We start from the raw sequence: 72,089 nt of genomic DNA, 5'->3' as shown, positions 1-72,089 counted from the left end.
CTGGCATGAGGAAAATATGTGAAATAATACCTCTAGTCTTGGTTTGACATATCAGTTCAATGAAAATTTAGCTAACAAAAATCATACCAACTTTTATTTTAAAATAAATTTGGAATTGATGTGGAGTTTAAAAATCGATCAAGATACTCATAAACATGTAATTTAAGATGCCTTTAAAAAGGACGATGAAAATCCATTTCCTATCAAAGAAGGTGAGCATTTAGAGGCAATAATAGAAATGCATGGCATAGCTAATCCTCATAACACAAGCTTGTTTGATTTCCGGATTATGTTAGCTAAGCTTATTCCAAAGTTTGTTTCAGCATTTGAGGAACATGGAGTTGATCTCACTTTCAATCAGATGAACATCCAGATCGAAAAATATGAATTGAATCGAAAGTTTTACACTTGATGTATGATCAACTATCCTGATGAATGAGTCATTATGTCCCCAAAAGGGAAAAGGACTTGTCACTCTGAAAATTTTTACAGCATCATACCAAATTCGATGGGTACAGTGTTTACAATGATAAAACACACCCCTTTTGTACCTACATCAAATCTTCAACAACAGGGATAGAAATGGTATTATATATAACCACCCAAAAAGCTTGTAGAAAAGTACAAATAAACAAGCATATTTAATGGATACCTCTTGTTCCATCCCTGAATGCCTTGGCAACATGCAGTGGAGTTTTCTTTAATACATCTCGGCTCACATTTTCACCCTAACTCTTGCAACAACACCATCACAATAGCCACGATGATCAGGTACAAATACGATCCTTCACTATTGTCAATGTGGGCATCCTCGTATTCGTCTGTGCTTGCATCTAGGTATGCTCTGAGATCGAGCTCGATTGCAAGAGTCATAGGTTCAACCTGCATCTCCCCATGCCCTGCCCTCCGCTCGCATTGGCGAAGGCGATTCATCCCCCAAATGGACAGAAAAACATTTTAGGTTATGGAAATTTGAGGTAGAGAGGACTACAAAATAAGCAAAGCAGAGATATGGCCTGCCTGCAATTGTCTTCTAAAGCTCTAGAACTTGGAGCATGTAACAAAAATAATATTAGAGGTGATAATATTTAAAAGAATGAGTCATAAGAGACATAATATTAGAGTGGGGTAATATTTTAAAAAATTAGTCATAAGAGAAAAAATATTAGAGTGGGTAATATTTAAAAAATTTAGTCATAATGATCCACATATTTTGATATAGAAAAAAAAATTCTAAAAATGTCAATTCTTAAAATCTATGGTATGCTTATCTAATGCCATTCAAGTATAATATCACAATAACTTATGTTATTCAAGTAGAATATCACAATAATTTATGTTAGTAATGGTGTGATGATTTTTATTTTATTTTTTTAAACGAACTTCTTCCTATGGCTATCTTATGGCATGCATCCCATCAAGCATAAAACATCTTAGCATATCCCTTTGAAGTAATATAAATCATCTTATGGTTATCCTCGAAATAATTATCACTCATAGTCTTAGTAATGGTGTAAAGCTCGTGTCAAAGTGGTATGAGTTTTTTATAGGAGTTAGTTAATTTCCCTTTATGCAAGTCCAACCATAACTTTTCACCAACTTGAATCTTATGCAGAACCAAATGGATTATGTATTTACTTGTACTTGGAGTTGGCAACTTTCTACAAAATATCATGAATTCATTATTGAATTTGTCAAATACATTCCGCAAAATTGGTTGCTTTACTTACCTCATTCCAAGTATAGGAGGTATCTTCATGTGTTATACCATGAATATAGCTACATCAATTTGTGCCAATTGTTGGGACCCCAAGCACACCTGAAAAGGCTTGTGGCCAATAGAAACATGATAAGCTATGTCAAATTTCTATTGAAAATATGGAAAGATTTCAACAGGTGTATGTGGATGCTCACAATTGTATACTTTAAAGACATCTATAATAACACTATTGACTACTTTTATTCATCAATATACAGACAGAAGGTAGTGGATTTGGTCAAGCTTGTTGTCCATCATGGACCAAAGGTTAAAAAAAAAAATACTAAGGAACCTACTATCCCTATAAAGAAACATGGCCTCTGAAATCCCAAAATGGACCAAAATATGCTTGAAGAAGATCATATGAGTGGATTTTGTTGCAACAATCTTCTTACAAGGTGCCAAAATTCCCATCCTATGGAAGCAATCAACAAAAAAAACAAAAACACATCCGTTACCATGCTTGGTTGAGGGAAAACATGATATAAAATCCAAGGGCACTAAATCCCAAGGATTATCTAGCGTAGGCAAAGGCCTACAACTATTGTGGATGGCCATTTCCTTTGGTAGAATATAATTCTTCCACTGCTTATAGGCTTCGGAAATAGAATGTAGCTCGTTGTCATCGATTGGGTATTTATGAAATCACGTCATCGACGAAAGCTACTTCCTCAATGGGGTAGAAGTGAAAATCGATAGTTGCAAAGGTAGGAATAATGGCGTTGGAGATAATATTGTTTCCATAAAGAAGATAAGCAGAAATAGGCTCATGAACACCATCAATATCTACTAGAGGTGTTGCAATTAAAGAAATAATGAATGAAAAAGTTGTGGTCAGTAGGATAGCGATCATAAAGATGTTGAACCATCCAATGTAAAGATGGTTTTCAGTGCTAGTGATCTAGTCACATAAAGGACCCCATAAATTTGTGCTTTGGGATACCCCCAAGGTTCAATAAGTAATCCAAAGTGAGAGGATTCGTTGATAAGGTGACAATGCCAACAACCCTGAGTTGACCCAAAGTGACATTGTTGGCCCAAAGTGATACCTTGTGAGTCTTACACAACATGTGTTCTAGATTGGAAATGACCACTCGGTACTTGTTACTAGTCCATTCACAGTTTTAGGATGAAATAAAACAAAAAATTGAAAATTCTAGTGCCAAATGTTGCATAGAACCAAATTCCATTTCCTGAGAGCAAAAAAGGGAGTACAATGTGTTTTTGTGTTTCTTTTTTGTCACAGTACTTACCAACAAAGACTTGTCTATAATGTTGAGCCATGTTTTTTACGGGATAGTCTCCTTCCACCCTTTGGTCATAACAAAAAGAGACTAACATTGACTGAATTTAATAGGCCAATGATCATTGCAACACCATCTTAGGAACATAGTGTGAATAAAAAGGATCTTTTGGTAATTGTATGATATAAGATGGCTTGATTTTCTATAGTGTACATGTCAAGGCTCCTTATATGTTCTCCCATTCTATATTCAACTAAATAGAAGCACTAGTATACAGTGGTGTTCCAAGGCTCAAAACTTAAAAGTCGTAACTAGTATTAGGTTAGTAGATAGAGTCGTTAACCCTGATTATGGAAGGCAATCATTATGTACAACTCTACATATAAGTTTTCTAAAGCAATTGTTTTCCTCTACCGAAGAAGTTACATAACTAAAAGTCCTAGTGTGTAAGGTAGTGGTGGGAGCATTGGACGTGAGTAGAGAAGTTCCTTTTCATACTAAACACCTACATGCATGAGGCAATGAATTTGCAATGTGGATACAGGACTAAGTAGTGGCTATGGAATTTGTAATTATGATGAATATGTACGCCTAAATTAATAGGCAATAATATACATCCAATCATGTTGAGAATCCTATTTATATTATAAAATGGAAAAACTTTTAGGGAGCAGAAGAAAAGTGAAACTAAAAGGGGAGTACCTTTCCCAAGAGAAGCTCTCTGGGGGTAAGGGACACAACAAGAGGAGGGACACTTCTGCCACAAGCGAAGATCTCAAAGAAGGCTCCAGTTAAAGTTTTCATAATAACGTATTCGCACCTAATTCCTAGAAAAGGGTTGTCCCCACACCATACCATCGGGTATAAAGAATTCCTTCACTTCCACAAACTCTCAACTTCCATCATACCATCAGAACCCCAACCCCTCAGCTTGGTTTAGGAGGATGATTCCATGACTCAGAGTCTATGAATCAATATTTGGAATCAATGTAGGATCCATGAAGACCAGGGCCTAGAAAGGACCACCTTTCTAGGATGTGTAGTTTATTCATTTGATCCCACAACAGTTCGTTCCTAGATCGAGACTATTATATTGTCATTTTGCTTTGTTTTTTGGTGCACAACCTGTATGTTAGTTTCATCGTGGTTTTCTCTCTAATTGGCTCCCTTTTGGACCCTTTTTCCTTGTCTTCTCCCATTTTAGATGGGCTAGTCTTCGTTTTAACATGTCCCGATATTGTTTGGCATTGACCCAAACCCACTTCCAACCTTTGGTGGATGAAGCGATTTTCACTTGCCATAGATCATTTGTTTCCATAGGTTCTGAAATTTCTTGTCCTGATGTCAAGTTTGAATGCATTTCCATCTGATTCGATTCTCCAGTGCTTGAAACGACAAATTTGAAAATTTTCCCCAAAATCATAATTACATGTAGTCTTCTAAAGTATCATTCCAAGGCCCAAGGAAGTCACTCATTTCAGTTAATCTTCTGATTTGTGCTTGTCTTTTAAGTTATGCTTAACGCTCTAAAAACAAAACTTCATTTTGAGGTGAGATTTGCAACAATTTTGTATAAGGCCCAAACAAGTCACTCATTTCAGTTAATCTTCTGATTTGTGCTCATCTTTTAAGTTATGCTTACCACTCTAAAAACAAAACTTAATTTTGAGGTGAAATTTGCACCGACTTTGTATAGTCCATATGCTTTGTGAATTGACATTGGCTCTTCTTCTTATCGCTCTGAATCAGATATGTCACATTGTTGACCCGGTAAAAATATGTAGACGATTTCAATTAGGTTTTCTTATTCCAAGGAAATTGAACAATGAGCTACCAATTTTGATCGGGGTCATGAGTATGGATGTTGTTTCTAAATTAAATCACACTATTTCTAGTTACTGTTTCTAAGAATAGTAAGGAGCAGAAATTTTAAATTGGGAAAAAACTTAAATCACACTATATAGGTCAAAAATATAGTAGCGATCAAACATAGAAGCGATAGTGGAAGAAAATTAATAGAGGGATTACAAATGTAAGAGTTCACGGATTTATGATACCTCACTTCATATAATTCTTCCGTTGTTATGACAAACTATTTTTTCCTGCATTGTGAAACCTATGCTTAAGACATTTTGTATAATTCCAAATGCACTCCATTGTGGCAAGGTCTAAGCACCGTTGTACCTCTGTGGTCCAACCTGGGATACCTAGTGTCCATTCCCTCCTTCTGATCACTCCCCTCATTACACACATGCATATGCATCTTGGCAATGACAGTATATGATAAAGCATATGGTCTATGTCCTCTAGTTCTTATGTTTACCTTCTTTCCCTGTCTGGCCCTGCTGGTATTTGTTTCCCATCTCAATGCCACGTTACCCAGACCTCCAATGTGTACCACAGAGCATGTATAGATATTTTTCTATCCCAACCTAGCAAACGCTTGATGGCAATGACCCGCGTAGACCTCCAAAGTGTACCACAGAGCATGTATAAATATTTATCTATCCCTATTGTCAGAACAACCCAACAAATGCTTGAGAGAAATTTAAAATGAAAAATAAATGTAAATGTGGAGAGGGAAATAAAAAATGAGAAATAAAATAAATTTCTCATTACTAAAAAATATTATGGAGGGAAGGAAATTAAAAAACTTATGGAGGGAAGGAAATAAAGAGGTTTTTTTATAGTTTCACTAATACCATATGCTAATAGTAAAAAAACCCAAGTTTTTAGGTTCAATATTAAAAAGTACCCAATTTTTTAGGTTCAAGTGTTTATTTCACATTGCTACACACATTTTTTCATTATATATATATATATATATATATATATATATATTTATATATTTTTATTTATATATTGAATTGTTAGGTTTTGTTATAGTTTCACTAATAACATATGTTAATAGTAAAAAAAATCAAATTTTAGGTTTAATAGTAAAAATAACCAATTTCTTAGATTCCACTCTTTATTTCACATTGCTACACACATTTTCTCATTATATATATATCTATATATTGAATTGTTAAAAATTAAATTATAGTGAAAATATGTTGGTCATGATAGTCATTGAGAAAATATATATATATATATATATATTATAGATATAGATATATAAATTTTTCTATTTATGACAAGGATATTGAGTATGTTAATATGTGTTATGGTTAATCATTTTAATAGCAATTTCTACGTTGGTTAGTAGTGATTGTATAAAAGTGTTATAATCTTAGCATTATAGATGGATTCATGGACCTTTTAAGGGGATCGTTGAATCCATCTACCTAAATTTTAACACTGTAGACGAGGTCTCTAAATTTTAACATTTCAAATGGACTCATAGACCCCTTTGTCTCTAAATTTAACACTGTAGATGGATTCAAAGAAGATGGTCTCTGAATCCATCTACAGTTTTAAACTTTAGAGACACGGGTGGGACTACTGCAAATCGATTCCAAACACCCAAACTCCAAAGGCTGGAGTTGGTGATGGGACTTTCTTTTGTATTTATAGTATCCTCCTACACTATGGGCATATGGGTGATTCCTTGAGAGATTTGAACTGTATATGGATTTAGAGACCCCTTTGTTTCTATATTTTAACACTCTAGATGGATTTAGAGACCACCGTAGTGAAATGCAACACTTCGGTATCAAAATTGCAATTTTTAATCATTATTAATTTTGTCACTTATTATCTAGTCATATATTTTAATCCTATACTAAATTAGTCATTTAAGTTAATCACTTTTAGTTTAGTCACTTATTATCTAGTCATATATTCTATCCCTTGACTAAATTAGTTGTTTAAGTTAGTCAATTTTTGTTTGGTCACTTAAAATTGCTCAAATTTAATAGTAATTCACTTGAAATAATTTTGATGACTAACTGTTTTAGTGACCTAGTCACTAGTTTCATCATTTTTCTACTAGTGATATATGAATCCTGCTTCTAGTAGATTTTGTAATTCCTCTTTCATAATGTCCCTAAGAGTTGGGTTCATCCTTCTCTGGGGTTGGCACATGGGCTTGCACCCCTTTTTGATGTAGATATGATGAGTACAGACTGAGGCATTGACACCCTTCAATGCCTTATAACCCCAAGAAAAAGCATTCAAGTGTTCCCTCAGCACACTACATAATTGCACCTCCTAATCGGCTGAGAGAGAGGGGTTGATATTTAGATTTATGGATGGGCTAATTTCCAAAACCTTGGCATGTTATAGGCCAGATTTAGCAGAGAAAAAATCAGTCCAATGACCACTTTTGCATTCCTTTATTAGTTTATCAACTGGCATGGAAGTGGGAGAATGATTATGTAAGATATGGTCAATAAGGTCATATTAATCAAGTTTCCCTTTCCTTAGAACAATGTCTAGTGTGCAGGCTGGGTAGGGGGTTATTTGATGAAATTCTTCCTCTTCCTCATTCTCTAACCACAAGGGCAAGCCATGCTCAATAGAAGGTTATTCATGCATAGTTGTTTTGATATATTCCCATTTTTTATGGTCATGTTCCCAACCCTACAACTAATGTAGGCATAAATAGTGGCCAACCAAGGTCTTCCTAAGATGAGAGGATAACCATTAAACCTGGTTTTGCGCTGGAGATAAGGATATTTTTGGGATACTCCTATGATTCAATGAAGATCATTACATCCTCATAACACCCTTAAGAGCTATTATGGACCTATATACAAGATGCCATACTGTAGTGGTCTTCCTGAATGTCCCTTGGAGATTGAGCTTAAGCATGATTTCCCTAGTCATCACATTGATTGTAGCCCCAAGGTTGATCAAGGTATTAGTGACCATAATTCCATCAATGTGCACATCCACTACTGGGCTATCACGATCCAAGTACTTTGGGGATATCACCCTCCCAGGCATAAGCTTGTTGTAAAAGGGAACATCCTTGATGGCCTAGAGAAGGGGTATTTTGATGCACAAGTTCTTCAATTCACCCTGAAGTTTAGCCTCTTCTAGGATGTGATGTTTAGGGTGAACCAACCTCTCAAGATAAGGGGGTGCATTGACATAAGGGGAAGTCTCTTCCTTCTCCTATCCAGGTGAAGGTGGGTGATTATCTTGGAGTAACTTCCCATACCGAAGAGTGATCTCTTGTATTTCCACAATATAAGCAAGATTATATGTCTCCCCACTATAAAATTGTTGTGCATACTTATTGTTTAGGTTCAGATTAGGTTGAAATAGAATTTAAGGTTTCTTAGGTGGAGTATGGTGAGGAAGTTGTGGTTGAGGTTGAGGTGGAGATAGTAAAGTAGGAGGTTGGGTTGTTTTTTGCCTCTACCCTAGTGAGGGGTTGCACCATTGGGAAGATTGGGATGGATATGGCTAAAAACTAGGGTTGATAGAATGAGGAGGATATTAAGGAGCATAAGGACAAGGAGGAGGTGTGGACCATGATGGGTGAGTGGAATGGTACCAAGGATGAAAAGGTGCTTGCTTATTTGGATTATAATGAGGATAATGTACACCTTGGATGCTTTGTTTATATGGTTAAGGGCCTAGAGGCCTCCTTTGGTTAATGAAGCAGAGTTTCTTTGAACCACCTTCTACCCCTTGGTATATAGCCTTTAGTTTTGGTAGAGAGGGACATTTGTTTTTTGCAAGGTTTTCTTCACAGACTGAGTATACTTCCATGATATCCTATGGGCACTCATTCCTAAGATGTCTCCTAGTGCATCTGGGGCATAATATAACTAGTGCCCTTTTTTCTTCCTCTTGTTTCCTTTTGATTTGAATAGTATTCATTTGCAAGGCAACAGAATGTAACATTTCAATCTTAAAATCCTCCAACATACTTCCTCTCTCATGCTTGATGGTTTTTGTAGATGGAGAGGAACTCAACAAGATTTGTCTAGATCTACCCTTTCTCCTAGCATCCCTAGACTGATTCCTAAATATATTTTTGATGTTATTATAAGGAAATTGGTAGATTTCTCCTTAATACAACATGTTGAGGGTTTCCACTACATCCTCCCTGATCCCTCAGAGAAGAACTAGTTTGAGTCACTTAGGATCAAGGGTAGAATTAGCCCTCCTATAATTGAGTTTGAATCTTTCCTCATAGTCTTGTAAGGATTCATCAGGTCCAAGGGTCATCCTAAGGATATCCTCCATTGTTTCATTGGACCTATGGTAATCGTTGTACTTATCATTGAAGGCTTGTTACATTTGGGCCTAGGTAGTGATATTGCCTCCAGGTAAACTCATAAACCAGTGCAAGGTTGCATCTTTGAGACTAGATGAAAACAAATTCACCTTCTGTTCATCCGAGGGATAGTCAAAGGTACAAACAACAACAAATTCAAATGTAAGGGCTTCAGAATCCTTAGAGTTAAGGCCATGGAAATGTGGAAGGGTAAAGGGCTTATATTTTTCATTCTAACCTCCCCATTGGTTTCTCTGATAGGGAAAAACCCATTGTTCCTGTTTTCATCCATGGTTTGGGTAGGTGAGATATGTACTTCTTCCCCTACGGGTTCCTCAAAAATTTTAGGTCACTCACCTAAAGGGTCTTCTAACTCCCTGTAGTCAAAGAGGGAAGTTCACAATCACCAAAGAAGAATGGGGATTGACTACTTGAATGGGTGGGGGTTTTTGGTAAGAATTTACCTTGACTATCCCTACTCCTACAAGACATGAAAGAAATAGTTTGTTTTTAATTTTTATTTTTTATTTTTTTCAAAAACAATAAGACTGATGCAAAAAAAAAAGAAAGTAACTCCTAGGTTGAAAAAAAACCTACTTAGATACCCCACTAGAAACTATGCCACAAAGTGATGAGCCCTACTATTACATCAAGGATGTTGCAAATCTCAAGGGCTTCTCAACTTAAATTATCAACCCGGGGTTAGTACAAACTTAGAGTTGACAATGTTATATGCACAACATGTTAATTTCTACTCATGTCACCCTCAGTCATGAGATCAAATCAAGGTGTTTAGAGACCACTCCTTCAGCTAAGTACAAAGAGAAAATCATGTCATAATTGCAAGGAGATGAACATGACTATAACTACAGAAGTGAAAACACCATTCATTCAATGTAACTCTTGAATTGAAATTGCATGAAAGGGAAAATATTAGTCTAGCTGCAGAAGTAAACCATGCTACTCTATCTACATAATTAATAAAATTAACAACCTATTTGAATGAATCATTTACCTATTTGTAAGTTTCTTGAAAATGAGAAATTCAACCTTCAACACAATTATGGAAAAAATGAAAATTCTAATTCTATTTGTTGTCTTATGTTTGTAGTTAGGAGAGGATGGGGTTGGAGTGGCCTTAGAATCTTCCCCAATCATGAAATTAAATCTTGTGTGCCATTATTCAACTTCAATACCCAAGCACCCAAATATGGAGCGAATTTGGTGGAAGAAAATAATTTTATATGTCTACTACATGAAGTGCTACAAGAGGCCTTGTATTCCTACAAGAGGCCCTGTTTTGCTATAGGAGGGGATCTAATAGCTTTTGGAGGACATGAGTGTTGTCTTGAAGGTAGAAGAAGGTGGATGAAGGTAGAAGAAGGTGAATGAAGAGTATGGAAGCCCGTTAGCCAAGCCTAACACCCCTCAGAGGTTTGTCTTGCACCTAAATTTATGCCCACGGTGTCCTCCATTTACCCTAGCAGAGTGATCTCGATGACGGATTTTGGAGGCAATGTGTGGTGTCTAGGAGGGGGATGGAATTGTCTAGGTGGATGTATAAAGGTGTTCCCACCCTTGGTGGTCAACACAATCCCTACAAACTAGTTAAACACATGCATCGAATAATCACTATTACAACAAAGTAAATTAACATGGAAATGATGAGTTAAATTTTATTAAAATCTACTCTACTCTACAACATAACTCAAATTTCCAAATTAATGCTGCTAACTTCTAAGTTGCAGAAAGTAAACATGCATGAGGATTGCAGCCCAATATTTAACAATTTCCAAAACACATATTTTTTGGGTTTTTATTGTACATCTTCCAATCACTCTTCCCATAAGAGAGGTGATAAGAAAACCTGCAACTACATGTTTTTATGACATAATACATATTGAAATAGAAAGGAATTGCAATGACTTGAACAAGAACAAGGAGGAAATACAAGAGAGGGACTAAAGTCTCCGCGTTGCGCCAAAATCCAAGGATTTCATCCCTCTAAAACTAACTCAGAAGTAGACCAATAGTGAACTTCTCATTAACAGAAAATAAGAGTCACATACATCATATCGAGGATGAGAGTAATGATGTCAAGCACTGGGATCTCAGTAGCCACTCTTAGTTGCAACAAAAATTTGAATCCTAATGAGTCTTTTGGCTAGTTTATTTATACAAAAAGTAGTTGAGGACAACCTCCCTGGAAAATAGGAGTGATTCCCTCCAAAATCTTGAGATTGGTGGATCTAGTTGCCTTCAATCTTCACATGTACTTGAGTTCCTCGACTGCTAGTGAATTTGATTTGTTGGTGACAAATATTTGATCTAAAGCCGAATTGGGGATTATGTCAGTGGAAAAGGCCCGCGATATTCTTTCTAGATGTCTCCAATCAGCCCTTGTATAATAAATATCTCCAAAAATGCTTATTTTTCTTGCATAATAATCATATTAGGCCATGAAATACGAAAAGCACCCTTTAGTCTTCCTACTAAGCATATTATGGTTAAAAATGCAAATTAATGTGAGAAAAAGAGAGTTTTAAGGGTTGGAGGATAGCGCAATGGGCCTCAAAATATACATGTTGATGGGACCCATCAATACTTATGATTGTGGGTAAATAGAGAAAATGCTAAATATAATAGTATGTTGTCTTGAAGAAGAGGATGTCTTATTGTGAGTCTCTTTCATTCCCATCTCATAGTTTCTTACTTACTAGGTTAGACATGCTATAAGAATGTTGTCATGTCTATTTATAACCTCTAAACTTACATTTTAGAATGTCATGTTAGATCACATACATAACTATGTAGTCCAAGAAATAAGACATTGGATGCCCTTCATCCATCAACCCCAACACATCAAGAATCACTTTTTGTCAACTAAAATCAATTAAGATTTCAAATTTAAAATTGTAAAGTTTTTAAAACCATAATATTGAGTACATAAACCAAATAGACAAATAATGAACATATCAACAAAATCCACCATAAAAACATAGAAAATAGAAACCTTAACAATAATAAAAACATTATTTGTGGTTATATCTTCCGGATCCATCGCATTTTGTTATTTTATGCATCGACGTTTCGAACCATCCTCTGTGGTTCATCATCAGGATTTAGATTTGTGAAGAAGTCAGAGACAGATGAGGATAGATAAATAAAGGTTAAGGTGGGTATTATAAAGAGCCGACAAGTTTTGATGAAGGTGAGGTTTTTAATTAATTTATAATTAATTTAATTTAGTTTAAATTTACATTTAAATTTAATTATGATTTTTGTTTTAATTTAATATGTTTTCGTTTAATTTAATTTTGATTTAATATAATTTAATTTAATTTAAATTTAAATAATTTTTTTATTATGATTTAATTCAGTTTATATTTATTTGGTTTTAATCTAATTTAATTTTGATATAATGTAATGTATTTTTATTTAATTTAATTTAATTTAATAAACTATTTTAATTAAAAACAAACAATCTACATACAACAATATCTATACATACACAACTAAACATGTAAAATAGAAAATACATAATACAAATAAACACTTTATTAAAAAATATTTTTTTATTTTGATAAAAAATAACATTTAGAAAAGTTGAAAAAAACCATCCACATAACTTTGCAACATTTCCTACACTTAAATTGTGATGAATGTTCTCAGCAATATCTATAACATTATTAACTATATATTCTCAATAATATGTGCAAACTATATGATGCTTATTACTTACATGATTACATTGTTATACACCCATAATCCAGCTTATAAGTTCATATGTTCATGCATGTATAGATACACATAAGAACAATATAATAATCCACAATCTCATCGACTGAAGAGGCTACTTCGAAATGCATAAAACGAAATGATAATAAAACGCAGTGGCATTAAAGTGAAGTGGGTGAATACGAATATTGAATGGAAAGGTTTGGGTCAATTAAACTAAGACTCGGTACAAACACTGCTCACCTTTTGCGTTAAAAAGTGTGTAAAAAATAATAATGAAAAGAAAAGTTCGGACAATTAAGACAAGGCTCCGTCCGACCTTCGTAACCTTTTAGACATTCACTGAAAATGTTCAAGTGTTTCCGAGATTCATCGAATTCGACCTCTGTATCGAATAATATTTCGATCTGTAACTTGCCACGCTATAGGTACTCTAATAGTTACAAACAGATTTAAAATTATTAAAAAACCGCAAACAAAGTTATAATTATTAGAAAAGCCAAAGGTGAGGTCACGTGAACGTTTGGCGAAACCTAACGGCTGTCAAACTGTTTTCGGACAATGAATTCGAATCTAGCGGAGGAGAAAGGGTGAAATGACGCAGCAGAGCGCTTTTTTAAATCGCAGAGCGCGCCTCTGGTTGACTGTGGCGCGGCCCACCACGCGAGGCAGTCAATTACGCCCCTCGAAACGAAAACAGCTAAATTCTCATTTCATTTTCCTCTCTTGAAATCAAGACATCACTGGTTTGCAGTTCATTCACAGATTTTGCAAGTTTTTAGTGTTATTTTTTTGTTTATAACTGATTTCCCTTGATGGTTTAAGCCCGTAGATTTCCCGTATAATATATTTCTTATCGCTTTCTGCATTTGCTTGTTTTTGTGAAGTCAGCTTTTATAATCATGAGGTTGAGCTGCAATGGATGCCGAGTCCTCCGAAAGGGCTGCAGTGAATCCTACGTTCTCAGGCACTGCCTCCAAATGATAAGGAGCCCAGAGTCTCAGGCGAACGTTACCGCTTTCTTAGCCAAGTTCTATGGGCGCACGGCGTTGATCAACCTGATATGCAACGGCCCCGAGCATTGGAGACCTGGTCATAACAATCTAAACTCAGGGATGGGATGCGAATAATATGCACATAAAAGTCGCAAAGCTAAAGTTTTATATTTCTGATTCTTATATATTTAAAGATATAATATTTGCAATTACAGAACATATGTGTTTTATATCATAGGTTTCAAGAAATTTCTGTTTACGGACCCTTGTACATGGGCTAAACCATACCCATTTCACGCACGGACATAAACTCTTTGAAAACAAGAAAGATTCAAGAGTTTGTTGATTCAAGCGACATACACCAACTATATAGTATTTCTGCTCTTATGTGGAAATTTTTTTAATATTTATTATAATTCCAACGGTATCTTTGGTAAAATAATAAATAGTGATAGAATTTTAAATCAGCTGAGATTAGTCTTAGTTAGATAGTTATCCACTCAAAGCCCCTCCTTTAATCATAGCAGAGATTTGATTTTTAAAGCCCTAGACTCTATCAAAGTTATCCTCAAAAAGATTTGAATTTTAAAACCCGATCAAGAATTTGTTGAAAAGATTTGAATTTTAAAACCCGATCAAGAATTTATTGATATCTGGAAGATAATGGATAATTGGTCATTAGAACAGCAAGAGTACTAGGTCAAACACACCATCAATAGTTACCTTCCTCCGAGAGTGTTTGGGCTGTACATGGAAAGCTGGGTATTTGAATGCCACTTTGAGATCAAAGTATCTAGGATGATGTTATGGTAGTCCTAATAGTTCTATTCCATGATGTTGTGTGTGCGGTAATAACAACTCCACAACATTTTGCCTATTCTATGGATGAAAGAGCAATAAAACATTGTGCCTATTCTATGGATGAAAGAGCAATAGAACATTGTGTTTTTCTTTTTTATTATTATCGAGACCAAAATCAAGCATGTAAACATTACTATAATCGGACTTCTGATTGTGAGAATCTTTGAACTTTTTGTTATCAAATTTTTTGGCCCAATCTATGTTTTTGGAACCAACTAAAGAAACATGTTTCCTGCATGACTAAACTTTTTCTTGATTGTAAAAATGGACCAGAATCAAGCATGGGAACATCTGCAGAACCATTCTTCCTATTGCCATACTCTCCAACCTAATCCATCCCTGTATAACTAGGAGGAAAGACACAAAGTTGACACAAACAATATGATAGCACGAGTTGCGCCTTTTCTATTGATCACACAACCCTGATTTGACTTGACTTAGTTAACTCACACTCTAAATCTAAACTGCACATAGCTCAACTTATCTATTCATGTATCACTCGACTTGGATCTTGCTAGATCTTCATGTTAGAGTAATTACTATTTCCAACAATCCCCCTTAATTGTATGACTCAACATAACTCTACTATGCATACTAAGCTTACAATAGAAATTGACTCAATCATCACTCAAATATATCTACTAGTATATGACTCAACAAGACTTATAATGACTCAAAACTTTGACAATTTTGCATTTTATTTTTCATTTCTTCTAAATTCTATATCCTCGAAATTGTTTCATTCTCTATTGTGCTTTATTGCCATACACTCCATATTTTTTTACTTGTTGTTGCTACAATTTTCCTTTGACTTCTCTTTTATTTGTTCTGAAAAACAATTTGATTTTGTCTTCTACATGTTCATCTTTAAAGATTCATTCAACTATGCACCGTTGCCACAACTTTTCATTTTCAAGCTGCCTTTTTTCTCTGCTTCTTGTGCTTCATATTATTGACATTCTTTCTGACATATTTCTTGATAGTTGAATCTTATCTCTTCTAGACTCCATTGCTAAAAAATTGTTTTAATGCATTCTTCCTTATTTTCTAAAACTTCCATGTCATTGTCTTCACTTTCATCATCATGTACTGTTTCTTTTAGCCTGTACTCTGCACCCTCAAAATCAATGTTAGAAATATATTCTTTATGCTCCGTATTGAGATTTTCCTTCTCTGCCTTATCTTCCACTCCTTTTCAAACCTTTGCGGCTGCAAATCGGTTGTCTTATGCTTGGCTTGTAGACACAAGTGTGCTTCTCTCACCAAATAACAACACATCAATTCATTCTTTATGTTGCATCATGTGCAACCACCACATCGTGAGTTAAATTATCTTCATCAAATTTAAGATCAACAATTCCAATTGTTGGATCCACCAAACTATTTGATGCTCTATTGATAGCTTTATCTATGCCAAACTCAATTGTTTCTTGTTCACATATTGCTTCATGAGAATTCCAACTATTTTATAACTTGCTGCTATAGGGGTAGCTTCAGCCTTGAATGCTTCATCAAACATGGCAATTCTATATTGCCACAGTCAATCATTGTTTCAAAAAAGAAACCACACATATCATCAACATAATGTTCATCTACCATAAGGTGGAATATCCAAGAATGCATGTGCTCATTGATAGTTCCAAACCCATCAGCTATAGCTAGATTCACAAATCCACAGCACACTTTGCAGTCATCATCCACATGTGTTTCATCACAATGGGATTCAGCATTATCTGCACCATGCATGTTAGAGTGGAGTCCTCGAGAATATATATGCTCTTACTCTATTTCATAAACAGAGGCTTTAACTTCTCTCTCATCAATATTTGTTGCACCTTCTTCATCCATATGTGTCACGCCCCTACACTAGCGGTAATCTTCCAACCACTTATAGTGAGGTGCGGCACCACTAAACACTTTCGTTTCACCAATACTTATGTTTATGGACTACGCCTTAACATTCGATACTTAGTTTATTTTTCGTTACCAAGTATTATGATTAGCCTTTATACTAATGAACACCCATACACATTCATTATCATCAGCAATTAACATATATACACAATTGCAACAGTATAAAGGGAGGGGCAACTCCCTGATATGAGTCTGCCCGATATCAATATATAATTTTCACTTTCATAAAAATACAAGTTAAACCTTGGAAACACCAAGTTTACACTTAGCCAAATTTTCAACCGTATCATTTGCCCAACTCGGGCGCTCTTTGTCATAACCGTGTCACCACACCTGGGCACCCTCCGCACGAGTCACACCTTCGTTTTGTCAAACCGGCACACCACCGTCTTATCATGCACGGCAAGCCCTCACCCGGGTCGCCCACCACACGAGTCACTGTTTCCTTCGTTCAGGCATGCACAGCACGCCCACACCCCGTCGCCCATCTGCACGTCCTACCCGTTCACCATTAATTCCATCGGCGGGCGCACCTGTCGTGCCGCCTCACCCGACTCACCAACCACCAAACTCCAACATTCACCCGAACTCCTTTTCGCACAACCAACCGACCGCACTTGCCCACTGTGCACGGCACGCCCTCGCCCGGGTCATCGATCAACCACACAAGTCACCGTCATGTAGGCCTTCCCGCTGTCCAACCGAAGTCACCTGAACGTTGTTTTTCTACGTGCAGTCTACCCGAAGTGCGGGCACATAGACCTGCGCCCTTCACACCTCTTCGACCTACGCCTTTCTCCAACCAACTCGTCATATGACTTGTCTTGATCTTCGAATTACCTTCCAACTTGTCCATCCACTGGCCTATGTATATGGGCGATGGCAAGGTCATGCCACCCAGCCGACCTCCGTTCAACTCGCCCAGTCGACTCGTTCCAACTCGCATAGCTCGCCTGAAGGATGGGTCGGCCCGCCCAACTCAGGGGACCACCCACCTTAGCTAGCCCACCATCGCATATCTTCGTGTCGACCAATGGGTCGAGCACCCAGCTCGCCCATGCATATAAACATGCGACCAACACTTCTTCCACGCACTTTACACATCGTGTTTCACTTGTTTGGCTACAGCTCGTCTCGTGGAGTCACCTCGCCCGTCACACGGACCACGTCCTTACATCCTCCTCCACCTGAAGTCATTGTCGTCCTCGACAATATACCATCCCGGTAACCATCTGCCACCAAGATCATCATCTAATCCTTGGTCCATGATATCAACCAGTCCATATATTGCAAACATCACTGCAACATATGCAAAACGACCATCTCAATTGTGTGTCATCCCATCCTGTGAACTGTTGTCAAGATACTCCAACCTAATGCCAATATTTTTTTGCACACTGCTAGCCCCCATGACTCGAACTAGTCGGGTGATCAGTCCAACTGTCACTCTCAAATCATAAGAATGCACATCCTTATGCCTACACCAATATTTTCTTAGACTCTGCCACATCCTAGACTCACCAAGAATCTATCCCATGCTCAGGTCCATGGAAACTCCATCCCATCTGCAACATGTCATGATGCTAATGCCAAACTATTCTTGCATCACCTATCATACCTGCTCAACCTTTTTTAAGGACTCACTGCTATGAGCAGCTAACAATGAGCCCCATCTTCTAAATGATCTAAAAGGTGTGGAGGGAGTAGAGCCTGAAGGCTCACCCTCACTAATAAACTCAATCCATCTGTCAGGATCCTCTATCTCCACCCTCTGTAGATATGCAACCCGATCCTCCCCTGGAAATTCGGCCTCACATAAACATCGTCATCATCATCATCCTCAACTTCCTCTAGCCTTCTTGACAAATCCAAGATACTATCAGATAGTGTCCTGATAACCAATGATTGTTCAGTAAGTTTTGCCTCAGCAGTAGACAACCACTTACACACATCATCCATGCGCTTCTCATCCTCCATCTGCATCACTGCTAGTTTACAATCAGGCCTTGTCACACCAATGGTTGGAACACCAATGGGTACATATTCCCTTCCATCGTAAATGTACAGCTTCTTCAAATGTGGAACAATCATCACATCATATTGTTTCAAGAACTCCATTCCCAGCACAGCTTCATAGTCATCAACCCGCACTATAGTGAAGTGGACTTTCCCGGTCCACTCACCTAGTGTTGTGTCCACTCTTTCAGCTACCCCAATCACAGAATCAGGAAGAGAATTCAATGTCTTCATTTGTGCCTTCACTGGTACAAACTTCAACCCAATCCTTCTCGCAACATCCTCACTCATGAAGCTATGAGTAGCCCAACTATCCACCATCGTGAGCACATCAGCACCCCCAATCTTCATCTGAACATACTCCAAGCTGTTCCTTTCTGGATCTCTTTGAGAGACAACTTTTGTAGTAGCTGCAACTCCAAGAATCTGCATCATCCCCATAGAAGCTTCTTCTTTCTTCGTATTAGACTGTGCAATAGCAGCCACTTTCGGTCTTGAATGACAATTCTTCACCATCTATGGTTCATCACATATCCAACACTTCAATGGTTTCTACGTCTTCGACTTGTCATCTGATTTGGAAGCATCATCTTTCTTCTTCTCTTTTGGCTTATCGAACTTCTTCTTTTTCTCATCAGAAGTTTCGTCATAATGCTCCACCAATCAATCCACTGCTGCAAAACCTTCGTCAAGTGTCTTAATCTTCTGCCTCTTCACTTCATTGTGTGCCCAAGGTTTCAGCCCAATGATAAAGTTGAACACCTTATCCCTTTTCGCCATGTCCGAATGTTCCAGAACTGCACTTGCAAACTCTCGCTGATATGCCTATAGGTTCCCTGTATGCTTAATAAACTTAATCTTCATCCTTTCTTCCCATGTTTCATCCTAAGGACTGAAGTGGGTCTGTAAAGCCTTCTTCATGTCATCCCATGAAGTTACGTCATCAGCACTACCATTGGCAATCTGATCCATCCTCCTTCGCCACCACATCTTAGCATCCTTCATCAACAATTGAGCAACCACTTTCACTTTTGTCTCATCATCAGATAGACCCAAGCATTCCAAGTATTGCTCCATATCCTATAGAAAGTTACCAAGAGTCTTCACACTTCTTGTACCATCATAAGATTCTGGTTCCTTGATTTTCACATGAGACACTCCTCCACCTGAGTTATTCCTCACAACCTTCTTCAACACCGCTATCTCATCTTTCGCTTCGTCAAGAGATTTCTGCAAGTTCAAGATTTCTGCCAAACCTCGGTCTCTTGCCTCCCCAATCTCCTTGACTTCATCTTCAAGTTGTGTACACTTAAGATTAGTGTACTCATATTGAGTCCAGAGTTCATCGAGTTCTTCTCTCATCTTCGCATTGGCTTCTTGATATTGAAGGATCCCGGCCACCCTCGAAGTCTAGAAAGAATCCAATTCCTCCATCCTTTCCAATATCCTGTTTATGAAAGCCTCAGTTGCATTGTGGTTAGATTCACCCATTACAACATGAGTTTTGCCTACCATTTTTGCCTTTAGCTTCCTTCTTTGTGATCTAGTATAGACCATCCACTAGCTTCACCAAGTTACCCTGCAAAACCAAACCAGCCCTTGATTTCACTTGTATGTGAGATCAGCTTCCTTCACCTACAAGTCACTTACACCAACTCAACCATGAGCTCCCTGATACCACTGCATGATACTAGCTCTTCGTCATACACCAGCACCAGCTCTAATACCACCTATCACGAAGTGACAATGGGATCAACTCCTTTTGCAAATCCCCTTTGCACTTCACCAGGTTTCCTGCAAAACCTGGACCAACTCTGATACCACCTATCATGCCGCTACACTAGCGGTAATATTCCAACCACTTATAGCGATATGTGGCACCACCGAACACTTTCTTTTCACCAATACTTATGTTCATGGACTACGCCTTAACATTCGATACTTAGTTTATTTTTGCGTTATCGAGTATTATGATTAACCTTTATACTAATGAATACCCATACACATTCATTATCATCAGCAAATAACACATATACACAATTGCAACAGTATAAAGGGAGGGGCAACTCCTTGATATGAGTCTGCCCGATATCAATATATATAATTTCCACTTTCATAAAAATACAAGTTAAACCTTGGAAACCCCAAGTTTACACTTAGCCAGATTTTCAATCGTGTCATTTGCCTAACTTGGGTGCTCCTCGTCTTAACCATGTCGCCACACCCGGGCGCCCTCCGCATGAGTCACACCTTCGTTTTGTCAAACCAACACACCATCGTCTCGTCGTGCACGGTGTGCCCTCACCCGGGTCACACATTGCACGAGTCACCGTTTCCTTCGTTCAGGCGTGCACGACGCTCCCACACTCGGTCGCTCATCCACACATCCTATCCGTTCACTGTTTGTTCGATTGGCGAGCGCACCCATCGTACTGCCTCACCCGACTCACCAATCTCCGAACTCCAACGTTCACCCGAACTCCTTTTTGCACAACCAACCAACCGCACTTGCCCACCGTGCACGGCGTGCCCTCACCCGGGTCGCCAATCAACCATACAAGTCACTGTTGTGCATGCCTGCCCACTGTCCAACTGAAGTCACCCGAACGTTGTTTTTCTGCATGCAGTCGTCCCGAAGTGCGGGCACATAGACCTGCACCCTTCGCACCTCTTCGACCTGCGCATTTCTCCAACCAACTTGTCGTATGACTTGTGTTGATCTTCGAATTGCCTTCCAACTCGTCCATCCACCTGCTTATGTATATGGGCGGTGGCAAGGTCGTGCCACCTGGCTGACCTCCGTTTAGCTCACCCAACCGACTCATTCCAACTCGCATAGCTTGCCCAAAGGTCAGGTCGGCCCGCCCAACGCGTGGGATCGCCGACCTTAGCTCACTCACCATCACATATCTTTGTGTTGGCCCGTGAGTCGAGTGCCCATCTCGCCCACGCATATAAACATGCGACCAACACTTCTCCCATGCACTTTACATATTGCGTTTTGCTTTGTTTGGCCACAGCTCGTCTCGTGGAGTCACCTCGCCTGTCGCACGGACCGCAGGTCCTTACAATATGCATGTATGCATAATGGATTTCACTTTTATAGTCTTCACGACCATCCACATTTTTGTGGGATTCTCCAAGCTCTATTGTCTTCCTATAGTCTTGCTTATTTACTATTAGATCTATGACTGACTTCTCTACTTGTGGCATAACTCGTTATTGCATGTCATTCCCCCTTGCACCAAATTTCCAAGATCTTCCATGCTTCCTTAGAAGTTGTAGCTTTTGCTACCTTGCACAAAAACTTCTCATCCAATCCCTATTTTATAAAATTCAATGCTAAAGCATCACATACTTTATCATATGAGTTATTTTACTTGTACTCAATTAACTTTTTATCTCAAAGAAAAGGTAGCATCTTGATAACCCAGTGATAAAAATATTTACCAGTAAACATAGGAGGTGGTAGCAAATCAAAGCTATGCCAATCAACCTCGATTTCTTCTTTGTCTTCTACTAGACTTCTCAATTCCTTGGCTACGACGTGAACCTCTCTAAACATGGCAACGAGCTCAGCCTCTTCTTTTCGATTCCATTTAGCAATATTCTTCAATCGGGCTTTGCGACCCATGACTGTTTTCTTTCCTCTGTCCTATAGTTTGCTTTCCTGATTGCATAAGACTATTTTCCATATCGCCCCTTTTGACTTTGGCTTTTATGAAGAGTAACGTGACTCATATGAAGAAGAGCCCACGTTTAATGCTCTTCACCACAAGGAGTGTCGTCTTAGTGCTCTAAAGCTTCCAATGCCGAAAGGAACCAACATGCATGCAAAGCACGGTAAGTTGGCGACCTTGGCGACCTATAACTAGGCTCGTTGCTGAGCCCTTGTGCATTCTAACACCCTGTATACAATATGCAAGGGTGCATTATAGCTTCAACCAAGAGAAAAAATATTTTTTTCCTCTCTCACGGATCGCTCTTTGTAACCTCACTTTGATATTGATTTGTTGGAAATACAAAGGAGGAAATACACAATGTTGACACACACAAAAAATATGATAACACAAGTTGCTACTCTTTTATTGATCACAGAAACTTGATTTGACTTGGCTTAGTTAACTCATAGTCTAAATCTGAATTTCACTTAACAACTTGGATCTTACTAGATCTTCGTGTAGGAGTGACTATTATTTCCAACATTTATGTTTCTATAACTAGCTAAAGAACGCTATTACCTACATGACAAGACTAAACTTTTGCTAGATTAGACTAAACTTCCAAAGAAAGCTATTACCTACATGACTAGACTAAACTTTTGTTTGAGTAGACTAAACTTTATCTTGACTGTGAAAATGTACTAGAATCAAGCATGAGAACATCTCGAGAACCAGACTTCCTACTACCATACTCTCCAACCTAATCCATGTCTACATAACTAGGGAAAGAAATTTAAAAAACCGTACCTTGGAAGAACAAACCGTAAGCTACTGCTTAGATTTCATACAACTCAACGACGTATGTTGTCTTCAACGTTATTCACGAAGCTCTCTCATATGTATTGAACTAAGGCTAACAACAAACCAAATATCAGGCTACTATGTGTAAAGTAAATGACACCATCCACGGCAAGAACAAACCTTAAGCTAGGGCTTGGATTTCATACATCTCAACGAAATAGGTTTCCTTCAACGCTATTGACGAGGCTCTCTCATGTATATTGAGACAAGGCTAACTACAAACCAAATATCAAGGCTACTATGTGCAGAGTAAATGACACCATCCACTAATAGCATTTACATACGGAGTACATTGTCTAGTTAACTTCATACGCGCATTTTTTTAATCTACGAACGAGAGCCAAAGTACACTGGCGTTACTATTAAAATACACTATTTTCAGTCTACAAAACTTGCATAACAAGGCTAAAGTCGAAAGTATAAAAAGAATTTTAAGTGTGTCATCTCCAAAGCGCTGTTAGAAAAAATTCACTGACATTCTTGGACCACTAGGATTATGGATATATAAGATTAGAAGAACAATACCTCCGACAACGTACTTAGGGCACAAGTTGTTATTCCTTGTTCAAAGAGTTGTTTAAGTCGATAAAGTGATCTTGTCAGCCTACGATCAAGTAGGAATTCTCATCGATGTCAGCAAAGGTGGTTTCGGGATGCAAATTTTTCCGTGTAATTCTCTGTTAGGAAGGCACATTTCCAAATAGCGTTCATCTTTGTTTCGGTGTAAGCAATACACAATGCTCTTATGTCGATAACCATCCTGCCCATAATTCCATGATAACTTTGATGTCAATTTTATCACAACGCGTTACCATGTATAATCTATACAAGCATAAAAACATAACTGATAAAGGTAAAGAAATTGCCATTTCATGCCATCTCAGCCTATGTCCGGGAGGTCTGTTAGAGTGGCCCCTTGAAACTTAAACACGAGGTATAATAACCTGTATAAAATCATTGATGAAAAAAAGTAGTAAGGGGAAACAAAATGTAATGTCATTTAAATAATCGAGGAAAATGATAGGGTTTACTTGGGAGAAGTTTTCATTTTTTTCTCTTTTAGTTTTAATTCATAAAATAGGGTTTACTTTTTGATAGGACAAGTTTTGATTTTTCTCTCTTTTAGTTTTAATTCATATAAAAGTGATATGATAATAAGTTTAGTAAATACACATTAGTTGCATATGAGAAATATAAATGAAACTACTAAATAGATTATTAGATTTAATTAATAAATTGATTTAAAATAAATAAATAAAAAATATATAGAAAAATTATCATGTTATTTTAGAAATTTGAAAATACTTGCACTAAAATTAAGATAATTATTGATGGTATATCTAATTTGTAAATGAGAATACTTGTTTTATTACAATTTTTTTATATCTTTATTGTTCTACTATCTATTGTTACTGTGTTACATTAAGAAATGATAGTTTTATAATTATATTCATAGAAACACATGCTCCCTAAAAAATATTTCATTAAAAATTAATCAACAATACCCATAATTTATTGGGAAATGAAAAAAAAAATTGAGATTAGTAAATTATAAGAAAAATGTAGAAAATTTTTTTCACCATGTAAGATTTGTAATATCTTTGTATGTTTATCAAAATGGTCACCTCATAACACATTGAAGAAGATATCTTCATCTCATTTGTAGTATGGAATTTTCCTAATCATATGCACATGGATCCTTTTGTCACTCTAAGAGATTTTATTTCAAAATGTCGGGAAAAAATAAATTGTGGATTAAATTGTGTGACTGTTTTCAACAAAAAAATGGAATTATTTAGTAAAATTATATATTGACATTGAGGATTAAATGAAATTTTCTAGGTCTTAGAGGTAGACCTTAAAAAATTGTGACATCAACTAAGATCATGATATTCTTACTTTTTCTCTGATGCATTCTTTAGAAAACTAATACTTAGAATCTTAAGCTTAAAATATAATATCTTTGTTTTTTCTGAGAAAATTGTTTCTTATCTTACTATATAAAAACACATAATACAATGATATAGCACAAAGAAGATAGGGGTTACTTCTACCTAAAGAATAGAAATGCCGCCCTTAGATTGGAAGGAGCCCCCAATCACATTTTCTTACATCCCTCCCAAAGAAAGTTCTAATAAATGTAAGATAAGAAGAGTTATAGAACAAAGCACTTTCCTAAAGATTACTACAAAGACAACTTTAATAGATAGATAGGTGTATAGATAGACATTTATTAAAATATCTCTGAGATCAAAGGTCTAGTATTATGACATGAGATAGCCTAAATTTTTAACATGAGGTGACCCAAATTTTCAACTCTAAGGACTGATATCCATATACATAAAACCCATGGTAATGAAAACATGAATATGTATTAGAATAAAAAAAGGATGGATAGTAGAGTGCAATTCCCTTGAACCCAATGGATAGTGCCAAGTCCTTGAAACCCATGCTATCTCACTAGTAGTGAACTCTATGTTGGATGTCAGTGGTATATCTATGTTAGGTGCACTTTATTTTCTTGTTTTCTGCCTAGAGTCATGTCTTCTCTTAATATCGAGAGTAATTCTTTATATCAATACTAAGAGTTCTTTTTTGTTTTAATAGTATGGGAAAAATGTGAATAACTTTTTCTACAATAAAATAAATAAATTAAAATTGCTACATAGAATATTTAATAAAAATAATGGATTTTAATTAAAATAAATAGGAGTTTTAATTAAAATAATGTAGTGAGAAAGAAATGTAAGAATTGTGTTTAGAAGATGAAATAAAATTAAGAATATCACTTATTATTAACTAAATAATATGCAATTTTACAAATTTACTAAACAAAACTTTCAAAAGAATATTTTATTGGATTTCAATTTTCCAAAATTTATTCTCAATCGTCCTACCGTACATTTTAATAAAGATAATTTTCCTTTCTATAATAGGAGTTCAGGGAAAACAATTTTCATTCTTTTTAAACCATCCTTAGTAAAGATGGTTTTACATTCGATAATGACAAGGTTCAGAGATGTAATTACCTAGTCATAATCCCTCCCTAGGAAATGTTGTTCAACTAATGAATTAAATGAATTGGCCTTTTCCTTATCCTTATACCGAAATGATTTAAAAATTTTGAAAAAGCATCTAATTTTTTTTTTTTTTTCAAACTTACAAATAATTGTTTTTTATACTAAATTTCACAGGCTTCATCCTAAGTGGTGGGCTCCAGTATTGCAGCAATAATGCTGCAACTCCTGGGACTCCCTTCTTTACTCTTATCAACCCGGTAGTTCGTAACAAACTTGGAAGCGACGGTGCTGTATGCACAAGTACTAGCTCTTGCCGCAGCTGTGACTTGGTCAGCTGGCACAAGTCCGCTAGGGGCTCAAGCCAACTTCTATGAGCTCTTAGAAGAAGCTTTGTAACTGATGGATGGAAGCTAGCTCAAAGGAAGCTGATCTACTTGCAGAAAGAAACTGAAAGCCAAAGAGTAACATAAACCCTAGCAAACCCTAATTCTACTATCTAGTCCTATTGATGTAGAGGAGAGGATGCAAACTATTGAAAAAGGTGCCATTACTTCTACAAAGGTAAAATGCACATGCCTATGCTATCTCTATCTGAAGAACACATCTTTTTGTATTTTTGAATAAGTTATCAGAATTATCATACAAGTGCTTTTAACTGGCTTTTTACTGTGCAGGGGTGGATCAAGGAAGGGGAATGCTTGGAAAAGGTTGGGAAGGCGTAGAGAAGGTCTAAGGAGTCCCTAACACCCTTCCAGAGAGTTTCACAAAGTTTGGCTATCCAGCAACCTCACTTGTGAGCTTCTACAGGAAGTCTGCAGGGGTTCTACAGGATGTTTCAGGGATTTCTACAGGATGTTCAGAAATTTCTACAGGATGTTCAGAAATTTCTACAGGATGTTCAGAAATTTCTACAGGATGTTCTAAAATTGGATTTTAGAGGACGGGTGAGTGAAAGAGGATGCATGAATGGATAGAGAGGTAGGGTAGGGGTCTGAGATGGCCCAGTGACTGATGGATAAAGTGATGTGAGGGTCTGGACAGCTCACTTGGCTTAAAGGAGGCTAAGGTAAAGGAAGAGCAAGAAGGTAGGGTTACGTGGACAGAAGAGTAATTGTGAGACGAAGAAGCTAACTAGGAGATGGAGCAGTTGGCCTGGACGAAGCTTAGGTGGATGAGAGAAAGATGGATATGCCCTGCACGGTGTGTACTTAACTGAATCAACCAAATCTTGCATACAATCGAAATCTTAGTTAATCTATCCGAACTGTCAACGAAACAAATGAAGAGCAGCTTTATTTCCAAAGAGAACCATGTACAACACTTTATCAAAGAAACATCTAAAAAGGTCTGAACGCATGACTAACTAATACAAATGAAGACATTACACCAAAGATTGCATGGTTAAGCAAACTAGTGTTTTTGTTGGGCAGCACTATTTCTACAATTCCAGCCCCTGATCCAATAAGGGAGAGGTGAAACTGAGAGTGCAGGAAACCCTTTTCTGGAGCTTTATCAATTCCTATCTTATCAATCTATTCTACACATCTGAAGCAATTCTATTCCTCAACAATGACCTATTTAACCAACACAGCTGGATCTTGCTCAACAAAACTTCGTTTCAAATGCATAAAAAAAGGAAAATCACAGTTCTTAAAGGAAAGATAACAATACAAAGGAGGAGGCCCTAGGCTCTCAGGTTGGGCCCAACCCCGAGAGCTATGGCTCCTATAAAAACTCAAAGCTGATATCAAATCTGACTGCTTCCCATTATCAAAAAATAATCATAAGTCAAGAGTTATGCCAATAATGGCTACAAAAGAACAAAAACCGAGCTAGCAGCCTGTAGTGCAGAATATGCAAGAGTTTTTCAAAAGTCCTTTTCGAAGGCTGAGGCCTTAACATTTATACACCACGAGGCCCTAGCTGGCCTCCTAAATCCATGGGACTTGGCTGCCCAAACTGTGAGTGAACAGCTCCTTCCAAGAAATCTGTTTGGTTGACTTCTAGATCCGGTTTTGGTGTCCTTTGGAGCTCAGAGTTGGGGGTGAAGATCCTGAGGGAGGCTATTTAATGCCATAGACAACCCCCCTACGAATCCTCAACCCAAGCTTGGCTGTCTCCTAGCCCATGTCTGCTCGATTTTGCTCCAACATGTGTTAAAAGATCCTGAAATGAGCACGTGTTAGCCACCTAGGAATAGTGACTACCCTTGTTCGTACAAATGACATAAACATACTAAAAAATAATGCATAAGTTATGAAAAATGAAGGATTGAACAAGGGTAGTTAGGCCAAATGAGCCCAAAATGTTACCAAATTTGCGGCTCATCATCACCCCCTGCTAAAATGATTGCTCATCTCTAAGCAACTAATCCAGCTCCTCGTCCTTCATTGCTTTAACCGCCACTCTCACATCCCAGGCTTCTGAGGTAGTATCCTCCTCACTGTCATGGAACTCGGCCTTCTTTTCCACCTCTTCCCATTGCTTATGCTCTTCTTTTTCTGTGCTTCCTTCTACCAATCCCAAAAGCAAAGGTGGGCTTAGCTTGAGGCCGATCAAGCTGGCCTGGAGGTTCTGCATGGACTTCTTGTAGAGAGGTACCCGTACTAGGCCCTCCCTCATTCTAGTTGGAGTGTGATACTCCCTGATTTTGAGGCTGTGGGACAATGTGTTCCACCTTCGGGTGCAAGCATGAACACAATTGTCCCCTAATAATCGCTCCATATCCTCGAAATGTGCTATATCCTGAGCCTGCTGATCCATGTATTTTAGTAAAGCCTGAGGGTTGGTTGCTAGGTGTTGGTGGGCGGATATCAATGCAGTGGGGTCCCCTGGCTCTGCTCTAATTAACAGTGGTTCATGTAACTCTCGGTTCATAACATCTTTGACCTCTGTCGCTCTCTTTTCTTCGTGGTTTAACCATGAGGTAAATGCCATCAGCTGCATATCTCCCACAATTTTGTTGGGATCCCATGAAGTTACATTAGGAAGGGCCAAATTATGGAGGTAGAACTCTGATAGCTTGGCCTTGTCCTCTGTGGAGCTGCTGTTGCATAAATCTGTGAACTGCTGGGGGTTTTGGATCTGGGAGATACCCCTCTGTGCTAATGCATTAATTTGGAATTGCAGCCACTGGTCCCGTAGGTATAGGCCATAAGATTTGGCCGACTGCCTGCATTGTAGACCATCCATAGCCCAACTAGCCATGCAGGCCAGTTGTAACTCTTTTTCTTGCAACTGTTGTTTGAGAGCTTGTATCTCTATGTTTGCTTGCAATTCCCTTTCCTGTAGATGCTGGTTTAGTTCCTCAAGACCAGTTTGCATTCCTTCTTTGCCTTGAGGTTCTGCTGTAGTGTCCTCTGATGCTGTGCCCCTTTCTTTCCTCTGTTCCTGTAGCTGCAGTTTGAGCTTCTCATTCTCTTCCTATAGAAATACTCGCTGGCAGTTTCCCAGATGTTTTGCCATAGCTAATTCCCTTCTTGCCTCCTTGAGTTGTTCCTCCAAGGGGCCTATATCTGCTACTCCTTTAGATTTAGCTATCCTCATCCATGTGTGGGCCCGCACTCTTTCTTCTTCCAATGCAAAGAAAAGCGGCACCGTGAATTTTTGTGGAATAATTTTCCCAACCTCCAAAAAGTTATAATAAGAGCTCAAGCTAGGCTGGGGGCTAGGCTCCATAATGTGTTCTACCTCTTCTTCCCGGTGTGGTGAGGTGGCTGCCTCCCCCTCCATTCTTTCAGTCTCATTGAGCCTAGCTAATGTTTCCTGTAGAACTGCTTCAGCATCCTATAGAGGGGTTTTTGAAGCTGACCTTTCCATTCTCTCCCTCCAGGTAGTTGTCTTGGGTCTCCCCCGCTCATAAGTGACTGATACTTTGGACGGGGACTTCTCCTTTGGCGAGGTAGGGGTGTCTTCGATGGTAATTGGGTCTTTAGATGGAGGTTGGGGCCTGTCGGTTTTAATTCTTACACTTCTCCCCGCTTTGAAATACAGAGGAGTCTCCCTTTTGCGTTTCTCCTTTGGCTTGGAGAGGTACTTAGGGTGGCCAGCACAGCTGCTGCCTCCCGAGCAAGAATTTCGGCTGTTTTCTCCTTCTGTTGTCTTTTCTCAGGACTTCCTGTAGAAAGCCCTATAGTGGCTGATTTCAGGCTTCCTGTAGAAGCCGTTTTTAACTTTCCTGTAGAAACAGATGGCACCGTTTTAGCCTGCTTGGTTGAGGGTGCTTTTTCTTTCAATTTTGCTAAGGCTGCCTTAGATGTGCCCTCACTAACATGGACTTTTTCAGTCCTTTCCACCCTACTCTGTAGTCATTTCTCCCTGGGTATTAGTGTGGTTTTGTCACCCTATGTTTTGGTAGCTTGGTTTTTCTCTTGTTTTCCCTTGTGTTCTTTCTTTGGCGCTTTGGCCATGGTTTCTTGGCCTTTTTCTTTCTTCTCTGTTTGAATTGGTTCCTTCTCCTCGTTGCCGGAGGAGGTGAGCTCCTCAGCCAGCACTCGGATGTCATCATCCTTAGTCAAATTTCGAAAGGTTTCCCAGGAGAGAGGGACGGTGAACGTGTGGAGTGCATCTTCCACGAGGAGCTTAATGAGCCCATGATGGGCTATCTGGTCTGGCATTCCCTCTCTCAATTTAGTGGCACACTCAGTCATGGACTACAGGAGGAAGTAAGGAATGCTCAACTTTTTCTCTGAGGGTAGGTCCATTTGGTGCCTAAGTTCTGTGAGCAGCCGGAAATGATATCCATACACGATGCTGAATCACCCCTCGCATGTGATATACTTCAAAATTTGGAGGCTGACCTCACTCCAAAATGGATGTAGGCTGGTTCTTTGAACTCCATTCTTGTCTTCTGAGAATTGCTCCTCCGACAAAAAGAACTCCTTCTTAGCCTTCTGGCCCAGTTTTCTCTCCTCCTTATCCCAAGGTACCCCCATCGGTAGATCAGTGACTCTGCTAATGAACTGTGGGGTGAGTCTGAGGGTCAAACCTCTGAAGTTGACAACAGCCAACGTTTTTGACTTTGGCTGCAAGGATCGCAGGAATTCTTCTGCAACCTCGTCATCGTGACCTTGAAGCTTGTCACAGAATGACATCCACCGTGCACGAGAAAATAGGTCCACCACCTCAGGGGTTTCCCGTAGCTTCTTTGAGTCTGTAGGCTCTTTCCTAATGAACCCACCCGGCATGGTAAAAGCTTGCTGTGTTGGCCTGAGCTTGCTTGCGCGTATAAAAAATGGATCTTTGGGATTTCCTTAGACAGAGCACAGAGTTACGCCTCTATTATGCACACAGTTTATAAATTCATGACTGTCTACAGGTGAGCCTTGATAGTGGCTCAATTATGAACCAAACCCTGGAGAAAATCCTGCATACACACTACGACGACAATTCTCATGCATAAATAAGAAGATGCTTGCAAATTCATGCACAGACTGTAATTTATGGTTTTCTACCCCTTTAATACGTCGACTTCACCACCTTTCGAACCAATTGCATGGGAGGACTATGTTCAGGCTTACCTCGTTCTAGAATTGCCACCTTTGACGTGAACAGTTTAATTTCCTCCGTAACGTTGAGCTTCCTGTAGCGCAACTTCCTGTAGAAGTCGTGCATGGGTTCTGGGGAGCGCTTCAGTGGTTCTGGGCCTTCTGTGCAACAACAGGACGTTTGAACAGGCTGAGAACTCGGAGTAACAGCCTTCAGGAAATTGCGGATGCGTACTCGGCTGCAAAGCGGTTGAGAATAAATGAGTGTAGTGCGCCATATGTGATCTAGCCGGTGGGTTTTAATCTCTGCGGAACTCGTGGCGCGGGGGTGAGCTATCCCCGTCGGCCCGTTGGCCGACGTCACCTGCTATCATTCCACTGCATGTCTGCCTGACCGCCGAATCATTTCCTGCATATCTACCGTCGCCACTCCTGTTAGATCGCCACTTCTCTCCGACTAGACGCTTCCCATGTGTCCATTTCCTATCTCGTCGACACACCCAAAGCTTTTCGGATCGGACGAGGCCATCGAGCTGGTTGTGGTGGCCAGTTAAATGGCTACCCGACTTTCTCAACCCATTCATTTTCATATTTACACACATTTTAGAGCATTGTTCATGTAATTTGACGAAACAGGGTGAGGCACTTACCTGTGCGGCCGTGGACATTATTTTTCTCATGCCTCAGGACGAGGGTGACGGATCCGCTTGCTGCCGCTTCATGCACAGGCACAGGAGCTCCTTTTCATTGACTGCTGCTGGTTACGAGACCGGTTGCCTGGCTGTGGATGGTGCATGCGCCAGCTCATGAGTTTCAGGTATCTTCATGGTGTGTGCTCTAGCCGGATCAACTACTATAGGATTCATGTAGGACATCTTGTAGTCGTTTCGCCTTCTAGGGTGCATGCCAAAATGGTGGAGTCACGTTCACGGTTGCAGGGTCCTCGAATCGCATTGACAGGTAGCGCATTGGGCCTCTGCATGCTTTATTTTCCATTTGAAAATTATTTATTCTGAGAGTCTAACGTTCTGGTATGATTGTGCAGGTATTTCAATTGTATGGCAGCAATGGTGGTGGAAGGAGGCGACAGTAGTGGGTGATGGAGAAAAACATTGGTTGCATTCCTCCTTATTGGACTTTGGGCTTCAAATTCTTCTACATAGTCGGTCCTGGCCCGTCCCAATATTCTACAGGAAGTTTCCTGTAGAAATACAGAACTTCCTTTAGAAAGTTTTGTAGCTTCCTGTAGGAGGCTAAACTATGACCAGATCGTGCCCAAACCTTAGAAGAGATGAGTGTTTCTGGAGGGAGTGCTGGTGAGGTCACCTGGTGGCATGGTAGGGACCCTTGTCCTTGAGTTGAGAGGCCTCTTTTTTTGCATGGAATTCCTGCAACTTGCATTAATTTCCAAAGCCTGAGCTTGTTTTTTTGTTTTTGCCTCCTTCTTTTTCATTTTTCTTTGTTTTTTCTTCTCTCTTTTTTTTTTTTTTTTTGAGGAGACAGCAGGGGCGCCTCAATGAGGTTTTCACCCCTACCATCTGCCTTGGGTGCCTTAGAGAGGTTTTCACCCAAGGGTCCTTTTTTCAATTTTTTTTTATAGAGATAGCAGGGGCGCCTCAATGAGGTTTTCACCCCTACCATCTGCCTTGGGAGCCTTAGAAAGGTTTTCACCCAAGGATCTTTTTATTATGATTTTTTTTTTTTTTTTTGCGATGCTCAGGGTATGCCCAAAACAGAGGCAGAACCCTTCTCTATGACCAGCACTGATTTTTCCACAGTTTTGATGAACTCTTACCTCGAAAGAGGATTCCTGTAGATCTTTAGTCGATGCCCATTGACGAGCATGGGGATGGCTTCCTCATCAATGGTCCGAATAAGAATAAACCCATTATCATTACACTTCTCCACTACATATGGTCCTAGCCATCTTGTCCTCAGCTTCCCCTTGAAATCCTTATGTCTAGAATCATACAACAGTGCCCAATCTTTGTGTTGGAATTGCTTGTCATTGAGGTGCCAATCATGCCATATCTTCCTCTGAAGTTGAACCACTTCTGAGTGGAGAAGGGCCTGCATTATGTGTTCATCTAGCCCATTCAGCTACAATAACCTTTCTTGTTGGGCATGGCTGAGATCTAGGTCCAGCTGGGCTGCCATCCTCATTGTGTTGTATTCGAACTCAATTGACATCAAAGCTCTCTTCCCATAGACCAGTTCATAAGGTGTGAAGCTGGTTGTGGTCTTCCAAGTGGTGTTGTAAGCCCAAGTGGCCTCAACCAGGCGATCTGCCCAATCCTTTCTGCTGCTGCTCACCACCTTAGTCAAAATCCCTTCTAATGCTCTATTGGTGACTTCCACCTACCCATTTGCTTGAGGATGATAGGGGGTGGAAGTCCTATGCTTGATCTTGTGATGAACAAGCAAGTCTTCAATTAAGTTGGAGGTGAACTGGCTTCCTTGATCGGTGACTAGCTCTCTTGGGTAGCCAAATTTGTAGAAGATGTTTTCTCTTAAAAACTCAGCCACCTTCTCTTTTGTTGTTGCTCTGATTACCTTGGTTTCTGCCCACATTTTCAGATAGTCTGTGCACACAATGATGTAAGACCTTTTCCTTGAAGGAGGATTGATAGGACCCACAAAATCCATGCCCCACTTCTCAAATGGTTCAAGAGTCACTTGAGGTTGGAGAGGCATTTCGTCGCTTGGGGTTGGCTTCCCCATCCTTTGGCATCGGTCACATTGGCTGATATATCTCTTGACATCTTGATGAAGCGTGGGCCAATATTAGCCTGCCTGTAGAATTTTGAAGGCAGACCTCTTGGCTGCAAAATGTCCTCCACAAGGCCCGTCATGACAGGTTAGGAGGATGTCAAAGACTTCTTCCTCCCTTACACAACGCCTTAAGATCTGATCAGGGCCAAGTTTGAATAGGTTGCCCCCGATCCAAGTGAATGAGGCACTCTTCCTTACAATTCTGCTTTTCTCTTTGGAAGATAGATGTGGAGGGAACTGTGTTGAGACCATATAGTTTTCTATATCAGCAAACCATGGAGAGAGTACTGAGATAGCAAACAGATGTTCATCTGGCATCTGGTCGTCCACTGTTCCATCTTCACCTACAGGTAAATCCAGTCTAGATAAGAAGTCAGCAACAACATTTTCTTTACCTGGTTTGTCAACGATAGTCAAATCAAACTGCTGCAACAGAAGTAACCATCTAATAATACGAGCATTCACATCTGGTTTATTCATTAAATATCTAATTTCAGCATGATCAGTATGTACAAATGTTTTGATAGCCAGTGATGTAGTGTCGGAACTTGTTCATGGCATGGACCACGGCCAAGAACTCTTTCTCAGTTACAGTATAATTCAGTTCTGCCTTGGATAAGTTTTTGCTGACAAAGTATATGGCATATGGGAGTTTTTGTTCAACCTGTCCTAAGGCTGCCCCTATGGCTTTGTTCGAGGTATCAGTGTGGATGTGGAAAGGTAGGGCCCAGTTTGGACCTCTTAATATCGAGGCGGACACCAACTTATCCTTTAATTCATTCAGAGCCCTTTGATAGTCGTCCGTCCATTTGAACTCAACATCTTTTGCTAAGAGGCCAAACAGTGGCGAGGCTAGCTTACTGAAGTCTTTAATAAATCTTCTATAATATCCTGCTAAGCCTAGGAAACTCCGAACATCTCTTACTTTCTGAGGAGGTGGAACCTTTTTGATGAGAGCAATTTTATTAGGATCCACCTGCAATCCTTGGCGAGAAATGGTATGTCCTAGCACGGTCCCTTCAGTCATCAAGAATTCACATTTTTCAGGACTAAGGGACAGGTTCATCTCAATGCACTTGGTTAGGACTTTTCCCAGATTGGACAATGCTTCTTGGAAGTTGGACCCATAGGGAGTGAAGTCATCCATATAGATTTCCACTGAATCATGGACCAGCTCAGAAAAGATGCTCAATACTGCTCTTTGGAAAGTGGCAGGAGCGTTGCATAGCCCAAAGGGAAGGACTCAGTAAGCAAAGGTACCCCAAGGACAAGTGAAGGTGGTCTTATCTTGGTCTTCCGGGCTGATTTGGATCTGGTTATACCCGCTGAACCCATCTAGGAAAGAGAAAAACTTCTTCCCCGCTAGTCCATCCAACACTTGATCTATGAAAGGCAGCGGAAAGCGGTCTTTCTTGGTGGCTTTGTTCAGTTCTCGATAGTCCACATAGATTCTCCACTTTCCGTTTTTCTTGGGTACCAACACCAGAGGGGATACCCACTCGCTATCCGAGATGGGGTAGATGAATCCTGCATCCAACAGTTTTTGCAGTTCTTCTTTGACAATGTCCTTAAGGGCTGGTTTCATTCTCCTTTGAGGTTGCCTGACCGGTTTACAATCTTCTTTGATGTAGATGTGATGGGTACAGACCTAAGGATGGACTCCTTTCATCTCCTTATAGCTCCAAGAAAAAGCATCTAGATGACTAGCCAATAGGCTATACAGCTCCTTTTCCTGGGAAGGAGATAGGGAGGAGCTGATCTTTAACGTTTTCTTGGGGCCAAACTCCACATTTTTGACTCTGGGAGAGAGTGGATCGGTCACACAAAGGTCCACTAAGGTGTTAGCTTGAGTATCTTCCACCAATTTCTCTAAGGACAATGCACTGGGAGGCGGATTCTGAATCAAGGTCTCAATCAAATCATCCTCAGTTTGAGGACCTCCCCTGGTGGTTTCTAAGGTGCACAAGGGTGCAGAGTACACCTCATCCTCTTCTCCTTCTTCCAACCAAAGTGGTAAGTCATGCTCTAATAGAGGTTGGGCAGGAGGGTATAGAACTAGCTCCTTGGACATAGGACCATTTTTTATGGTCATGTTTCCTGCTCGGCAGCTTATGTAAGCATCCGCAGTGGCTAACCAAGGTCTTCCCAAAATAAGGGGGTATCAGGTAAGCTTTGCCTTTGGCTGAAGAACCAAGAAGTCCGCAGGATACTCCCAAGAGTCAACAGAGACCAAGACATCCTCCACCATCCCTTCGGGAGTCACGGTGGAGCGATCTGCCAGCTGCAGGACCCTCGAGGTCTTCTTTAAGGAACCCTGAAGGTTGAGTTTGAGCATGGTATCCCTGGTCATCACATTAATGGCAGCCCCTAAATTAATCAGAGTGTGGGGTATGATGGTGCCATTGATGTGGACATCAACTACAGGACTGCCAGGATCCAAATACTTTGGACAGATTACTTGCCCCAACATAAGATCAAACAGTTGTCCTATGACATTGATGGTTGAGGCATCTCTTTTTCGCCTGCCTGGGTGCCTGAAACACTTTTCCTTAACCAATTTGTTGTATATCGGTACATCTTTGATGGCTTGGAGAAGTGGTATTCTCACACACAACTGTTTGAGTTCTCCCAGAAGCTCATTCTCCTCTGGGTCGGGTTGTGTGGTTACTGTTAGTCTCTCAGGAAAGGGTGGAGTGGTCTTGGGTTCACTTTCCTGTTTATCTTCCTCGTCCTCTAGGGGAGGAGGTTGGTGATCCGGAAGAGTCTTCCCGGATCGCAGGTTTATCTCCTGGATCTCCACAGCATAGGTAGGGCAGGTTGTTTCCCCAGTATATACCTGCTGGGCCTGTCGGTTATTGGGGTTCGGGTTCGGTTGAGCAGGCATTTGGGGTTGTCTCGGAGGAGCAGCAGGTAATGGTTGTGGTTGAGCTGGTGGTGGAGGAAACATGGCAGTAGGAGTGTTGTACTGGGGCCTCCACCCCGGTTGAGGTGCATTCCACTGAGGTTCTGGCTGGACATGTGAGTGAAACGAATGAGTAATGGGCTGAGTATGGTATTGAGGTGGGTAAGACCATGGAGGAGGCACAGACCAGGGAGGATGAGCAGGGGGACCCGAAGAAGGCATAGGAGTAGATTGGTTGGGGCTATAATAGGCTTGGGATGTCCCTTGCATCCCCTACTGGTAAGGTCTAGGTCCATGTGGCCTCCTTTGGTTGAGGAAGTAGAGAGGTTCAATGGGTGCCTCAGTTCCTTGGTACATGGCCTTAAACCCAGGTAAGGTTGGGCATTGGTTTCTGGGGTGGTCCTCCTCACAAACGAAGCATACCTCTACCGAATGTAATGGACACTCGTTCTTAGGGTGCTTCCTTGTACACCTAGGACAAAAGATGGCCAAAGCCCTCTCAGCTTCCTCTTTCTTTTGCTGGATTCGGAATGTATCAAGTTGCATGGCAATGGTCTGTCTCACCTCACTTTTGAGGTCCTCCAGCTGATTAACAAACTCATGCTTGGAGAAAGTAGCACTAGCTGAAAGGGGGTTTCCCCTACCTCTTTTCCGGGCTGCCCTAGAGTGGTTTTTAAACACAGTCTTTATATCCTCATAAGGTAGTTGGTAAATGTCTCCTCCAGCTAGCATGTGAAGGGTATCTAGAAGGTCTTTAGGGACTCTTCACAGTAGAACCAACTTGAGAGATTCAAGGTCGAGTGTGTACCTGGCCCGTTTATAGCTAAGTTGGAATCTTTCCTCATAATCTTCTAAAGACTCATCATTTCCCATGGTCATCCGAAAGATCTCTCCCTTGGCTTCCTTGGACCTACAGTAGTCCCGATATTTGGTATTGAAAGCTTGCTACATCTGAGCCCAAGTTGTGATACTGTTTCCAGGTAAGCCCATGAACCAGCGTAATGCTGCATCCTTGAGGGTAGAGGGAAAGAGTTTCAGTTTTTGCTCATCTTCTGCATAGTCATAGGTTCGACAAAGGACAGCAAACTCAAACAGGAAGGTATCAGGGTCTTCAGTAGTCAATCCATGGAAGTGAGGTAAAGTGGAGGGGCTTATGTTTTTCATTTTCATGTCTCCATTGGTCTCTCGGATGGGAAAGGAACCTTCTATTCTCTCATCTTCTCTTCCATTCTCAGCCATGGCTTCAGGTGGAGTGGTTTCTAACTCTTCTTCTGGTATAGGATCTTCGTATATCTCAGGAGGCTCGCCTATAGGTTCTTCTGGGTCACTGTCACCAAAGAAGAGAGAAGGGTGACTCAGTGAAGTGGTGGGGGTGTTGGGTAAGAATTTGCCGGTTTTATCTCTGTTCCTATGAGGCATGAAATGGAAAGGCTTTTGATTGCTTTTTGCTTTTTCTTCTTGTACCTGCAAAACTAAAATAGATTGAACTGCAACTAGCTATCTTGCTGAAATGAAGATGCGGAATTGAAATGAAAGCAGGAAAGGACTAAGCTATGTTGCTCAAATGAAATTGCAGGAATGAAATGCTAGTCTACACTTGCAGAATTGAAATTGCTAATCTACGCTTGCAGAATTGAAATGCTAATCTATGAAAGCAGGAAATATCTATTTTACTTTTGCGGAAATGAAATTGCAGGATGGAAATGAAATAAACTATTTAGCAGAAGGCAAGTGTAGAAAAATAGAAGAAAAGCAACAATCACCAATACTCTGATGCTTCCCTGGCAATGGCGCCAAAAAGATGGTGGGATCCAGTATTGCAACAATAATGCTGCAACTCCTGGGACTCCCTTCTTTACTCTTATCAACCCGGTAGTTCGTAACAAACTTGGAAGCGACGGTGTTGTATGCACAAGTACTAGCTCTTGTCGCAGCTCTCACATGGTCAGCTGGCACAAGTCCGCTAGGGGCTCAAGCCAACTTCTATGAGCTCTTAGAAGAAGCTTTGTAACTGATGGATGAAAGCTAACTCAAAGGAAGTTGATCTACTTGTAGAAAGAAACTGAAAGCCAAAGAGTAACATAAACCCTAGCAAACCCTAATTCTACTAGCTAGTCCTATTGATGTAGAGGAGAGGATGCAAACTATTGAAAAAGATGTCATTACTTCTACAAAGGTAAAATGCACATGCCTATGCTATCTCTATCTGAAGAACACATCTTTTTGTATTTTTGAATAAGTTATCAGAATTATCATACATGTGCTTTTAACTGGCTTTTTACTGTGCAGGGGTGGATCAAGGAAGGGGAATGCTTGGAAAAGGTTGGGAAGGCGCAGAGAAGGTCTAAGGAGTCCCTAACACCCTTCCAGAGAGTTTCACAAAGTTTGGCTATCCAGCAACCTCACTTGTGAGCTTCTACAGGAAGTCTGCAGGGGTTCTACAGGATGTTTTAGGGATTTCTACAGGATGTTCAGAAATTTCTACAGGATGTTCTAAAATTGGATTTTAGAGGATGGGTGAGTGAAAGAGGATGCATGAATGGATAGAGAGGTAGGGTAGGGGTCTGAGATGGCCCAATGACTGATGGATGAAGTGATGAGAGGGTGTGGATAGCTCACTTGGCTTAAAGGAGGCTAAGGTAAAGGAAGAGCAAGAAGGTAGGGTTACGTGGACAGAAGAGTAATTGTGAGACAAGGAAGCTAACTAGGAGATGGAGTAGCTGGCCTGGACGAACCTTAGGTGGATGAGAGAAAGATGGATATGCCCTGCACGGTGTGTACTTAACTGAATCAACCAAATCCTGCGTACAATCGAAATCTTAGCTAATCTATCCGAACTGTCAATGAAACAAATGAACAACAGCTTTATTTCCAAAGAGAACCATGTACAGCACTTAATCAAAGAAACATCTAAAAAGGTCTGAACACATGACTAACTACTACAAATGAAGACATTACACCAAAGATTGCATGGTTAAGCAAACTAGTGCTTTTTTGGGCAGCACTATTTCTACAATTCCAGCCCCTGATCCAATAAGGGAGAGGTGAAACTGAGAGTGCGGGCAACCCTTTTCTAGAGCTTTATCAATTCATATCTTATCAATCTATTCTACACATCTGAAGTAATTCTATTCCTCAACAACGACCTATTTAACCAACACAGCTGAATCTTGCTCAACAAAACTTTGTTTCAAATGCATAAAAAAAAGGAAAATCACAGTGCTTAAAGGAAAGATAACAATACAAAGGAGGAGGCCCTAGGCTCTCAGGTTGGGCCCAACCCCGAGAGCTATGGCTCCTATAAAAACTCAGAGCTGATATCAAATCTGACTGCTTCCCATTATCAAAAAATAATCATAAGTCAAGAGTTATGCCAATAATGGCTACAAAAGAACAAAAACCGAGCTAGCAGTCTGTAATGTAGAATATGCAAGAGTTTTTCAAAAGTCGTTTTCGAAGGCTAAGGCCTTAACATTTATACACCACGAGGCCCTAGCTGGCCTCCTAAATCCATGGGACTTGGCTGCCCAAACTGTGAGTGAACAGCTCCTTCCAAGAAATATGTTTGGCTGCCTTCTAGATCCGGTTTTGGTGGCCTTTGGAGCTCGGAGTTGGGGGTGAAGATTCCGAGGGAGGTTATTTAATGTCATAGACAACCCCCCTACGAATCCTCAACCCAAGCTTGGTTGTCTCCTAGCCCATGTCTGATTGGTTTTGCTCCAATATGTGTCAAAAAAATCCTGAAATGAGCACGTGTTAGCCACCTAGAAATAGTGACTACCCTTGTTCGTACAAATGACATAAACATACTAAAAAATAATGCATAAGTTATGAAAAACGAAGAATTGAACAAGGGTAGTTAGGCCAAATGAGCCCAAAATTTTACCAAATTTCGGGCTCATCACTAAGGATGGATCATAGTCGCAATTGCAGGAAGCATACAGTTGGTCGAATGGAGCGGTAACAAAAGAAGACATGATTGGTTTTTGGCTGCTAACTTTCACATGCTTCATCACAGGAAGCATCATCATCATAAATTGCAGGAAGCATACATTTGGTGGACTGGAACGATAACAGTAGAAGGACACGATGCCATGAATTAGAAGAAGCACGTTATTAGATTATGAATACTTATAATTTCTAAACTTCGTGTCTGTTCACAGATATGCCGAGGAGGAGAAAAAACTAAAAGACATTAGTTATCTAATGTTCTTTTAATTAGGAAAAAATGTGCTTTGAGGAATGGACCTCCGGTTTGCAAGAAGTTAGATGCACAAACAAATCAAGAAGAAGAGGGTTAGATGAAATACCATTTCTATGACCCGTAACAACCCCGATATCGGATAAGGTTGTTATATTGTTTAGATTTTTCAGAGGTTATTCAAAATTAAGAATGAATCAAATTTAAAATGAATCTGTAAAGTTGTTATATTGTTTATATTTATCAGAAATTATTCAAAATTGAGAATGAATGAGAGGAAGATAAGTATATATCCAAGTTACGGAAACTTTTTGTGAATTGAAAATTTTTCATCTATATTTTTATAATACTATATTAAATCTAAATTAAACTTGGTAACTATGCATCGAGCTTTTAGATATCCAAAAACCAAATAACTGATAAATAGACAGAGGAACTCTCTGTAAACTGCCTGAATCTATAAACCGAGAGTAACTGGTACTCGTTATCTCCGACCATAACCAAAAGCCCAAAAATGAATACGGCTGTGAATAATTATATTTATTTTCCATGTGAGGTACAAAAAAAAATCCAAAAAACGTTTCGGATAAGACTAAAAACTTTAGTTTCAGTTTCGTATAACTCTTTATTTGTGGTGATTGGTGCAGCTACGTTCAGGTCTCTTTTATATGATGCATGCGGCAGGACGTTGGATCCGATATTTGGTTCAGTAGGACTTGTCTGGTCCGGGAACTCGGCGGTGTGTCAAGCTGGAGTGGAAAGCATTCTACCGGGAAATTCGGCTTCTCATGTTGTCCCTATGGAAGCCATGGCCAGCAAGCTACACAGATTAAAAGCCAAAGACCGATTCAAGCGCGTCTCGCGTGGAAAACCCAAACAAAAACTACGCAAGAGTGCATTGATTAACAAGTCTCACATTGTTTCGACAAGCAAATCTGACGGCTGGTATGAAGTAACAAACAACTTACAGAGAGTAGCAAATAACGGTAAATCAAGTTTCAACCACAGAACTGGGACCAAATGAATTCTTTAGGTTTGATCAAGCAGAGATGGAGTACGGCCACGATTTGATCTGGAACATCGAAACTAGTGAAGCTGAAGCTGAAGTTCCCTGTAATGCTGTAAAGCTAGAGCTTACCCATGGTTATCAAGGCTCCACTTCTCCTACTCGCATATTGTTAGCTGATAACCTCAATTGCAGGGAAGCCCATTCCAGTCAGTTCATGGGGAGGTATCTGCAGTGACTCAGGTTTCTCACCAGAGTGTATGGGCATGGCAGCTTTTCCGTAATTATAGTTATTGTATATAGGAAATATGTATAAACTGTAGTGGAACTACAGTAGCTGTATTTGGTGGAACACCATCGAGGCCATCCCCTATTGTCAGTGTGAGTGTAACGTTTATAAAGAGGAGTGTTGTATAATATTTAGAAAATTTGTATATGCATGCAAGAAATATTGTCCTACACTGCCCTTGAATATCCACCTTGTACATTATTACAGTTGAAAGTTTAGGATCTATCTGTATTATATTTTGAATTTGAGATTCTGTATAGGGGGTTCAGGTTTAGATTCTTAGCCTAGAATTAACAATAAGGTTAGTGTTCCAAAGACATTTCAGGAGTTGGTTACCATATCACTTGTCGTCTCGCAAGCGTATCTTACACTTCAATATTTGATTGGTTATATTTTTATTTTCCACTAGCAACCTTTCTAGTCGACATATGCTGAGATGAATATATTGACTGCATAATTGGTTAGATCATATTTGTATTCTACAATTTCTAAGGCCATTCGTAGAAGTTTATGTGCTTTCAATTTCTCAGTGATCAATCATCAAACAAAGATTTAAGTCAACGAGATTCGTAGTTTAGATTATACTAAAGCTTCGTCCATAAATCTTTAGAACTTTTTCATTAGATTTCACTTATAAAGCTTTGTTTTTTATAAGTTTATTCAAATTAATGTAAAGATTCCTTGTATATATAATTAAACTCTGCATCCAATAACTATACTTCTAGTAAATCTATGATAAGGTTGGAAATCCATGATTTTAAGAATATTTTTTTTTCATGTATTTCTTGTACCTGTATCATGTATAATTTAATTCTATATACAATAATTTTCTACACTTGAAATTTGATTAAAACCAATAAGAAAATAAGTAATGATTTGATTTTTTTCGTAAATTATGAGACTTTATATTACTAATGAAAATTGGATTACATTGATAACACCATGGTCATAGAGGGGTCACCAAGGCTCAGCCCTCAACCCATGTCGCCTAGATGAGCCACATAGAACTTCAAACTAAATAACAATACATTAGGGGCTTACAAGGTGTGCTCTCCTCAATATGCAAGTTATACACAAAAGCTAGAGAAAATTGACCACACAGGAGAGTCAAAACAAATTCTCACATCAAAAAACTCCTTGGAATACATTGAAACCATCCAATGAGTTGCGACTGAAGAGCCCAAAATTCCACTGCTAAAATTGCTAATCTAGTAAAGAGGAAACCACTAACTCTAGCCCAAAAATAGGTAAACTTCACCTAAAATTTACAACCATATACCACCTTGCACTTCAAAGAATAGACAAGAAATCAAGCTCTGGAGACAAAATGAAAGAAACATGCACATGCGACAAAAAAACACAATGATGGCCATGACATGTTGTAATCTGCAGATCTAAAGGCCTTCTAGGGACCTGCCAGAGACAAAACCAAAAGCTTCAGGAGAGTCCCAGATTGTGCCACCCAACACCCTCTTTCACTTATCACTATTTAAGGGCAACACAATTGTCAGAACCTTTGCATTGCAACTAGGGGGATCCCTCATGTCCCTGCCATCAGATTCGCAAGAAACGTGTCTCTCCACATGCAGTAGACATGCATCAATTTTAACGACACATAATTGCATGTTTCTAAGCATCTTTTTAACATCCTCGAGAAAGGTGAAAATTTTGTACTTATCCCAGTATTTATCCCTCATAACCAAGCATGTCAATGTCTTTTTTTCTAATGAAGCACAACCGAGTTCATATACTATTTCTTCCTACCCTTGGTGTGCTTATGGTCTGATACCAAACCTAGCAAATTTTCCCACAACTCTAAATCTGAATGATGTTGACTTTCCTCTCTAACATTAATCTCAAACTACCAATTTTCCTGATATATTTTAGGTGGAATTGCATTGAAGTAAGACACCACAAAGTCATGGTCAAAGAGCCTCCCCCCATTCTCGATCATTAAACCCATTTTTTTCCATTATGTGCATAGAGAAGAGGTGAGGGGTGTCATACCTGAGCCTACCTATGATGTCGAATTGTTGGAGATGCATGGATGCTACTACTGGGCTTCATAATAAGATGATTTTGAAGGTGTTGATTTCCTTTGTTTACTTCCACACAGGTTTTCATAGCATGATGATTCTTGATTGATGAAATCCCTTTTTTGTTGTTGTGCAGGCTTCTTTTCAGCTCTCATTCTGCTATTCTTGAAATGGATGGATAACTTGATATATGCTCTCTAGGGATGGTGTGCCGCTTCTCATATTTAGAGATGGCCTCAAGGTGACTGGATCTTCTACATGAATCTTTAAAAAAAGAGGTTCGAGATTTTGTTATAATTGCAGAAGCTCCTACATGAGGGATCCACTTCTTGTAGTTCTCACTTCAGTCCACCTAAAGACTTTACATTACATTCAGGAACTATGAAAAATCATAGGAGGTATAGGGAGAGGATTAGAGTCATTAGAGAGTGGTGTATGTAGTGAAACTGTTGAAAACTAACATTAGGGGAATTTTGAGGTCTAAAATGGGCCTCCTAAGAAAAATGTACAACCAAAATAAGCTTTATAAGGACCAGTAGGATTCAATATGATGATGTCAACCATGGGGGAGAATTCACCATTTTTTGAGTAAAAAAGTAAAAATATCTAAAAATAATAAAATAATAAAACTACTTTTTCAACTCGTATTTTCAACTTATCTCCCTAAGGTTTTACTCAAATTTTGATAAGGAGTGGTTGTTGGATGTAAAATTTAATTCTTCATCCAAATTTTTCAACTTATCTCCCTAAGGTTTTACTCAAATTTTGATAAGGAGTGGTTGTTGGATGTAAAATCTAATTCTTCATCCGAAGACTACCCATGTTGCATACTTTCGATGGAATTTGCTACATGAAAATGAGAAACACATGAAAAAATGTGATTGCAATCACATTTTTCATGTATTCCTCAGTTTTTGTGTAGCATGCTCCATCAAAAGTATGCAACATAGGTACTCCTTGGATGAGGAATCAAAGTATGCATCTAACGAGTGTTTCCGCTCGAAATTTGAGTAAACCCATATGAAGATAAGTTGAAAATACTAGTTGAAAAAATAGTATTTTATTTTTTCCCTCTAAAACTTGATGTAATCTAATCTTATTTTCTTATTTCCACTATTATTTTATAATTTCCTAGGGCGGCCCATTTTATAGCTCAAAACTTCCCTAATGGTTGTTTTTCTAGGTTTTTTATGTATCGCAGAGTGGAATTTTTTAGGATGAATTTTTGCTAGATAGAGTAGATGAGTGATAAAGAAATTTTAGTGGACCTCTCTCAGTATTTCCTAAGGAAAAAATTACCTATTTGGCCCCTTTCTCAATTGGATCTGCCTCCTGTAGCATTTTAGTTTGCTCTTGTAGCAATTTAAGACAGTCCTGTAACAGTTCAGGATAGTCTTGTAGCACTTCAAAAAGGAGGAAAAACATGGTTCAATTTTTGGCTAGATGATGGAGAGGTAGGGAGGTGAACAAAGAGGATTAAAATGCAATGAATAGCTAGGAAGAATGGAGAAATGAATCTGTGGAACCTGTTTTATAACCATTGTTCTTCTGACTATTTGGAGTCCTGCAAAAGAGAGATGTTAGCCAAATTGGTGTAAGGACTCCTCCCTTGAGTCTTATTTCTTTTTCTCTCTGATTTTTTTCTTAGACATGTAGGCTACCTCTATAGAGGTTGTCAACATACATGCCTACCCTAGGCATCTCAGAGGAGGTTTTCACCTCGGTATTTTTTCATTTTTGTCTTTTCTGTTGTTAAACACTAGAGTTGGCCTTAGATGCCTCATAGAGGTTTTGATTTAGGCCCCATATATTTTTTTTTTCTTTTTTCTTTTTAATAATCTTTGTGCATTAAGGGATGTTAGCTTGCCAATCACATTCAATTCTCTATTGATTGAACTAATAAACTCTTCCTTAGACACAGGCCTTTTATACAACTTCAACCTGTAATCGTTGAGAAGCAAGGGAACTCCTTCGTCATCAATTTTTTTTAATTTGGACAGACACATTCATAGAAAATTTTAGGGGTGAATGTTCGCCCATTGGCGAAATTTAGGGGTTTTAAATTTTTAGTGGGCGAATATTTTGTATCATAGTACATTTTTACAAATCACCTCAAATAGCCCACCTTATTTTAAGGGAGAGGGTAAAAAAGGTAAATTTAGCCCTTGAAATTAGGAGTTACAACCTTCCATTTGCCCATTTTCAAGAATAGGCTTTATTTAAGTGAATCCATTCGCCCATTTTCAAGAATAGGTTTTATTTAAGTGAATCCTATGGGCCAAAGGCCCAAATACCATATTTATAAAAGAGGTATGGTAAATTAATAAAAATATAAATAAATGAGAGGTATGGTAAATAAATAAAAATATAAATAAACTAGATGCATGGTAAATAAATAAAACCTCTTTTTATATTTAGTCCATAACCCTCGTTCTATTTATGAAGGCTCAAGAAAAAGTTTTTATTTAAGTGAATCCTATGGGCCAAATACCATATTTGTAAAAGAGGTATGGTAAATTAATAAAAATATAAATAAACAAGAGGTATGGTAAACAAATAAAACATTTTTTTATATTTACTCCATAAGTCACCTTATATTTACGAACACTCAAAAAATGCATTATATTTAGGTGAAACCTATGGGCAAAATACTATGGGACAAATACCATGGACTAGATTGTTATTAATACCACGCAAAAAAACATTATTAACCCTAATATTAGTATTAATAAAAATAAAAATGGCACATGGTATTGACCCATGGTATTCACCAAAATGGCACATGGTATTGCCCATGGTATTCAGCTGGAATGTAGCCTATTTAAATGGGGGAATTAAACCAGCATAGATCCATCTTTACTTTGGATCTACTAACCCCCGAGAGGTATCAAATATCGTGATATGCAAACTAGCATAGAGTGAAAAAATATTTGATCCGATCAAGAGTAAAAATGGATGTTGTAATTTAATGTATGTTAAACATTTTAGCTTGGTTAAAATAAAAAATAAAATAAAATCAACTATTAATTTTATTAATTTTTATAAATTACTAATAGTAATTTTTAAGCTCCAGGTTTATGATAACCCATGGTATTGACCCGTGGTAATACCAAGGTATTCATGTGAGCATAGACTATTTAAAAGGGAAATTCTATCATCTTAGATCCATCTTAGTTCTGGGTCTACCAAGTGCTCAGAGGGATAAATAGAGTTCATCCCCCTAAGAGTGGTAGATGTGGAGTTAAGATGGATATAGGTTGGTTTTTATGATAATGAAGATATTAAATAGACTTAGGAAATTATATTGTAAAAACATCTTAATGTGAATGGTTAAAGCATAGACATTGGACAAGTATATTTGTATACTTCTATTTTAAACTGAAACAAATCTAGGGCTAAAAGGAATGGATTGATTGCACTAGTCATCCTTCTATAACTTTCCAACATATGCTGGAGTAAACAGATTGTAATTTGGGTAATTTTTCTAATTGCAAACATGAACATACTTGTGTATTGGCAGGGTGGTTACGAGGTCCCTAGAAGTGATGAATTTGAATTTTTCTTGGTTTTATATATAGTATTAGGTTTTTTCTCATGCTTTCTGTGAATGGCAAGGGTGAATTTTATCCTACACCCACTAGGTTATCGATATGTAATTTTGGTAATTTTGATTTCAAAAGATATTTTAAAGAAATGCAATGATTTCATTTGTGTATTCAATAAACACAAGATTTTATAATTGAGTAAAATATTCGCCATGCCTGGTGAGAGATTCGCCAAAAAATTATATATGCATATCATATTATTGATAAAATCGCCTTCCATTTTTCCTATATACCATGGAGATTCGCCCATATATTATACATGTAAATTTTTGGGGGGGGGGGGGGGGGGGGGGGGTTTCTTAAAATTTTCCCTAGACACATTCTCATGACATATTTCCACTAGATAGGGACCCAACAACCTTGTCATTAAATTCCCCTTGAAATCCTTAAATATGGAATCACACATCAAGGCCCAATCACCTTCCTAAAAAGTATTCTCCCTAATGTATTTGTCATGCCAAATCTTCCTTTGTCGTTGGAATAGTTCAGTGTGTAGGAGAGCTTGTAGCCTAAATTCATCTAAGTCATTGAGTTGGAGTATTCTCTCTTATTATGTTGTAGTGAGGTCAAAGTTATAAGTCTAACTGAGCTTCCATCTTTAAGGTGTTGTATTCAAATTCAATGGACAATGGGGCCTTGTTCTCATAGACTAGTTTGAATGGAGTAAATCTAGTGGTGGTCTTCCAAGTTGTGTTGTAGACCCAAGTGGCTTCTACAAGTCTCTATGCCCAATATTTTATGTTGCTACTAACAACCTTGGTTAGAATTTTCTCCAATGATCTTCTTGTAACCTCCACTTGCCCATTTTCTTGAGGGTGATAGGAAGTGGATGACCTATGCTTGATGTGGTGTTCCATCATGACATTTTCAATCAAATTTGATGTGAATTGTGCTCCTTGAACAATGACTAACTCTCTTGGAAAACCAAACTTGTAGAATATTTTCTTTCTCAAAAGCCTAGCCACCTTTTGCTCGGTTGCTACCTTTACTACCTTTGTTTCAACCCATTTAGTTAGATAATAAGTGAACACAATGATATACTTATTTTTGTCATGATGGGGAATAAAAGGACCAATGAAACCCATGCCCCACTTATCAGATGCCTCTAGAGTCACTTGAGGTTGTAAGGTAATTTCATCCTTAGGTGTGGGCTTACCCATCCTTTGGCACTGATCACACCTAGTGGTGTACATCCTTGTATCCTAATGCAAAGTGGGCTAGTAGTAACCTTCTTGTAAAACTTTTAAGGTTATCCTTTCAGGAGCAGAGTGGCTTCCACATGGTCTGTCATGTCATGCTAGGAGGATGTTGAATACCTCCTCTTCCCTCACAGATATACTCAAGATATGATCTGGCCCAGCTTGAAGATCATATCTGGGATAGAGTAGGAGGGAATCTTCTAGAAACCAAGTAGTTGGCTATATCAGCAAACTAAGGAGAGAGTGTCAAGTTGGAAAAGATATGTTCACCTGGGAGCTGATCATTTACCATTTTTTCCCTTTTCTGCAAACAAGGTTAGTCTTTAAAAGAAATATGCAACCATGTTCTCTTTCCCTGGTTTGTCAATAATAGTAAAATCGAATTTCTGCAATAACAAAAACCATCTAATTATCCTAGCATTGACATCAAGTTTATTCACTAAATACATAATGGTTTCATGGTTAGTGTGAAAAGAAGTTTTATAACCAGTGATGTAATGCCTAAACTTTTTCAAAGAATCTACCATAGCCATGAGATCCTTTTCAGTGAATGTATAATCTAACTCATCTTTAGAAATTTTCTTACTGATGAAATAGATAACATAAGAAAATTTGTATTCCAATTGTCCTAAGGCATTCTGTACAACTTTATTTGAGGCATCTATGTGTATATGGAAAGGTAATGCCCAATTAGGACCCCTATGGATGGGTGTAGTGGTCAACTTTTCTTTCAGCACTCTGAAGGCTCCCTGATAATTTTTTATCGAACAAAAGTATGAATCTTTAGCCAGTAGTCTAAACAAAGGTGAAGTGAGTTTACTAAAATATTTAATGGACCTTCTATAATACCCAGCTAATCCAACGAAGCTTAGAATATCTCTTTGTTTTTTAGGGACGAAGACCCTTTTAATGATGGAAATTTTGTTTGGGTCAACTTGCATCCCTTCCTTGGATATGTAATGGCCAAAGAAAATCCATGCATTCACCAAACATTCACATTTCATAGAACTCAATGAAATATTCATTTCCATACATTTCTTTAATACTTTTCATAGGTTAGAAAGACCTTTCTGGACGTCGCATCCATAAGGAGTGAATTCATCCATGTATATCTCAATAGTTTCATGAACAAGTTAAGAAAATATATTTATAACTACCCTTTGGAAGGTTGTAGGGCCATTGCATGAAACAAATGGAAAGACTCTATAGGAAACAGTACCCCAAGGACATGTGAATGTGGTCTCATCTTGTTCTTTAGGGCTGATCTGTATTTGGTTTTACCCACTAAATCCCTCAAGTAAGGAAAAACATTTCCTCGTTACAAGGTCATCTAGGACTTGGTCAATGAAGGGAAAATGAAAATGGTACTTCTTTGTAGCCTTGTTAAGCTCTCAGTAGTCAACACAGATCCTTCACTTATGCTTTTTCTTAGGGACTAAAACAAGAGGGGACACCCACTGACTATCTGAAATGGGATATATGAACCCTACATCCAGTAGATTTTGTAGTTCCTCTTTCATAATGTCCTTAAAAGTTGGGTTCATCCTTCTCTGGGGTTGGCACATGGGCTTTCATCCCTTTTTGATGTAGATATGATGAGTATATACTGAGAGATTCACACCCTTTAGCACCTTATAATCCCAAGCAAAAGAATCCAAGTGCTCCCTCAGCAAACTGCATAATTGCACCTCCTGATCGGCTGAGAGAGAGGGGTTGATATTTAGGTTTATGGATGGCCTAATTTCCAAACCTTCGCATGTTCCAAGCTAGAGTTAGCAGAGAAAAAATCAGTCGAAGGACTACCTTTGCATTCCTTTATTAGTTTATCAACTAGCATGGTAGTGGGTGAATGATTATGTAAGATATGGTCAATATAGTCATATTAATTAAGTTTCCCTCCCCTTATAACAATGTCCAGTGTGCAGGCTAGGTAGGGGGTTATCTGATAAAATTCTTCCTCTTCCTCATCCTCTAACCATAAGGGAAGTCATGCTCAATATAAGTTTAAGTAGGATGATACAACACAAGTTTTTTTTGATAGATGCCCATTTTTTATGGTCATGTTCCCATCCCTACAACTAATGCAGCCATAAAAAGTGGCCAACCAAGGTCTTCTTAGGATGAGAGGATAGCCATTAAACTTGGTTTTGGGTTAGAGGACAAGGAAATTTGTGGGATACTCCTAGGAGTCAATGAAGACCATTACATCCTCAATAACAACCTTAAGACTTACTATGGACCTATCTACAAGTTGCAATATTGTAGTGGTCTTCCTCAAGGCCCCTTGGAGGTTGAGCTTGAGCATGATCTCCCTAGTCATCACATTGATTGTAGCCCCAAGGTCGATCAAGGTATTAGTGACCATAATTCCATTAATGTGCACATCCACTACTGGGCTATCATGATGCAAGTACTTTGGGGATATCACCCTCCCAAGAATAAGTTTGTTGTAAATGGGAACATTTTTGATGGCCTAGAGAAGGGGTATTTTGACACACAAGTTCTTCAATTCTCCTAGAAGTTTAGCCTCTTTTGGGATGTGATGTTTAGGGTGAACCAACCTCTCAAGATAAGGGGGTACATTGACTTAAGTGGAAGTCTCTTCCTTCTCCTCTTCACTATATCCAGGTCGAGAAGGTGGGTGATTATCTTGGAGTACCTTCCCATATTGATGGTTAATCTCTTGGATTCCCACAACATAAGCAAGATTTGATGTCTCCCCACTGTAAACTTGTTGTTCCTACTTATTACTTAGCTTAGGATTAGGTTGCGAAGGAATTTAAGGTTTCTTAGGTGGAGTATGGTGAGGAAGTTGTGGTTGAGGTTGAGGTGGATGTAGTAAACTAGGAGACTAGATTGTTTAAGGCCTCCACCCTCGTGAGAGGTTTCCCCATTGGGAAGACTACGGTGGATATGGCTAAAAAGAAGGGTTGATAGAATGAGGAGGATATTAAGGAGCATAAGGCCAAGGAGGAGGTGTGGACCATGATGGGTGAGTGGAATGGTACCAAGGATGAAAATTTTCTTGCAGATTTGGATTATAATGAGGATAGTGCGCACCTTGCATGCCATGTTGATATGGTTGAGGGCCTGGAGGCCTCCTTTGGTTAATGAAGCAGATTTTCTTTGAACCAACTTCTACCCCTTGGTATATAGCCTTTATTCATGGTAGAGAGGGACATCTGTTTTTTGCATGGTTTTCTTCACAGACTGAGTAGACTTTTATGATATTCAATGGGCAATCATTCCTAGGATGTCTCTTAGTGAATCTGGGGCAGAATATAACTAGTGCCCTTTTTGCTTCCTCTTGTTTCATTTTAATTTGAATAGTGTTCATTTGCAAGGCAAAGGAATGTAACATTTCACTCTTAAAATCTTCCAACATACTTCCTCTCTGATGCTTGATAGTTTTTGTAGAGGGAGAAGAATTGACCAAGCTTTGGCTAGATCTACCCTTTCTCCTAACATCCCTAGAGTGATTCATGAACACAGTTTTGATGTTATCATAACAAAATTGGTAGATATCTCCTCTAGATAGCATGTTGAGGGTTTCCATTACATACTCCCTAGTCCCTCTGAGAAGAACTAGCTTGAGTGACTTAGGATCAAGGGTAGAATTAGCCCTCCTATAATTGAGTTGGAATTTTTCCTCATAGTCTTGTAAGGATTCATCAAGTCCAAGGGTCATCCTAAAGATATCATCCATTATTTCTTTGGACCTACAGTAATCATTGTACTTGTCATTGAAGAATTGTTACGTTTAGGCCTAGGTAGTGATGTTGCCTCTAGGTAAACTCATAAACCAATGCAAGGTTACATCTTTGAGAGAAGATGGAAATAAATTCAACTTCTATTCATCCGAGGGATAGTCATAGGTCCTACAGGCAACAACAAATTCAAACATAAAGGTGTCAGAATCATTAGAGGTTAGGCCATGGAGATGTAGAAGGGTAAGGGCTTATATTTTTCATTATGGCCTCCCCATTGGTTTCATTGATAGGGAAAAACTCATTGTTTTTGTTTCATCCATGGTTTGGGTAAGTGAGATAGGTTCTTCTTCCCCTATGGGTTCCTAAAAAAATTTAGGCCGCTCACCTAGCGGGTCTTCTAACTCCCCTATAGTAAAAGAGGGAAGTTCATAGTCACCAAAGAAGAATGGACGTTGATAATTTGAAGGGGTGGGGGTTTTTGGTAAGAATTTCCCTTGACTATCCCTACTCCTACAAGGCATGAAAGAAATAGTTTTTTATTTTTTTCAAAAACAACAACACTGATGCAAAAAAGAAAAATAAAGTAACTCCAAAGTTGAAACAACACCTACTTAGACACCCCCCTGGAAACTACGCCAAAAAGTGATAAGCCCTAGTATTGCACCAAGGATGTTGCATCTCCTAAGGGCTTCTCAACTTAAATTATGAACCCGAGGTTCATACAAACTTAGAGGTGACAATGCTATATGCACAACAAGTTAAGTTCTACTCATGTCATGCTTAGTCATGAGATCAAAGCAAGGCATTCAAAGACCACTCCTTCAACTAAGTACAAAGAGAAAAGCACGTCATAATTGCAAGGAGATGAACATGATTGTAACTATAAAAGTGAAAATGCCATTAATTCAATGTAAATGTTGAATTGAAATTGCATGAAAGAAAAATGGCTAGTCTGGTTGCATAAGTAAACCATTCTACTCTATTTGCATACTTAATAAAATTAACAACCTACTTGCATGAATCATTTACCTATTTGTAAGTTTCTTGAAAATGAGAAATTCAACCTTCAACACAATTATGAAAAAATGATAATTCTAATTCTATTTGTTGTCTTATGTTTGTAGTTAGAAGAGGATGGGGTTGGAGTGGTCTTAGAATCTTCCACGATCATGAAATCAAGGCTTGTGGGCCATTATTCAACTTCAATAACCAAGTGTCCAAATATGGAGCGAATTTGGTTGAAGAAAATAATGCTATAGGTCTGCTACATGAAGTGCTACAGGAGGCCTTGTATTGCTACAAGAGACCCTGTTTTGCTATAGGAGGGAATCCAAGAGCTTTTTTAGGACATGAATGGTGTCTTGAAGGTAGAAGAAGAACGTGGATGAAGGTAGAAGAAGGTGAATGAAGGGTGTGGGATCTCGTTAGCCAAGCCTAACACCCCTCAGAGGTCTGTCTTGCACCTAAATTTATGCCCACGGTGTCCTCCATTTACCCTAGCAGAGTGATCTCAATGGGAGATTTTGGAGGTAATGTGTGGTGTCTAGGAGGGAGATTGAATTGTCTAGGTGGATGTATAAAGTTGTTCCCACCCTTGGAGGTCAACAAAATGCATGCAAACTAGTCAAACACATGCATCGAGTAATCACTATTACAGCAAAGTAAATTAACATGGAAAGGATGAGTTAAATTTTATTAAAATCTACTCTAGTCTACAACATAATTCGAATTTCCAAACTAATGCTGCTAACTTCTAAGTTGCAGAAACTAAACATGCATGAGAATTTCAGCCCAATATTTAACAATTTCCAAGAAATCATAAACCCATATTTTTGGGTTGTTATTATACATCTTCCAATCACTCTTTTCACAAGGGAGGTGATAAGAAAACTCGTAACTACAAGCTTTTATGACATAATACCTATTGAAACATAAAGTAATTGCAATGACTTGAAGAAGAACGAGGAAGAAATACAAGAGAGGGACTAAAGCCTCTACATTGGGCCCAAACCCAAGGGTTTCAGCCCTCTAAAACTAACTCAGAAGGAGACCAATAGTGAACTTCTCGTTAACAGAAAATAAGAGTCACATACATCATATCAAGGATGAGAGTAATAATGTCAAGCAGTGGATACTTTATTTATACAAAAAGTTATTGGGGACAAGCTCCCATGCAAATAGGAGTGATTCCCTCCAAAATCTCGAGATTGGTCGACCTAGTTCCCTTGGATCTTCACACTCACTTGAGTTCCTCGGTTGTTGATGAGCCTCATCATTGGGTAACTATATGGACCTTAATACACCTCCTAGCTTATTCAAATTAACTCTTCCAATAATTTCTTGCATATTTTGATTGTATTTTTCTTAATGAGATGATTCAAAGTGAGATATTATGCCTAGTGGACTAACGTGCATCGATTGTAGGTTTTTGAGATAAAATCATGGAATTTTGGCTAAGTAAGGGTTGAAACTCGAATGAGACAAGGAGGATATATTATAGGAGATAGATCCTCCTCATTTACTCCTCACCCATTCGAATATTCCTCCATCAATCACACTAGCTCAGAGTTACAAGCAGCCAAGTCATGGAGATCAAAAGGCAACCGAGCCAATGACAGTTAAAGAGCTAGTTTATCTCGAGTTTGGGAGTCGAGCCTCCATAGATTTAAGGAAGTCATTGGAGACTTTAGTTGTATAAATAAGGAGGCATAGAGCCTCATTAGGATTCAAATTTTTGCTGTAAAATCACTAGTCATTTTCAAGTTCAAGACTTGTGGAAGACGTTGTGATGTAATTTTCTATTTTGATAATGAGAATGAGAATTTCCTTGATCCAGGACTCAGTTCACTCAAAGGGATGAATCTCTTAGGTTAGGGCCCAACCCTAGCAGAAAATTCTCCTCTTCTTGTGTTTGTATGCTTAGTTGATTTCATAGATTAATGGTTGAATTGTCTTTAACATTATTTCATTGCAAGTAGTTGTGGATTTGATTAGTTTACTTCCATTTCTGCGTTACTTCAACAGTAACTTAGAAGAGATAAAGGAATATCAAAAAGCTGTCAGTAGGTCGATTGGCCTCACTCCTCCCTTTAGGGATCATTGTTTTAGAAAAGAACTCCTATGCAACCCCAAAAACACAGAATTCTGATTTCTCATGGAATTTAGGGTTTTCTGTTACTTAGGCCAACATTTGATTAGTTTGCAGGAATGGGATTTAGTTATCATTTCTTCTATCTTCAGTCTTACATTAGATCTCATCAATGTTTTATATTATTCTACAAGTTCTTCCCATGCATGAGCTAGGTAGCTAGCTCATGAAATTATGTTTTCCTTAGTTAATTGAAATCCTTCGTGTTTACATGATTTATGGGTAAGTGTCAATGGTTGATGCAATGCAGGAGTTTCAGTAGTACATAGAGATTTCATGATAAGAAACCCCATCCTATCCTCATCCATCCATGGTCATCACTTTATTTCACTAAAACCCTCATCAATTTCATCATTTCACAATAATACTTCTCCAAGCTTGTTAAGCAAATCCAGCCATCTCACAACTCTAATTTTGAGATCTGAGGGATTCCTAGGCGCTCCCTTGCCGCATTCCATCCACCATCCACCTTACCTAAGCCTTACAACACCTTCAAAATCCCTCCTTTTTCTCTCGGCTGTATCATGTAGGAATATAGGGGATCCTTTAGGAATTTAGGACATCCTGTAGAACACATTAGGACATCATGTAGGTTGACTTGTAATGGCCTGTTTTGAGGATGAATTGTGGATAACGCCCCTAGGAAGCTAGAAAAGGACCCCCACTTTCCTCCCAAGCCTTCTTACCATTCACCATCATCCCTAAGCCACCTGCCACATCACCAAAAGAATTTAGCTTTCCCACTTTCACAAAAAAAAAAAAGGACAAAAAGAAAAACAGAGATAATTTGTTCATTTACATGCACAGAAGTAGAATGTTTGATGTTTCAATTTGCATGCCTAGGATAGTAGGATTGCATACATGTTAACTTAAGATTCTTTTGAAGTAAAGCCTCTTAACAGTTATTTAGAAAAATGGTGTGTTTAAGCATTTGATTTCATTCTTTTTCCTTACTGTAGTGGACAAGCTTTCTCTTAGTGTACATTTCTCTTTTCCTCATTGGTAATAAAGCTTCTCTGGAATCAGCAAAAGTTTGGTTTTAGAAACCTTAGTGCTGTATCACCATCTTAGCAGTGACAAAGAGTGGACCCATCACATTGACTTGTGTATACAACATTGTCACCTCCAAGTTTGTGCAAACATGGTTTGATAAACTAAAGGTATCCCCTAGAGTTGTAGCATTCTTGCTGGAATACTGGTGCTCATCACTTTTTGGCATCGTTATCCGGGAGGTGTGTAAATAATATTTTATTTCTTCTTTCTTTCTTCCATTTCTTATCTCTGACATTCTTTTATTAGCTTCATTTATGCAAAAGTAATTTAGTTTTCTTTCTTTTCCATTCTACATTCTTTGCTTTCACTTCCATTCTACAATTGAGATTTCATTCAGCCAGTTAGTTTCCATTTAGTTTGTAATTTCAATTCTGCAATTATTCTCAAATCTTGAAAAGACACAAAAAAAAAAACAAAAACACTTCTTTCATCCCTTGTAGGAATAGAGAAGATAGCTTAGTGAAATTTTTACCAAATACCCCCACTGCTTCAAAAGACCAACCTTTCCTCTTCTTTGGTAGCTGTGAATTGGATGACCCCTTAGGGGAGAAATCGGAGATATTTTTCCCATCATAGAAACTAATGGGGATACCAAGATGAAGAATATAAGACCCTCTGCTCTTCCTCATTTCCATGGCCTAACCTCAGAAGATGTAGACTCTTTCTTGTTAGAGTTTGTTATCATATGTAGAACCTATGAGTACACCAATGATGAGCAGGAGTTGAAACTATCCCCATCCATTCTCAAGGATGAAACTTTGCGCAAGTTCATGGGTTTACCTGGGGATAGCATCACAACCTGGGCTCAAATGTAGCAAGCCTTCAACAACAAGTATCGAGACTACTGTAGGTCCAAATACACTAAAGAAGAAAATTTTAGGATGACCTTAGGGCATGATGAATCCCTAGAGTATTATGAAGAAAGATTCCAGCTTAGCTACAAAAGGGCTAGGTGCACACTTGATCCTGAGTCACTGAAGCTAGCCTTGCTCAGAGGGCTAAGAAAATATCTTCTGGATATCCTAAACTTGTTAGCAAGAGAGGAAATCTACAATATACCCTATGAATATATCAAGACTGTCTTTATGAATCATTCTAGGGTAGCTAGGAAAAAGGGTAGGGGTAGTCAACCTCCATCCAAGTCCATCCTCTTCCAATACATCCATAAAAGGTGAAATTTGAAATATGCTGGAAGATTTCAAGATTGAGATGCTATAAACCCTTTCCCTGCAAATGGACATTATGCACATCAAGAGGGAGTAGGAGGAGAGAGCCTTAGCCATTTTCTGCCCTAGATGCACAAGGACGCACCCTAGGAATGAATGTCCATTGAATCTGATTGAAGTCTACTCAGTCTATGAAGAAAACCACTCCATAGACAAGTGCCCTTCTCTACCTGGACTAAAAGCTGTGTATCAGGGAACTAAAGGGGTGACTGAACAACTTTGCTACATAAATCAAAGGAGACTTCATGGACCTCGACCATACTAGGAGGCATGCAAGGGTCACCCCATGCCTATTACAACCCTAACTAGACCACATCCATTCCCTCTTGGGGGCCCCCTACTCATCCTTCCTCGTCTACACCTCCTCCTTGGTCCTTTGCACCCCAGTACCATTCCCAGCTGACCAGATAGTCATTTTAGCCATATGCTTTGCCACAACCTCAATGGAATGCATTGCCTTCACCACCTACTCAACCACAACTTTTACAACCTACTCCACCTAAACAACCCCAGATTCCTTCCCAGCCAAATCTGAACCTGAACAATAGAGAGACACAACAAGTATATAGTGAAAGACATCCTATCCTGCTTATGTTGTGGAGAATCAGGAAATAAACCTGAGATCTGGGAGAGTACTCCAAGATAACCAACCTCTACCTCCACTTATGGAGAGTGAGGAGGAAAGAGAGGAAAGCATGCCTAGAGTAAATCCACCACCCTTTTCTTGAGAGATTAACCCATCCAGTCCAGCCTACCCCAGAAGAGGATGAGCTTCTGGCTGAATTGAAAAATCTGTGTCAAAATTCCACTTCTCCAAGCCATAAAGGATGTACCTATTTACAACAATTTTATTAAGGATAAGTGATTAAAACATCCAGGGAGGGGAAAAAGAGACACTCCTACCATTAATGTCACTGGACAATTGTCTGACGTAATGTTGGGGCAGGTAATTTTCCCGAAATATTTGGACCCTGGAAGCCCTGTAGTAGATGTGCACATCAATGGCACCATTGTCACACACACTTTGATTGATCTTGGGGCTGCCATTAATGTAATGACTAAGGACACCATGCTCAAGCTCAATCTCCAAGGTTCCACAACTGTATTGCAACTTGCAAACCATTCCACAGAGACCCCTGAGGGGATTGTGGAGGATGTGATGGTCTCCATTGACTCTTGGGAGTACCCTGCAGACTTCCTAGTTCTCCAGCCTAAGGCCAAGCTTACTGCTTACCCTCTCATCCTTGGGAGGCCCTGGTTAGCCACTTCCGATGCCTACATTAGCTGTATGGATGGAGATATGACTATCAAAAACGGGCATATGTCCAAGTAGTTAGTCATATTCCCTCTTGCTCAGCCACCTCTAGAACATTACTTATCATTATGGCTAGAAGAGGAGGAAGCAGATGAAGTCTACTCAGCCCAAATCTATACCTTAGAAACTACCATGGGAGGAGGACAACTGGATGAAGATGATTTTATTGAACACATATTCCAAAGTCGAACTCCCATCACATTGTCCTTAGAGGAATTAGTAAAGGAAACCCAAAACAACCATCATATTGATCTATACTTAGTGGATTCAAACCCTACCCATGTCAAAACCATAAAATTTGGCCCTGAAAGAACTTTGAGAATCAACCCATCTCTTTCTGTACACCAACAAGAAAAGTTGTGCAACATGCTAAAGGAACACTTGGATGCCTTTGCTTGGAGTTACAAGGAAATGAAGGGAGTGCACCCCTTGGTGTGTACTCACTACATTTATATCAAAGAAGGTTGCAAACCGGTCCGACAAACCCAAAGGATAATGAATCCAACTTTCAAGGATATAGTCAAAGAAGAACTGCAAAAGCTGCTAGATGCAGGATTCATTTACCCTATCTCGGACAATGAGTGGGTCTCTCCTTTGGTGTTGGTTCCAATGAAAAATGGCAAGTGGAGGAGATGTGTCAATTACAATGAGTTAAACAAGGAAACAAAGAAGGACCATTTCCCTCTACCTTTCATTGATCAAGTGCTAGATTGCCTCACAGAAAAAAAGTTGTTCTCTTTCCTAGATGGTTTCAATGGGTACAATCAAATCCAGATCAACATGGAAGACCAAGATAAAACCACCTTCACTTGTCCTTGGGGTACTTTTGCCTATAGGGTCCTTCCTTTTGGCCTATGCAATTCCCCTGCCACTTTCCAGAGAGCAGTCCTGAGTATCTTTGCCGAGCTAGTCCATGATGCATTAGATATTTATATGGATGATTTTACACCCTGTGGGTTTGATTTCCAGGAGGCTTTGTCTAACTTCTATAAGGTGTTGAAAAAATGCATTGAAATGAACCTGTCCCTTATTCTCGCAAAATGTGAATTCTTGATGGTTGCAGGGACTGTTCTAGGTCATTCAATATCCCAAAAAGGACTGCAGGTAGACCCAAATAAGATAACCATCATCCAAACGGTCCCACTTCTGCAAAAGCAGAGAGATGCTAGAAGTTTTCTAGGTTTAGTTGGATACTATTGGAGGTTTATAAAAGACTTCAGCAAGTTAGCTTCTCCTTTATTTGGGTTGTTGGCCAAAGACTCTGAATTTGTATGGTCAAAAAGCTGTCAAGAGGCCTTGGACACCCTGAAGGACAAGATAACCACTACACCTATTCTCCGAGGCCCAAAATGGGCCCTTCCATTTCATATACATGTTGAAGCCTCTCACAAATCCATAGGAGCAGCTCTAGGCCAAATAGATGACAAGTTACCTTATGCCATTTACTTCATCTGTAAGAATATGTTAAAGGGCGAACTAAACTACATAGTGACTAAAAAGAAGCTCCTAGAATTTGTGCATTTATTGAACAAATTTAGACATTACATTACAGGTTACTAAACATTTGTACATACTGACCATGCTGCAATCAAATACTTAACGAATAAACCTGATGTGAATGCCCGGATTATTAGATGGTTACTTTTATTACATTAGCTTGATCTAACTATTATTGATAAGCCTACAAAGGAGAATGTTGTTGCAGATTTTTTGTCTAGATTAACTTTGACTGTAGGGGAGGAAGGAATGGTTGATGATCAATTACAAGATGAACACTTATTTTCCATTTCAGTTCTCTCTCCATGGTTTGCTGACATAGCAACCTACTTGGTGTCTGCACAGTTCCCACCAAATTTTCCCTCCAAAGAGAAAACAAGACTGTGAGGAAGAGTGCCCCATTCACTTGGATTGGGGGCAACCTCTTTAAATTAGGCCCGGATCAAATTATGAGAAGGTGTGTCAAGGAGGAGGAGGTCTTTCACATCCTTCTGACCTATCATGATGGGCCTTGTGGAGGTCACTTTGCAGCCAAGAGGACAACATTCAAGGTGTTACAACTTGGTTATTATTGGCCCACTCTTCATCAGGATGTGAGAAGGTATACTAGTCAATGTGATCAGTGCCAGAGGATGGAAAAGCCTAGTTCAAGGGATGAAATGCCTCTGCAACCTCAGGTGACTTTGGAGCCATTTGAGAAGTGGGGCATGGATTTCATTGAACCTATTGACCCTCCATCTAGGCAAAAGCAATACATCATTGCATGCACTGACTATTTGACCAAGTGGGCTGAAACCAAGGAAATCAAGGCACCAACAGAGGAGAAAATGGCTGAGTTCTTAAGGGAAAATGTATTTTACAAGTTTGGGTACCCTAGAGAACTTGTCACTAATCAAGGCAGCCAGTTTACATATAACATGATTGAAGATTTGTTAAGCTAGCACAAGATCAAGCATAGAACATCCACTCCTTACCACCCACAAGCTAATGGGAAAGTGGAGGTGACCAACGGAGCGCAGGAGGGAATTCTGACCAAAGTGGTTAGCAACAGCAGAAAAGATTGGGCAGATAGATTAGTTGAGGCCACTTGGGCCTACAATACCACCTGGAAGACCACCACTGGATTCAATCCCTATGAGTTGGTCTATGGGAAGAAGGCCCTGTTCTCCATTGAATTTGAGTACAATACATTAAGAATGGCAACACAACTAGATCTAGATCTCACTAGTGCACAAAAAGAGAAATTGCTCCAGCTGAATGGGTTAGATGAGTTTAGAATGCAGGCCCTCCTACACACAGAGGTGACTCAAGTTCAAAGGAAGATTTGACATGACAATAACATAAAGGATAAACAGTTTCAAAAAGCTGATTGGGCTTTGTTGTATGATTCCAGATACAAAGTTTTTAAAGGCAAGTTAAGGAATAGATGGTTAGGGCCTTATGTCATAGAGAAATATCATGATAATGGTTCAGTGTAGATAAGAACCATTGATGCAAAGGCTATTTATTTACTTGTTAATGGGCACAGATTGCATTTTTACAAGAATCCCTTGTCAAAGCAAGAATTCATTAATAGCATCAACAAGATAATGATGGTGGTAGAGACAGTCTCAGTTGCCACCTCATCAAGTCACCTAAGTCCCACTTTTGGGTCGAAAACCTCTTGAGGCGGCCCAATGGTGTCAAAAAAATAAAAAAATCTCTGGGTGAAAACCTCTTTTGAGGCGCCTAGGGCAAGCAGCTAAGATGAACAACTCTTGGAGGCAGACTAGTTTCTTTCAAAATAAAAATAAAAAGAGAAGATAAAAATTTGAAAATATTGTTTGCACGTCAATAGGAGGAGGATCAAAAGGGACCTATACAACCCATGTTCTCATTTATCCATTCCATAGCCTTTATCATTCCATCATTCCCTACATGTTTCTGCTCATTTAGCTCTATTTGCAAGGGTTTTGTGTTTTCTACAAGATTTCATTGTAAAGTTACAGGATTCCCTGAAAACCTACAGTCTGATCCTGTAGGAATTATAGTGGCTTGTGAATCCCAAAGAAATTAACCCTAGAGCAAGGGGATGACCTTCTTATGTCAAAAAATAAATGTCTACTTCACCATCTCATCACCATGCCTCTCTCCACCATGATCACCCCTGCATTCATCCAATAAAGTCAGTTTCATTTTTTTTATAGTTTTCAGAGAAAAAAAATAGATAAAAGAGGATGAAGACAAAGAGAAAGAGGACAACACCTGAAGGCTATACCTCTCATCCACCAATCCCTAGACCCCTTCTCTACCCATGACAACCATCCTCATGCTCTAAAAGTGAAGGAATGATTAAAAAATTTGAAGGAGAGGGAAAACCTGTAGCAGCCTGTCCCACAAAACAAAAAATCACAGGTTACAGTCAGCGTTAGCATGGAGATCCAGAGGTCAAAGAAGCTCTTCCAGAACTTATTAGCAGCATCAGGATCATCAGCATCACCATCTAGTACATGCATATCAAAGAAAAACATTAGAGGACAATAGAAAAAAAGAAGACAAAAACATAGGCAGCTAATACACAGCAAGGACTTCACTCTTCAACAAACATCATCAAGGCATCATTAACACAGGTATGTATCTCACTTCCACTCTCTCGTTAGCTTAATAGGATCAAACATGTAAAGTTGTGAAAGAGTTGGTTTTATAAGAAAAGGGTGGGCAATTAACTTGGCCACCTTTGCCTAGTCAACGAGGAGAACACATTTAGTTCTTTCATAGTTGGTAGTAATCAGGTCAAGAGAAAGGAGAGATGAGGTCGAAAGTGGTTAAGATATGGATGTCTGAGGTGGGAGTTGATTATGAGGTAAGGAGAATGATGATGTGGTAGTGGGACCAACAGTCCAAAAATGGATACTCATACTTCGGTTGCCACCACACCACGCCACTCAAATAACCCATATGAGGAAATAAAATCTTGATTCCCATGCATAGAGGCATTCACGTTCTTGAGCCTACACTAAACCAAAGTTTATCTCGGCCCTAAAACAGTCTACAGGAAAGGCAGTGAGTGTTTTTTCCAACACAGGAGCACCTACAGGATCCTACAGGATACAGAACAACACCTATAGGATTGGCATTAAGCATTTTTAAAGGGAAAAACCAGAGGTTGGCTTCATCAGGCAGTGATAAGGAGGTAGGTTCTGAACTTTCCCATAATTTCCAAGTAAAAATCATATAGAAAAGCCTTCTATTTTGTTGAAAAGATTGCGGTCTAGGGGAACTATACACAAAATTTTCATTTAAAATTTCCTCATCCATTAAATTTGGTATCAGACATATACAACCCTCCATCCATCAGAAAAATGACATGGGGATTTAATAAGAGGGAACCCACCAAGACAATGAGGATTCATCGGCACCCTCCTATACTAGAGATATTCACAAGGCACAATTGGATGGGTTTCTTTGAAAAATTGAGGGGATATGATGATGAAGTGGCTAGAGACTTTTCTCTCTCCCTCATTCCACTGACTAGGACCCATGCCACTATTGTGGAGAAAGGCCTCTCTATAGAACTCACCCTGAAATCATAGGCAGAATCACCACACTTCCTTTAGGGCTACCTTGTAGAAAGGAGGATAAGGGTAATAGCCAAATTGAAAAGAAGAAATTCGTTTTAGAAGGAGAGGAGGCAATGGAAGACAAAAATGAGGTCAGAAGAGCAAGCCTACGATATCTTTGGAATGAAATTAGCTACCACCTTATTAAGTATATATCATGTGAAGGTAGGTATAGTGTGGTATATGGATACCATTTTAGGCTTCTCCAAGGGTTGAGGTTTGGAGAAGATACACCTCCTCAAAACAAAATAAGCATACCCTACTTTCTTCTTCAATCAGTGATAGATATGAGCATTAAGGTGTAGGGAGGAAACCATCAACAGCTAGCCCATCATGGGCTAATTAGACTTATCATAGAATATGCCCTCAAAAACCAGAGACTCCCTATCACATGGGAAACTTTCAAAGACACGAAAACAGAGGAAGACATAAAATCTCTTGAATATGAAAAAATACCCACTACCAGTGAAAGGGATGAAGAATAAACCGAGAAATATGAAGAAGAAATAGAGAGGGATGAAGAGGAAATAGAGGAGGAAGAAGAGGAAGAAAAGGAGAAGGAAAGTGGTGAAGAGACAGAAGAAGATGAAAAGGAAGAAATTGATGAACAGAGTAAGGAACTAGAGGTAAAAGAAGAGGAGAAATACAAGAGTGAAAGGGAGAATGAAAATGGGAGACAGAAGACAAGGAAGAACAAAGGTCTACAATGCAAGGAAAATAAGAGGAGGAATCACCTGGGGTACCTCCACAACCCGTTGAGAAAGAGGTAGCAGCTGCCCTCACTGCCCTTAGTACCCCTACCAAGCAAAATGGGAAGAGATAGAGACAAACTCCATTGTACTTTAGGACAAGAAAAAGTACAAGAATCAGGCAAGGAAAACCTAAAACTCCCACGAAGGTTCCTATTGTCATTGAAGACTCACCAAAATAACAGGAAAATATAATCAAGGAGAAGGATCATCTGGAAAAGCCTCTCCCAAGTCTCCTATCACTTATGTTAGGAGTCCTGACACTAGATTTGCCTCATCCAAAGGAAAATGCCTCCTACAGGAGAGACGGAAGGAGCTACAAGAAGCAAAGGCCATCCTACAGGAAACTATGCTAAACATACAGGAAACTCAAAAATTAGACAAAGAAGGGAGCATGCAAGAAGAAACAAAGAAGGAGGATCCAAAGATGAGGGAACCTAGTCCTCAACCTAACCTTGACTCCTACTACAGGTTCATTGAAGAGGGTAGGGTCATTCCACAGAAATTTGCCATCCCGTTATTCTTTGATCTTGAGAAATAAAGGGCAAGAACACATAGGTGGATGCAGATAGCCAAATCTAAAGGAGTGGAGGACATAGGTCACATGGAGGAGAAAGTAAAGGAGATGGGTAGAGAACTGAGCAGCCTGAGGGACATAGAGGAAATGATGAAAGCTCAATTGGAGGCAGAGAATGCTTGGTTAAGGGGAACTACAAGAGAGAGAGAATCAATTGGCATCCATGGCCAGTTGATCCTTAGAGGCAATCCAATGCAGGATGCCAGCAAAGTCCTATGCATTGTATCTTAAGGAACAGTGGTTGCAGATCCAAATCAAGACTTTAGCATAGAGAGGCACTATGCCATTCCAGGATTATAGACAATTCATTTATCTTAGTGATCAAAGCACATTGGAGAATAGGGCTAAAATGTCTGAGTTCTACCTACATAACTTGGCCTTAACGAATCTGAATGTGTGGGGCCCTAATTCAAAACTAGGGGACTTACAATTGATGGCTTTGGCATCTTGAATGAATCACGAGGAAGCAAGGGCTGTAGAAATGAAGAAATTAATGGCAAGGGAAGAAACAAAACCCCTCATGATAAGAGTTAAGCAATCAAATCCAATGGATGTCATCAACACCCATAACTTGATTGCAAATGACCCTCAACTTGCACCTAGGTACCTTGCTTCCCAAGAGCAAGAAATCACACACTTTGAGGATATGTTCAGGCTATTAGGGGATGACATCATGCAAGCTTTCCAAAGGATATGGAACACTTTTCCCTACAACTTGAAAATCAGAGAGTACCATTCTCCTCAGAAAATGAGAGAAGCATTGAACCGAACACCCATGTACAAGCAAGCTCTCCAAAGACTCAAAGTCAATTAGATTGGCTTGAGACTCAGTCCACCACTGATCTTAGGGATGTTGGAAGGGAGCAAGGAAGAGGAAGGAAGAAATCAGTGGGAGGAGATAGAAAGGAAGGCAAGATTCTATACACAAGAAGAGGAAACTACAACATAAGCATGGGATGTCAGGGAGACCGTGCTAGAGAAATGAAAGAGATGGATATATATTGAGTTGCTCAGAGGATGAGCAACACTTTTAGTAGGGGGTGATGATGAGCCTCATCATTAGGTAACTATATGGACCTTAATACTATTCAAATAAACTCTTCTCATAATTTCTTACATATTTTGATTGTAATTTGCTTAATGAGATGAGTCAATGTGAGATATTACGCCTACTAGACTAATGCACATTGATTGCAGGTTTTTGAGAGAAAATCATGGAATTTTGGATAATTAAGGGCTAAAACTCGAATGAGACAAGGAGGAGAGATTGTAGGAGATATATCCTCCACATATACTCCTCACTCATTCGAATATTCGCCCATGAATCACACTAGCTCAGAGTTATAAGCAACCAAGTCATGGAGATGAAAATGCAGCCAAGCCAATGACACTTAAAGAGCTAGTTTATCTCAAGTTTGGGAGTCAAGCCTCCCAAGATTTAAGGAAGTCATTGGAGACTTTAGTTGTATAAATAAGGAGGCCTAGAGCCTCGTTAGAATTCGAATTTTTGTTGTTAAAACACTAGTCATTTTCAAGTTCAACACTTGTGGAAGGCGTTGTGATGTAATTTTATGTTTTGATAATGAGAATGAGCATTTCCTTGACCCAACACTGAGTTGACTCAGAGGGCTGATGATCTTGGGTTAGGGCCCAACCCTAGCAGTAAAGGCTCCTCTTCTTGTATTTGTATGCTTAGTTGTTTTCATAGATTAATGGTTGAATTGTCTTTAGCATTATTTCATTGCAAGTAGTTGTGGATTTTATTAGTTTGCTTCCATTTGTTCCTTACTTCAGTAGTAGCTTAGAAGAGATAAAGGAATATCAAAAGTCATCAATAGATGGATTTGGCCTCACTCCTCCCATTAGGGATCATGGTTTGAGGAAAGAATTCCTATGCATGCCCAAAAAGGCAAAAATCTGATTTCTCATGGAATTAAGGGTTTTCTCTTACTTAGGCTAGCATTTGATTAGTTTGCAAGAATAGGATTTAGTTATCATTTCTTCTATCTTCAGCCTTACATTATATCTCATCAATGTTTCATATTATTCTGCAAGTTCTTCCCATGCATGAAATAGGCATCTAGCTCATGAAATTTTGTTTTCTTAGTTAATTGAAATCCTTCTTGATTACATGATTTATGGGTAAATGCAATGGTTGATGTAGTGTAGGAGTTTTAGTAGTACATAGAAATTTCATGATCAAAAACCCCATCCTAACCTCATCCATCCATGGTCATCACTTTCTTTCACTAAACCCTCACCAATTTTATCATTTCACAAGAATAAAACTTGTTGAGCAAATCCAGCCATATAACAACTTTGGTTTTGAGCTCTGAGGAAGTCCTAGGAACTCCCTTTCCTCATTCCATCCACCATCCACCTTCCCTAAGCTTTACATCACCTTCAACATCCCTCTTTTTGCTCTTGGCTGTATCTTGTAGGAAGACATGGGATCTTATAGGAATTTAGGACATCCTATAGAACGCATTAGGATATCTTGTAGGTTGACCTGTAGTGGCATGTTTTGAGGCCGAATTATGGATAACACCCCTAGGAAGCTAGAAAAACACCCATACTTGCCTCCCATGCCCTCTGACCATTCACCATCACCCCTAAGCCACTTGCCACATCACCAAAATAATTTAGCTTTCCCACTTTCACACAAAAAAAAAGACAAAAAGAAAAACACAATTATTTTGTTCATTCACATGCACAGTAGTAGAATGTTTGATGTTTCAATTTGCATGCCTAGGACAGTAGGATTGCATACATGTTAACTTAGCACTCTTTTGAAGCAAAACCTCTTAGTAGTTAGTTAGAAAAATGGTGTGTATAAGCATTTGATTTCAGTCTTTTTCCTTACTACAGTGGTCAAGCTTTCTCTTAGTGTAGATTTATCTTTTCCTCATTGGTAATCAAGCTTCCTTGGGATCAGTACAAGTCTGGTTTGAAAAAACCTTAGTGGTCTATCGCCAACTTTGCAGTTACAAAGAGCGGTCCCATCACATTTACTTCTGTATACAGCACTGTCACTTGCAAGTTTGTACAAACCCCATGTTGATAAAGTAAAGTTGGTAGCAACAGGAGTTGCAAAATTCTTGCTGCAATACTAGTGCTCATCAGCTGCCAGTGAATTCGAGCTGTTGGTGAGAAATCTTTGATGTAAAACTAAATTGGGGATTATGTCAGTGGACAAGCCTCGCTATATTCTCTCCAGATGTCTCCAATAAGCGTTTTCATAATAAACATCTACGAAAATGCTTCTTTTTCCTTCATATTAATCACTTTAGGCCATGAAATACAAAAAGCACCCTTTAGTCTTCCTACTAAGCATATTATGGTTAAAAATGCAAATTAATGTGAGAAAAAAGAGAGATTTAACGGTTGGATGATGGCACAATGAGCCTCAAAATATAACTTTTAATGGTACCCATCAATGATTGTGGGTCAAGATAGAAAATGCTAAATATAATAGTATGTTGTCTTGGAGAACATGATGTCTTATTGTGAGTCCCTCTCCTTCCCATCTCATTGTTTCTTACTTACTAGGTTAGACATGCTATAAGAATGTCATCATGTCTATTTATAACCTCTAAACTTACATTTTAGAATGTCATGTTAGATCACATCCATAACTGAGTAGTCCAAGGAATAAGGCATTGGATCCCTTTCATCCATCAACCCCAACACTTCAAGAATCACTTTTTGTCAGCTAAAATCAATTAGGATTTCAAATTTAAAATTCTAAAATTTTTAAAACCATAATATTCAGTGCATAAACCAAATAGACAAATAATCAACCGATAGACAAAATTCACCATAAAACACACAGAAAATAAAAACCTTAACAATAAAAAAAATTTATTATCAAAATACATAAACCATTATAATTAAAAACAGACAATCAACATACATATACAACCAACATGTAAAATAAAAAATACACAATGCAAATAAGCACTTTATTAAAAGAATTATTTTTTATTTTGATAACTTGTTATCCTTAAAAAAAAATAAGGTTTAGAAACGATGAGAAATAACCATTCACATAACTTTACAACATTCCTACACTTAAATTGTGATGAATGTTCTCACTTAAATTGTTAAATTGTAATGCTCAGCGATATCTACAACATTAGCTATATATTCTCAATAATATGTGCAAACTATATGATGCTTATAACTTACGTGATTACATTGTTATATACCCAGAATCCAACTTATAATTTCATATGTTCATGCATGTATAGATACACATAACAACAATATAATAATCCACAATCTCATCGACTGAAGAGGCTATTTCGAAATGCATAAACCGAAATGATAATAAAACGCAGTGGCATTAAAGTGAAATGGGTGAATACGAATATTGAAAGGAAAGGTTTGGGTCAATTAAACTAAGACTCTGTACAAACACTGCTCACCTTTTGCGTAAAAAAGTGGGTAAAAAATAATAATAAAAAGACTGCTCACCTTTTGCGTAAAAAAGTGGGTAAAAAATAATAATAAAAAGAAAAGTTCGGGCAATTAAGATAAGGCTCCGTCCGACCTTCGTAACCTTTTAGACATTCACTGAAAATGTTCAAGTGTTTCCGAGATTCATTGAATTCGACCTACAGTATCGAATAATATTTCCATCTGTAACTTGCCACGCTATAGGTACTCTAATAGTTAGAAACAGATTTAATATTATTAAAAAACTGCAAACAAAGTTATAATTATTAGAAAAGCCAAAGGTGAGGTCACGTGAACGTTTGGCGAAACCCAACGGCTGACAATAAATCCGAATCTAGCGGAGGAGAAAGCCTGAAATGACGCAGCAGAACGCTTTTTTTTTAATTGCAAAGCGCGCCTCTGGTTGACTGTGGCGCGGCCCACCACGCGAGGCAGTCAATTACGCCCCTCGAAACGAAAACAGCTAAATTCTCATACCATTTTTCTCTCTTGAAATCAGGACATCAGTGGTTTGCAGTTCATTCACAGAAGCAGCGGATCTACCGAATCATGTCGGTGGTGTTTTCCCATAGATTTTGGCAAGTTTTTAGTTTTATTTATTTTTTATCGTTGATTTCTCTGGATGACTTAAGCCTGTAAATTGAGCCATCCTTAAGTCGATTGCAAATTTCTGGAATATTCCGGGATCCTACGGACATAGGCACGGTCAATTGTCAATTGGCCGTGCCTATATCCGTCGGATCGACTTAAGCTCACCGGTAGATTGACCCTATAATATATTTCTTCTCGCTTTGTGCATTTGCTTGTTTTTGTGAGGTAAGCTTTTATAATCATGAGGTTGAGCTGCAATGGATGCCGAGTCCTCCGAAAGGGCTGCAGCGAATCCTGCGTTCTCAGGCCCTGCCTCCAATGGATAAGGAGCCCAGAGTCTCAGGCGAACGCTACTGCTTTCTTAGCCAAGTTCTATGGGCGCACGGGGCTGATCAATCTGATATGCAACGGCCCCGAGCATTTGA

The 72,089-nt window shown here is 39.0% G+C and overlaps 2 protein-coding genes across 2 annotated transcripts in view; both read left to right on the top strand.

Moving 5' to 3' along the window:
• Positions 1–13,818: 13,818 nt before the first annotated feature.
• Positions 13,819–43,029, top strand: LOC149178196 (uncharacterized). Its single transcript, XM_089422017.1, has 4 exons — positions 13,819–14,008; positions 42,254–42,551; positions 42,640–42,837; positions 42,936–43,029. Exons 1-4 carry the CDS (start codon positions 13,819–13,821, stop codon positions 43,027–43,029), a joined length of 780 nt encoding a protein of 259 aa, XP_089278143.1.
• A 28,508-nt stretch (positions 43,030–71,537) lies between these two features.
• LOC149178195 (LOB domain-containing protein 39-like) overlaps positions 71,538–72,089 on the top strand; it is a 16,258-nt gene continuing 15,706 nt past the window's right edge. Inside the window, exon 1 of the mRNA XM_089423555.1 lies at positions 71,538–72,089. This exon is cut by the window's right edge and continues 6 nt beyond it. Within this exon, the coding sequence (XP_089279681.1) occupies positions 71,906–72,089 (184 nt within the window). The 5' untranslated portion in view covers positions 71,538–71,905.

Source organism: Pinus tabuliformis, chromosome 4_1, assembly GCF_031772625.1.
Source record: "Pinus tabuliformis cultivar Carrire ecotype Pingquan chromosome 4_1, CPIR1, whole genome shotgun sequence".
Lineage (NCBI taxonomy): Eukaryota > Viridiplantae > Streptophyta > Pinopsida > Pinales > Pinaceae > Pinus > Pinus tabuliformis.
Note: the sequence above shows the minus strand (reverse complement) of the source record. Positions and strands in the feature narration are given on the sequence as shown.

Coding starts and splice junctions, on each gene's coding strand:
- LOC149178196 (XM_089422017.1), top strand. CDS start 13,819: ATGAGGTTGAGCTGCAATGGATGCCGAGTCCTCCGAAAGGGCTGCAGT. Junction 14,009..42,253: donor CCCCGAGCATTGGAGACCTG/GTCATAACAATC, acceptor TGATTGGTGCAG/CTACGTTCAGGTCTCTTTTA. Junction 42,552..42,639: donor ACAAGCAAATCTGACGGCTG/GTATGAAGTAAC, acceptor TGAATTCTTTAG/GTTTGATCAAGCAGAGATGG.